Source organism: Bacillus rossius, chromosome 14 (assembly GCF_032445375.1).
Source record: "Bacillus rossius redtenbacheri isolate Brsri chromosome 14, Brsri_v3, whole genome shotgun sequence".
NCBI lineage: Eukaryota > Metazoa > Arthropoda > Insecta > Phasmatodea > Bacillidae > Bacillus > Bacillus rossius.
Genome location: NC_086341.1, coordinates 22,726,492 through 22,798,580, shown reverse-complemented (window position 1 = coordinate 22,798,580; position 72,089 = coordinate 22,726,492). Strand labels below are relative to the sequence as shown.

Sequence of the window (72,089 nt, the reverse complement as noted above, 5' to 3'; positions counted from 1 at the left end):
ATCTAGGTGATCCTTACACCGTCGACGACAGTAACAAACTGAGCGACCTGCTGTCTAGGACTCGCTTATATACATGCACCGGATGGAATAATACGCAAGTCAAATCAAGAACCATTTACTATAATACTAGAGTCAAAACAACATTAAAAATAGAAGGACCATCAACATAAAGGCAGCACATTTGGAAGCACCGACAACGAAAAGGCAGCACATTTGGAAGCACCGACTACGAAAAGGCAGCACATTTGGAAGCACCGACAACGAAAAGGCAGCACATTTGGAAGCACCGACTACGAAAAGGCAGCACATTTGGAAGCACCGACTACGAAAAGGCAGCACATTTGGAAGCACCGACTACGAAAAGGCAGCACATTTGGAAGCACCGACAACGAAAAGGCAGCACATTTGGAAGCACCGACAACGAAAAGGCAGCACATTTGGAAGCACCGACAACGAAAAGGCAGCACATTTGGAAGCACCGACAACGAAAAGGCAGCACATTTGGAAGCACCGACAACGAAAAGGAAGCACTGACAACGAAAAGGCAGCACATTTGGAAGCTCCATCAACAAAAAAAAAAAAAGGCAAAAAGGAAGCACAAGTTACGAGATCTATGTCTTAGTTAGAAATCAGAATACAAGAAATAAAAACATTAAATTCTTATAATTAAAATTATTTATTTTATTGCTTTACACTATACAAATGCAAGTAAAACAAGCCATTATTGTATGTAGCCAGCATTCCTCAGTTCCTTGAGTATGAAGGATATTTCTTTGATGCACGAATAGTTTCCTGCACAAAGCGAACCATGTAGAAGTCTTAGCCGGTCAACCAATATGTTTGGATCTTTCCATTATGTGTAATCATTCTCTTCTACCACCATCTTCCTTGCACCTTTATAATTATTATGATCTCTGGTGTCTTCCGTTTTACCACCAACCGCAGGATAACTTTCATGTTTGAGACGGTGATCATCACAAGCTTGATCAGATTTATTTAATATATCACGTCGTTTCCATCGTTTCGGTCTCAGGACACCGCCACATTCTTCAATCTTGGCAGCTTTAGGTGCTTCATCATAGTCTATGTCTTTGTAAACAGCCTCAGAGTCACTGTAACAATCAATAAATTAATAAAAAAATGCATAAACAGTTTCTGCTGGCTTGTAAACTTATCATTGTTGAGCAAAGATAGAGTTCTTGTACAAGCCAGAAATTTATGTATTTTTTTTATTAATTTATTTTTATTTTTAAATATTTTTTCCTGTAATTTTATGATATCAAAGAAAACATGTGGTGGTTTTCTCCGAGTACTTCTGATTAATCTGGTCAATATTATGATGGTTTTCTCCGTGTGCTCCTGATTATTCTTGTCAGTATTTTGATGGTTTTTCCCGTGTGCTCCTGATTATTCTTGTCAGTATTTTTATGGTTTTAACGTGTTCTTGCAATCATTCCTGTGGTTTCTTCAAGTGTTTCTGACTATTCTGAGAAACCGCTGTCTGCATGGATTTTTTTTTGACTAATGAGACATGTCATTTTATTTGGAGTTACATTTAATTCGATAATTTCTGCTACTAAATCAAAACTTGCAATATTTTTATCAGGTGGAATTAAAAAATATCATTACTCAGTCAAATTAATATTACGCCATGAGACATCTGTGGAGCACCAACATGCAAGACGAACTTCCTTTTCCTTGGAGTCTAGCGAAGCCATCCTTCTTTTGCGATCGTTAGTGAGCATCCCGCATCCCGCATAAAAGAACTAAATATTATTTACCTGCAAGCAACATGTGGCGACATCTGTTGTTGAAAAGCAGAACTACATGCATAAAGTACTTTTGCATGAGATATATTAATTCTCGCTGATGAAATATGAAAATATTTATATTTAAGTATTGGATCTAATTTAAAACACTCAATTGGTATCTGACGTTAGTCTCAGTAACTAATATGAATTCCGATTTGGGATCTGACGCTGTATCGAAAGAACATAGGTGTAAGTTTTGCAGTAAAGAGTTTATCTTGAGAAAGAATAAAAGACAACACGAGAAGAATGACTGTGTTAAAAATCCACTGCGCAATATGATAAGTTGTGTTAGATGTAGCAAGTCGTTTACGCGGAGAGAGAGCCTAAAAAGACATGGCAGAACTTGTAGCGCCAAGCCTGCGTACAGGCTAGAGGACAACGATGAATCTACTAGCCTAAGGAAGAGTGATCTGCATTACGCCAATAATTTTCTTGGCTCTTCCGATCTCGACAACGAACTTAAATTGAAGGAGGTTGATGATTTACGGAAGAATGAAGACAATGGAAGAATCCTTAACGTGAAAAATGAGAATATATTCCAGCCGAATTCAAGTAGATCTTTCCTACTTTGTAAAAATGATGGACTCCTAAAAAGGAAGCAAGAAGACGATGAAGACACTTCAACATCATCAACATCGAATTATTACGGTAAATTGGGTGAAGACGATTCCTTCTATGGTGATTGTTACAGTGACTCTGAGGCTGTTTACAAAGACATAGACTATGATGAAGCACCTAAAGCTGCCAAGATTGAAGAATGTGGCGGTGTCCTGAGACCGAAACGATGGAAACGACGTGATATATTAAATAAATCTGATCAAGCTTGTGATGATCACCGTCTCAAACATGAAAGTTATCCTGCGGTTGGTGGTAAAACGGAAGACACCAGAGATCATAATAATTATAAAGGTGCAAGGAAGATGGTGGTAGAAGAGAATGATTACACATCATGGAAAGATCCAAACATATTGGTTGACCGGCTAAGACTTCTACATGGTTCGCTTTGTGCAGGAAACTATTCGTGCATCAAAGAAATATCCTTCATACTCAAGGAACTGAGGAATGCTGGCTACATACAATAATGGCTTGTTTTACTTGCATTTGTATAGTGTAAAGCAATAAAATAAATAATTTTAATTATAAGAATTTAATGTTTTTTTTTCTTGTATTCTGATTTCTAACTAAGACATAGATCTCGTAACTTGTGCTTCCTTTTTGCCTTTTTTTTTTGTTGATGGAGCTTCCAAATGTGCTGCCTTTTCGTTGTCGGTGCTGCCTTTTCGTTGTCGGTGCTTCCAAATGTGCTGCCTTTTCGTAGTCGGTGCTTCCAAATGTGCTGCCTTTTCGTTGTCGGTGCTTCCAAATGTGCTGCCTTTTCGTAGTCGGTGCTTCCAAATGTGCTGCCTTTTCGTTGTCGGTGCTTCCAAATGTGCTGCCTTTTCGTAGTCGGTGCTTCCAAATGTGCTGCCTTTTCGTTGTCGGTGCTTCCAAATGTGCTGCCTTTTCGTTGATGGTCCTTCTATTTTTAATGTTGTTTTGACTCTAGTATTATAGTAAATGGTTCTTGATTTGACTTGCGTATTATTCCATCCGGTGCATGTATATAAGCGAGTCCTAGACAGCAGGTCGCTCAGTTTGTTACTGTCGTCGACGGTGTAAGGATCACCTAGATTATTTCATCTGGTGCATAAGTCGTGTAATTACCTGTTCTTGAGAACTCGATGGCATCTTTACCGACTTTAACGCCGAACTCGATGGACGTTGTACCATCGTCTACGGGAACCTTGACGTCAGTGACGACAATGGTGGAGCAGATCCCGTTGGCAACGACGACGACGTCGACATTGGAGGAGATTTCAACAGATGTGATACCACCAGCAGAAGATAGCTTAATGACTACTGAGCTGGATGTGCAGGAAACCACGACGATCGACGATACGACCTCGATGGAGACTTCAATGGATGCTGATTTGACAACTAGCGAACATCGGTGCTGTTACTGCGACAAGATTTTCTCAAACAACAGCAATGCCCGGCGACACGAGAGGAGCGAATGTGCCAAGAACCTATATCGTAAAATGTTTGTTTGTGAGAAATGTCATAAGCAGTTTGCCAGAAAAGATAATATGAAAACGCACATGAAGGTATGCAAAGGTCCTGCTGTGCGGCAGAAAGTAAAGGTTTCGGCGCAACAACGATGCATCGATGTGCATAAGAGAATGCCTGGAAATGGTACTACTGTTGCAACGTCTGTATCTGGATCGGGTCTGAAAGGATCGTCTTCATCACCACGGTATCCTTGCAGCTACTGTGATACGTCGTTCGCATTTTCCCATGATGCACGAAGACATGAGCGGAGCAAATGCACGAAGAATCCTTCTCGCATGAAGTTTCGATGTGATGAGTGCCTTAAATGGTTTACTCGAATTGACAGTTTGCGACATCATGCGAAAAAATGTAAAGGTGGAGTCTGTGCTCCTACTGCTGAACTACCTGCCGACATTTCGACTCCTCGCTTTAGATTGGAGACACGAAAGCGTACAACCAAAAAAACAGATGCCCAGCAACCGATTGTTATGACGTCTGAACATGGAACTAAACCTAAGACTGTGTTCGGAGCATTACAAGTGAACGATAATGGCTTCTACTTGGCGCAGTCTGCATTTCGTGGAACTTTGAAAGACTACTATTATCTAAATACGTTCGGTGAGTCGAAGGACATTTGTAATTTTCTTGACGATATCAGACAGAAGATAATCAATCAGCTTACTGATGATGTAGCAACAAACGGACCTTTGAAATATAACTTGTGGTTGGACTGTATATATGGAAAGCCATATCCGTTCGATGACAAAGTGAAGAAGTGTGCATTCAAGACATCGGCTGCAGTAATTTACAGTTCTAACGATGTGAAGCAAACTGTTAAAAACGGTATCCAGAAACTCTGTCAAGAAGAGGTGGACTATGTCTGTAAAGGTTCTGGCTGGACTCTGTCTAGTATAAACCGATTGGAGCTAAGAATTAGTCATTTCACACCGCTGCGGAACTAAATGATTATAAGATTGCTGGCTTTCGTAAGTGATCCTGTAGTAGAATAGAAATTATGTAATAAATATTATGTTTGTAAAAGAACTTGCGGTGTTTAATTCCTCGAACCTTACACTTTAGTGGTGCTTTTTTAAAATATTAAAGTTGTTTTGTATCGGCCTGGGATCGTACCAAGGACCTTAGTCGATCTAATTAATCAGTTTATTGATCGGAAATTTATTTAATGGTTTCTGAACTTTTTACCGGATCTCTAGCATTAAAATTACGCATTTCCAATATGGTGATCTTGATGTCTGATAGGATGGTGGTCGTAGAGGATTTAGAGTCTCTTTACGAATGTTGAACATGGTTTATTGAAATTATTATTTTTTACATAAAATTAAACATTATTGCATCGATCAAGTATCGAACCAAGGACAGGAGCGCATCGAATCAATATGTAAATTAATGAGTGATTTATTTAACGAATTTAGAAATTTTTCCCGAATTTCTAGCTAAATAATTACGGATTTTCAATATGGCATCCAAATTTCAAGATGGCGGGCACCTTAGTAATAAATGATTACTGCACTCTAGCGGATAAGAACTAAACTAACATGGCGTCAGCGCACTCTCGCCGACGAAAACAAGATGGTGGTCTCCAGCAACGAAGACAAGATGGCGGACATGACGTCATACTAGGTGACGATATATCTGCTTTAAGAAAAGTGGTGGGAGTCAGTCTGCCTGCAGCCACCATTAAGGAAGGAGCCTGTCGCCATTTTTAATTTTTTTTTTGCCCTCACCGGGTTCGAACCGAGGACTCCGAACTCCGTGTCGTTAATGTTTGTTTTTTATAAATGTTTTATTAAAATTTTATTATTTAATTTTTTTTATAATTTTTAAAAAATATTTTTTTTAAAATCGGATAATAAATAAAAAAGTTAAAGATGGCGGCCGTAACGAAAAATGCATCGGTGACGACATAATCCAATATGGCGGTCATGGTATCCTTATTCCTAGAAATGGCTTATAAGCGGCTATCTCTTAGGAGTTTTAAGCCAGTTTTAGGAATTAGGGTTCTTTCTAGGGCAAAACGACTTTTGAGGATTTTCGAAATCCTGATTTTCGAATTGAGGAATTTTTTGCGAATTTTTGGCGGAATTTTTTTTCACAGAAATGGAAATTTTGGCGAATTTTGAGGAATTTTGGGCAAATTTTGCCCAATTTTGGCGGTTTTTGACTCATTTTGAAGGTCAAATGTCATGGTCAAGGTCACAACCATCCAAGATGTCCGCCGTGACATCACAATCCAAGATGGCGGAAAACACCACCGGCCACACACCACGCGCCAGCGCCATGTTTCCGGACATACTTTCCTATACTACTCGCGGCTACACCCTAAAAGCCAAGCGACTTCGTGTTATCAATTTTTTTTTCCGTTATTAAACTGCAGGCGAAGTTTGTCTGCCGAATTCAGATTCACCCTGTATAAGACCCTGGTCGACGAGTCCGAGACAGAGAGGAGAGATTCCAAACGAGGGTTGGTAGCGGTAACAGCAAGTTGTGGTTGGCGATAACAAGCGATCAGTTGACGAGCGACCCTGCGTCGACTTCTTCGGGCGAAGAGGAAGACTCCTGGTGACATCGGCCAGACCGCATTCAGGGCCTTTGTGTGTGTATAGTAGGAAGGGGGGAAAAAGGTATGTAATGGTTGGACAAAAAATAAATATTTAAAGAATATTTTTCGAACTTACTGTCGATCACATAGGGAGAAATCTCAGGTAGACAGTGGGACCTTTCTTGTGTTTGGAAGGTCATATGTGCAAAGTTTCATCGCAATCGCATGGCAAACAAACAATAAAACATAAATATATGTTCATATATAGATTGGGCTCTCACGAAACCTCTTTGCCCCATTTCTTAACAAACCTACCTTCTTTTTTTTTTTTTTTTTTTTTTAAGCTGTAACAGGCGACAGGATTTAAAAACTATCTCATGGACATACGCTATTTCAGCTGATGTCAAATGTTAAATCCCTGGACAGCACAGAGAATTCCGTAGAAGGTAATTTAAAGAATAACGAAAACAGTAGACTTCCTATTTAAATTGTTTGCTTATATATTGTGTCATAAAGTTATCTTGCCGTTAATTCTGAATAAAATTTTTCAGACTATCTTGGAATTGGATGTTAAATTTTAAAGTACTTAAATTTTTTTTTCTTACAGTTTTAAGTGAAAATTTATTTACAGAATAAAATAAAATATAAAAATATGCGAACAAAACTCTTACATGCTTTTAGATAGAGCCTTATCTTTAGCATTACGTTGTAAGTTTTCTTTTCAGTAGCCATCCATAGCTTTACTTCACAAGCCTAGCCCAACATATGAGATAAAGTATATTTAAGTTTGTTCGTATATTGTATCCAACAAGCATTTGCAGATAGAAGATGGATTCTGAAGCCGATGAGATTTTTTTTTAAGTAACAGAATTCGTGTTTATCCGAAGAAATAACTCAATTTTTTATTTTTTTTTTCCACGAAACGGCAAGAGCGATTCTCGGTATCGGAAACATCGATTGTGCGATGTCTCAAATCGATAGTCCATTAGATGACTTGAATATCCTTCCTCGACAGGACATGGGAAGTTTTTTCCTCTTATTCTTCTTCTGCCCTTCCCCCAGATTTCTTGAAGCTTTCAATTTCCAATTTTCCGTTCCACATCCCGCCAATAATAGTGGAAAGGGGGGAATGGGTGGTCCCCCGCTTCAAGAAAGTTACCGTGGAAATGGATTTCTTTTGTCCTTACCAGTCGCCGCAACTTTAAATGGCCAATGAGTGAGTCGTACTGCCTTGCAGACAATTCCTCTATGCCCTCTGCTGGTGCGCTTTGGTACATGAAAGGAACCAGTGGAGAAGAGAATATTTAAGAGAAATTGGCGGAAGACAAGAAGGGGAAAGTAATGCGTTTTTTTGATGTTGACGTGATGTAGATTCGATCCCTCTTCCCCCCTTTCTTCTCCCTTCCCCTCACCATTCCTTAATGCCGCAGGGCTATCGGGATGGCGGAAAACGAGAAGAAAAAGAGAAAGAATCCAATGTCAAGTGATTTTCGATAGGAACGATTCCTCTGCATCATGTGATTGGTTGAAGTCTTCGATCAGTTCATTACAGACACTTTTGAGGGCTTAGCCCCCTTGGGGTGCTGCCACTAAAAAAAAAATGCCTACGTTTTACCCTTACAGTAGGGAGTAGAAAGAAATGTTCGCTGATAAACTTTTTTTTTATAAGCCTTAAAAAATTGCGAGTCAAATTCACTCACACTTACATCAATGCGTGGAGTTGGATAAAGTAGGAATAGAACCATAGAAAATAGTTCTTAATATCTTGGTTTTAGTCACCATGTTATATATTAACATTTTAAAACATTTTTTTATCTGGGATAATTTCTACGTATACTCCCTAATGCATTTCATTTGGAGGTTAGAAGCAAATATTTTTCGCCAAATTTATGTATCACGTTGTGTGCTATTTGTAAAATGACGGTTAATCATTTATAACAGTGTCACTGACTTGCACTTAGATAAATATTTCTATGATTTCACAGTTGTGCAATAAATCAAATTTTACTTAAATGGTCATATTTTAGAAGTATTTACTCATAAATACCTTGAAATAGCAAAAAATTAAAACATATCATTAAATGTTTTAGTTTTCTTGTGAAGTATTTTGGGGAAAATTTTATTGAAATTTACCAGATTAATAAGTGCAAAATCGGACAATTTTCCAGTGATTTTATACATTCACAGAGAAACACGCAAATAAATTTTATCAACAGTTTTATACAAATATTACCAAATACTTAAAAAATATTCACTGTGTAGTAAAAAAAGGCAAAATGTACTATACATATGGGCATGTTACATAGTTATTTATACACTTTATAACTTCAAAGTCTTTTACGTTCCTGTACTGAATTTTATATTATCTTTGAAAGATTTGTGCAATGGAAGTGCATGATTTAATGTAAGTTTTTGGACATACGCCATTGATAAGAACTTTTTCTGTTGAAGAAAATCTAAAAAATAAAAAATAAAGAAATAAATAAATAAAACCCCAAAAAGACAAAAAAAAAACACAAAATTAAGCAAAAAATTGCTGTTGTCAAACAAGGATATAAACACCACAAAATATTCCGTAACAATAATATGGTCAACAAAACAAAAAAAAAAAAAGAAAAATGTACTAAGAGAACGAAAAAAAAACCACCTGTGTTTCCGTACCATATGCGTCTCTGCCTGAGGACGGGAGCAGATAGCAGTTCCCGAAACGTCGCTTGTTTCTGTTTTGATAAAACTATTGTGTTCGTTTCGTCTTTTCGTTTTGTCGTGTTTTTGTCTCGTTTTAACTGTTGTGCTGAATTATTTTGGGTTCAATATTTTTGTGCCGTCATCATTTGTGGTTTTTTTTTCCTTCTCTTAGTATATTTTTCTTTGTTTTTCTTTGTTTTGTTGACCATATTCCTGTTACGGAATATTTTTTGGTGTTTATATCCTTATTTACAACAGCAATTTTTCGCTTAATTTTGTGTTTTTTTTTTTGTCTTTTTGGGGTTTTATTTATTTATTTATTATTTTTTAGTTTTTCTTCAACAGAAAAAGTTCTTAGCAATGGCGTATGAATTTAATAGTAGCATAAAATTTTACTCGTGGTTCGTAATATAGTATATATATATATATATATATATATATATATATATATATATATATATATATATATATATATAACTATGCACGTGTACAGACACCAATTGAGAAATATTAACTTATATTACAGTATATTAACATTTTTGATAGTTGGTTTTTTATCTCGGCTCTCGGTATACGACATTTGGTAATTTGATAATTTCATGAATGTAACGGAAGTCGCATGGAACGGAATTGTGTAATCACGGTGCTGCCAACTGTGGCGGATGGCACGAACCGGAAGTACACAAATCCAAAGAGAAACCTCCGATTTAACTGCTAAATGAATTGCAAGAATATTGGCCATTATTTTAATTAATTTCCTTGAAATTTTGGTCCAGAGCCGAAGTTTAATATTTTTTTTAAAGTCTTCTTCGCTGTTATCGGAGCCGTTTCATTATTTAGTTTAAAATTTTGCTCTGCAACTCGAATGATTCTAGTGGCGTGTTATTCTGCGTGTTATTCGCTTCCAGAAATGTAGTTGAAAACACGACTTTCGTATATTTTTCACGGTCGGCATTATTTCAAAAAGTTCTACGTTAAATTGCGTGTCCAAATTGTGGTTATGAAACAATAAGAACACATAAATTTGCTCGTCACCGAAGGTTAGATGTTACACCTCTGGCGAGAACTGAAAAAATATAATAAGCTGTCTTTTGTATATGTATGTATTTCGCATGTACTTAGGTACCATAAGATTAATTTTTTTTTTTTTTCGCTCGGGAAGATTTTGATGTTGGTTTTCCGAGAGCGCCGCGGGCTCTGATTGGGTTAGCGCCGTGCGAATTACGAGTGGAGCAGCCGCTAGGAGCGGTCCTTCGTGGATGCGACTCAGGAGAGCTGCTCATTTCCTGAGCTTAACGACCTGCGCCTGCTGGTGGGTCAGGAGGGGGGTGGGGGTGTTGGTGAGTGGGTGGAGAGACTCGCCCATCCGTTCCTTTTTCGCCCACCTTGCCTCCGAAGGTGACGTCATAACGCCATTACCTCCTCCTCCTCGCGTCGGTTGGCCAATGCGCCTAATGACGCTCGGCTCCGCCGGACGAGTTTCCCCACCCTGGATCTGTTCGTGACGACTGTGCCCGCCAAGTGTAACAGGTTAACTAATTGGCTTCGCACGGGTCGTTACACGGAAAGCAAATTTATGTATTTTTACAAAAGATTTTAATAAAGATATTGTAAAATTCTATGGTTATTTTTTTTTTCACATTTTAAATACGTTCTTCGAGATGATACTGAGTAGTTATTACAAAAATTGACCCATAATAATATCATTTTATTTGATTTTTCATGCAAGCATATGTTTTTAATAATGGAAAATAAAATATAATATTAAAAAATGACTTAATTTATTTATTAATTCTTATTAATGTGCGCAGTTAATACTGGAAAGCTATTGAGGGAAAGGTTTACAAATAACGTTAACTAGTGTGGAGGTACTGGGACAAAACGAAGCATAAATGACCGGATAAGAATCTGAATCCAGAAATACTGCGAACAATTGATACAGTTGTTTCATGTAAATGTACTAATGTAAAATTATATGTAATTTTGCATGAATATTTATGTTAGATTTAGAAAAGAAACTAATGTGTAAAGAAATAGGGTACTTGGCATATGATAATATTGTAAAGAGAGTTTGTAATTTTTTTTCCTTCTTTGTAAGAAGAAAATTGGGTAATTTACATTTATAAAATTATTATAAAGTGTGTGTGTGAGAGTGAAAGAGTATATTGGTATGTTTCTTTGTAGTAAGCAAACTCAAATCTATTGAACTTATTCCGAAATTAGTTTGTTATAAATCAATTTTATTCCAGATGGGATAGGATATTGTATTTTTATGAATGGGGTTCCATAAGTATTGGCAATATATTGTGTCTAAATTCAGAGAAACAAGGTAATAAGTATTGTCTACTTTCTACAAGCTTATGCAGAGTAAAACGTTATAAAGAGATATAACCGGATTAAAAATTTTATTTGTAAAAAAAATTTAAAGTAATGAGTTCATTGAAACTTTAAACATATGCAGTAGGCTTTTCCATATTCATATCACTGTTATGGTCTCGGTCTTCATGACTGACATATTTTTACTAATTTAAATTTAATGTTTTGTGACAGTTTTATAAATGATAAAAAGTAGGCTACTCGATTATATTATCTACATATTACTTTATCTACCGGAATGAAGACGTTTACAGTTGTTAGTCAGTTATAAAACATATTTCTTAGAAATAGGCATAAATTTTCACTTATGAAGATGATGAACAGTGATACGGGCCGCAATACCTTTAGGAATTAAGGAGAAGCCTACAATCTACGTTTAAACATTCACCAAATATTTCAGTTTATTTTATAGTTTTTAATTTTAACGGAGCCGTAAATCTGTAACGTTTTACTGTGCGTGAGATTGCAAACATCAGTCAATGTGGTGGCTTTTCTCTGACATTATTTACAAATATCGTTACAGTGGTCCGGTAAAGCCTGAAGGTCCGCACTACCTAGGAATTTACGGACTACAGCTTATTGAGCGAACTTATTCTAAAAGCCTATTTTTTTTTAGCCAAGGTCAAAAAAACTCTTTCACAGTACGCTTATAAGTAGCAGTCGAAAGCAGTCTGCACAGCGCGGAAATAGTTCGGTTGACAAACAGATTTAGTTTTAGCCTGTGTTTTCGTTGGAATTTTCATCCTTAGGTTCCTGCTGAACAATATTTGCAGGCAAATCATCTTGCAGACAAATCATCTTGCAGACGTATGTATTTTCTCTAGAACTTAGCATTTATCAATAAAGGGATATACAGTCCGTTGATCAAGCATATTTGGGTATCAAGAAATCAGCAAAGTCCCAAACGTGCCGGATTATCAGAAGTTTACTGTATAACTAATGAAACGAAGTTTTTTTTTCAAATAAATAAAAAGAAACACAGCTTTGTCAACCAGTAATGATATATAATTATAATAATGAAATATTATTTAAAACTTGTCCAGTAGTATTCAAGTATTCTTACAACAAACAAAAACTCACATTATCGTTAAAATGTTGTTCATCATAGCTGGACATGTCTTTTTTGTAGCTTTCCTAATAAACAAGCAACGGTCCTCGATTATAAAACATTTTCTTAAACACTAAAAAAACGTATCAAACAAAATTACGCGAGAACGATTTTCTGTGACGCATGCAAGAGAGAAGTATTTAAACGTCCGTTGACTAAGAACATGATTACAATGTTTTTTTTTTTTTGCGTATCACGAGGTTTCTCTTTTATTAACTAAAGTTGTTTCTTAATATAAATATATGCCTATCATCGAATGTATTGCACTCTATGAAAGAACTCATGAATATATATGTTTTATCATTTCACCAATATGTAAAATATATATGTATGTGGAGAGTAAAATACATAACATAACAAAATTTAAAAAAAGGCTTCCAATATTTATTTTATTTGTGTAAGTTGATTTTAAGTTACCTCAATTGTGTGCCGCTCATCTGTTACCGGAATTTAGCGAAGCATCCGATTTTTTGGTGTTCGACGAGAAAGGCGCTTTCGGCGGTGCGGAATAACCGCGGCAGCTGGACGGACGGGGGTCCAATCAGGGCCCGTGGCGGGAGGGAAAGGACGGTCGCCCAAGCCGCAGACAAGGCTTCAAAGGCGGAGACGGTTGCTTCTTTCCTCGGCGACTCTCCCTTGAGCAGGAGGGGGGAGGGGTCAGCACGCGAAACCCTCTGTCCAGGACAGGAAGGCCGCGCCGACCCTCTGCATATTGGCCCAATCACCGCTAACAAGGTCCCCGGGTGTACTGTCTTCCTGAGCGCTTCCATGTCGAGCGTCTGTCGGTCGGAAACACGTTTCCGAAAACCTCCTTTCCTGCCCAGTGTCGGGGGGAGGGGGGGATATTGGACAAAAGGGGCCGGCGTTACACAGGGTGTCTTCACCTGACTCGACCAAGACGACAAAATAAGATTTAAAAAAAAAAAAAATGGGCGCACCACTTCCACGCGCGTTAGAAGTGAAACTTCACATATAGAGAGGGTTAACGAATTTTTTGGGGCACACCAAACGTTTAAAACAAGTGTTAAGGTAAGCAAGTTTACACTAAGTGTTTTGTTTGTAATTTTTTTTAATGTTTATTATTGCTAACCAAATTAATTTATCACAATCATTAAAATTTTAAGATATAATTATTAATCTTAAAAATCTTTCGCCCTTAGATGAATAATTATGTAAAATATTTTTAAAAATGAGGTTTCTGTAGTTTTCTTTTGTTTATAACGTTTGATTAAATTTGGTATTTTGACCATTACACTTTAAAACATGCTTACCCATTTATTTAACCCCTTAGGAGTAACTTTGCATAGTATAAAAATGTTGTTTGTTCACTATTCGTATATTTGTGATTGGTACAAAAAATAATTTATTACGCTTAATTAAATTCGCAGATAAAATTATTAATCTTAAAATCATACTTAACCCCTTTTCACACCCTATTGTCAGAGTTTTTAAAAAAAAATTAAAAAAAGTTTGTAACATTCCGTATGTTTATCATTGGTACCCAAAATATGTATTACGTTTAATTAAATTTAGAGATATAATTATTAATTTTTACAACAAACTTATCCCTCTTTCAAAATCTAAGGGATTGAATTTCGCAAAATATAACCAATTTTTTTGGTATTTTTCGAATGATTATTTCGGAACCCAAAAATCTTTTTTAAAAATATCATACTTTTACCCCTAAGGTAAATGTTTTTGTATGGTTATTATTGGTATCCAATTTCTTTTCTTAAGCCCATTAATCTCAGATATATAATTAATCATCTTGAAACCATATTTATTCTTTTTCACCCCTTTAATGGTAAAATTATTTATATGTGTAATCTAATTTTTTAATAAGCCAAATACCTTTATAATAAAAAATTCTTTAAAATCCGTCAAGTAGCTTTCGTTTAATGCTTGAAGCAAGCAGACATACAAACACACAAACCAACAACAAATTTTATAATTATATTTTTGAGTTCTCAATAAAGTAAATAGCAACTGACAATAGTTTTTTCATCATTCAATCCAATGTCAAGGCTTTTTGCCTTGAAAAGTTAAAAAATATTTCCTAACTAATTGCAAATGCTAAAGTGTTGATTTATCCGGCTTATCTCAAACCCAACAAACAGATAAAACCACTTCCCATTTATAAGACTACGACAAGCACTATCGAGAGCCTTTGAATTTACCTCAACAAAGATAAGTGTTTAAGAATAGATAATCGGACATACCAATCAGGCTGAACGAATCAATGGAAGTTTGATATAAATGTTTACAGAACAATCGTTTGCGTAATTTAGTTTATAGATTAGACCCAGATAATTAAAGAGAGCAAAGATTGAAGGACTATCGTTTGCGTCGTGCTATGTTTAGGAATCTAAAGATGTCTTGGCAAATAAAATCATCCACAAGAAAAATTTTGACGTCTACGCTGATTTTTAATGCGTGGGAGGTTAAATTTGGCACTTTTAAAATGAACATGTGAATTTAATTTTTACAATAAGTATAAATATGTTTCCTGGTAGGCATTTCACATATGAATCGATAGATAATTTTTTTCATTACTTAAGGCAATCCGTTATCCAGGAGAATGTTTGAATTGCATCGGTGAATAGGATATCATAAATTGTGCTAAAACTGGAGTACCGCCGAAACGTTGCAATGTTATTTCCTACAAAGTCACTCGATAATATAAATATTTATGATATATTATAAATTAGTATTTTTTATAATATAAAATAATATATTTTTAAAGTAAAAAACGAAAAAGCACAGAGGCAGACCTTATCCAAAGTGGGAATGAATTTGAGTGAAATTTGTTTTAGACATTGACAGCCCTACTTAGCAAATTCTCGGGTTAGTGTTTCCAATAAATTGTTCGTGCTGGCCCTGAACGTAAATCCAAAAAAATTAGTTTACAGAAAAGCTTTGATGTAACTTTTACTTAAGTGTACACATTAATATAAAGAATAACCATTATTTTTTCTATCCAAATAACTTATGTGATATATTCTGCCCATACAAACAAAGTCGCGGGCAACAGTTTTTATTAATTACACATTTTACTCGCAATTTAAGTTTTGCAATTTATAACCATTTTTATCACAGCTCTGAGTGGAAAATGGAGGTAAAAGTTTGAAACTGACGTATATTATAGAACTTCTGTTGCATTTGGAAAATAACTTTTATAAGCACTTCCATATAAAAACATTTGTGTGCAATCTTAGAATCAAATTTTATTGTATGGTTCGTGTTTGGACTTGTAAATATGGTGCGTAATTTAGTGTATAGTGTTTGAAACATTTGAATTTTGAACTTCCCGTGCTGCTTGCTAGCAGCGCCAAGTTTTTCAAGTTGGCTGCCTGTCGAGGTGGGTAGCCCTGCAGCTTCCGGCAACGATGCAACAGTTGTTCAACCATCATGGCGGTAAGTTGTGCTATCGTGCACCCTTGCTGCCAATCGAGTTGTTTGCAAGTGTATCATTATTAATTGTATCGTTTTATCTGGATTTTACAGTCTCATACGTCTTTAGACAAAACATTTGGTTCTCCGGGCCTGATTGTTCCGGTTTTTTTCTGGTGTTGTTTGAAACGTGTTTCGTGTGCACCTGTTAAGCATTCACACTTCGTTCATGTTATTTCATGCGCTAAACTTTCGTTATTTAGATTATTTTCATGGTCAAGATCTCTTCGGCAACGTGTTTTAGAATAAATTCGCAGAGATTTAGTGATCTAAGAAACTGTTATATATTCTTTGTTTCCGTGAAATATATTTCGTGTTGGGGTTATGTTGTATTATTTCTCGGCGTCTGCTCATGTTTATCGTTGCGTTAGGTGTTTTTGCTGGATATAAATTTTGATTTGCTGTGTCTAGCCTTGGTTATATTAGTCTTCGTTGTGTTTATGTCTTTGTTGTCGTCCCTTTTTGGTTATTTCGTCCTTTGATTCTGTGTGTGCCCATGCCAGATATAGGCTCGGCACTCGTGCGTATCCGCCTAGCAGAGGCTCAGCTCAAAGGTGCCGTCGACCTGTCTCAAAGTGTTGTTGACGATGCGTCTAAGCAAGGCTTGTTTCGGGCCACAGTTCGTGATCTACCCCAAGTCCGTGATAAGTTCGAGGCAGATTTTGTTGTTCATGGGGCAACACAAAATTCTGACATCGATCTCTCAGAACTGACGGCACGTATGTATGACTTCGAAGAGAAATATTTTGAAGTCATGGCGACGGTAAGTGCCCTGGAAGGGTGTTCGATGGAGAGCTCAACATCGTCAAGGCCAAAGGTGAGCAATTATAGGGTGGCTTTACCAAAAATTTCGCTTCCATGTTTTGAGGGTAGCATTAAACAGTGGCCTAACTTCTCCAACTTATTTTGCACTCTCGTTGCTAACAATAGTGACCTTTCATCTGTTGAGAAACTTGCTTATCTGAAGACTGCTCTCAGTGGTGAACCCCTCAGCATGATTCAGGCCTTGCCCATGTCTGAAGTAAACTTTGATATGGCTTGGAAACTACTTGTTGGTAGGTACGAGAACAAGAGGCTCATTGTGTCTGTGCATGTGGATGCTTTACTTCAAGCACCCTCTGCATCAGCTGACTCTTCCAAGGCATTGCGCCAAATGTTGAACAATGTTACAGAGAATGTGTCTGCTCTTAAGGCCTTGTATGTCCCTGTAGACCAGTGGGATCTGATGCTGCTGCCCATTCTATGCAAACATTTGGATACTGCCTTACAAACACAATGGGAAATTACATTAACAGATGAGTTTCCCACTCTTAGTAGTTTACCTTCGTTTCTTGAAAAACATTGTTGTGCTCATGAGGCTGTGATAGCTTCCCGTTCTAGGAGTTCGGGAAATCAGGTTCCCAAACAGATGGCTCAAGGGTACCAAAACAGCTGGAGGCAGTCTCGAGGTAAGTCTGTACACACATTAGTAAGTTCTCCACAGTCACAAAGTTGTCTCTTGTGTAGTGGCATTCATGTGGTTAGGTCATGCTCTATCTTCTCGCAGGGTAGCCCCAAGGAACGATATGCAATAGTTTTGTCTGAATTGTCTTTCCCCATCACATCGATCAAATTGGTGCCCATCTAAGTCATCATGTCATCATTATAAGGCACGTCACCATTCCATGCTGCATTTGGGGGGTCAGCGATCAGATGAAGACTCCATCACATCCAACTCAGACAAGGAATCACCATTATCTGACTCTAATCCTTCCACTGTTGCAGTAACTGCTGCTAAACCTAACTCAACAAAAACAGTATTGTTGTCAAATGCTCAAGTACAGATTTTCGATCGTTCTGGTGTGCCTTGTGTTGTACGTGCTTTGCTAGACACAGCCAGTCAAGTCAGCTTTATCACCGAACAGTGCCAACAAAAGCTCCGGTTAGTTTGCACACAGGCTCATCTTCCGATACATAGTTTGTCCAGTACACCTCTTAATGTGGCTAAATCCTCCACATCAGTTATCATCTTCCCAGTGGGCAATCCTGATAGTCAGTTTGTCCTGGATGTATTTGTGTTACCACGCATTACCAATAACTTGCCGAGTGTCAAACTCTCATCGGATGTACGTCGATTAGTGGCTCATCTGAAGCTTGCTGATCCTTCTTTCGACACCCCTGGTCCTGTTGACCTGCTTATTGGTGCTGACCTATACCTCTTCTCGTAACTGGAGGTAAAATTGAAGGGTCTCCAGTGGCTCTCGACTCTGTTTTGGGATTATTCTCATGGGAAAGGTGGACGCCAAACTTCCCGCCATCCCACCTGACATTGTATTGTGTCACATTGTTCACTTCTTACCCTCCATTAGATGATGTACGAAAGTTCTGGGAAATTGAAGAATTCCCATGTGTAGAACACAAGTAGTCTCCTGAGGATGTTTGTTGCGAAACCATGTTTGCCGAAACTCACGTCCAAAATGAAGAAGGCCGATATAGCGTGTCCCTGCCATTTCACCACTCGAGACCTGAGTTGGGCACCTCTAGACCCCAAGCTATAAATAGGTTGATGCGCCTAGAGAGATACTTGAAAAGTGACTCAAAGCTCAAACTGATGTACTCAGAGTTCATGGAAAACTATCTTGCTACAGGTCACATGGAAAAGGTTCCAGATCATCATATTAATGTGATGACAGCATATTATATCCCCTACCATTGTGTCATGAAGCCGGAGAGCTCAACCACAAAGCAGCGGGTAGTGTTTGATGGGTCTGCTATGAGCTCATCCGGTGTCTCATTGAATGACACACTGCTAACCGGCCCCAAGCTGTAAAGAGACATTTTTGACTTACTGTTGAACTTTCGGCTACGTGCCTTTGTGTTTACGGCAGATGTTAGACAAATGTACCGTCAAATGTCTGTTCTGCCCCAGCACAAGGACTACCAACGCCTTGTTTGGCGCTTCTGTGATTCGGTAACTGTGCAGGATTATCGATTGAAGACGGTGACGTATGGCATCTCCTCAGCTCTGTTCTTGGCCCTTCGAACTCTTCAACAACTGGCGGTCAATGAGATAGACCACTTTCCAGCTGCCTCAAGAGTTTTGTAATCTGATGTGTATGTCGATGATATGGTTATCGGTTCTCACTCTCCTGAATCTGCTCTGGCCATCCAAAAGGATCTTTGGGCTCTTCTTGCCAAAAAGGGCTTCAAGTTGTGGAAGTTCATGAACAACCATTCAGCGCTCATAGACTGGCTTCCGCCTGAAATTATTGATATGCCCCAATCAATTGTTCTAGATCCTGAGAGTCAAGTTGTGGTCAAGGTCTTAGGACTTCAATGGAACCCAGTCTCGGGCACCTTCTCCTATGTAATCCGAGGCCACTCGAGTCTTGTTACGAAGAGGAGCATCCTTGCCAACGTAGCCAGAATATTTGATCCTCTAGGATGGCTTACTCCACTGTTAATGTTTGCAAAGAATCTATTGCAACTGTTGCGGGTGCGGTCCATTGACTGGGGTGATCACCTCCCCCTTGATCTTGTTTCTCATTGGAATCATTTTAGCCGGGAGCTCCCTCGGTTGTCCTCCATTGCTGTCGCTCGGTTCATTAAAAGTCCAGAAGGCTCTACCTATCAACTGCATGGTTTCTGTGATAGTTCTGAGATTGGTTACGCGGTCGTGGTGTACCTGCGCATAGTGTGCCCGGATAATCGAACTATCATTCGTCTGCTGATAAGTAAATCCACGGTTGCACCAGTCAAAAGCCAAACCTTACCTCGTCTGGAGCTTTGTGGAGCACTACTGTTGGCTCGTGTGCTCAACCATGTGATTGAGACTTACCAAGAAGTTTTGCCCGTATCTTCCATCACAGCCTGGACAGACTCACAAGTGGTTTTAGCATGGATTAACTCATCTCCTCATCAGTTGAAGACTTTTGTAGCTAACCAGGTAAGCGAACTCCAAGAGCTTACCCGTCCCAGTTGGTGGAAACACATACCGTCTGAGTTCAATCCTGCTGACTGTGCCTCTCGTGGTCTCTTCCCTCTTTAACTATTGGATCATCACTAATGGTTGACTGGTCCACAGCGGTTAATAGAGTCACCCGGACAGTGACCTTCTCAGTTACCAGATGCAGTGGAATTGGATCCCGCCGTGATGGAGAAGAAGACTGTCACCTTGACCACTGTAACGTCCTCTCATGATCTTGGCCAGTTGGCAATGCGATTCAGTCGACTAACCAGGCTTCTGCATATCACGTGCTGTTTATTGCACTTTGCCCACAATTGTCGTGTGTCACTGAATGAGTGCAAGACTGACAATATGTCTCCTGATGAGCTGAATAAGGCTTTACTTTTTTGTATCTTCTGGGTACAATCACATCATTTCTAAGAGGATATAAGTGCTCTGAAGAAGGGACAGTGCATTTCCCCTCAGATTCGCAAACTAGTACCCTTTCTTGATGGCAGTGGCCTGATAAGGGTAGGTGGTCGTTTAGCTCACTCCAGTGTTCCTTTTAAGCAGAAGCACCCGGTGCTGCTTCCAAAATCTCACCATTTGACTGATCTCGTTATTAACCACTATCATGAAAAGAATCATCATCCTTGAGTTCAGACTCTTAGAGGAATTCTTAGAGAAAAATTCTGGATTCTTGCAGATAAGGATGCCATCTCTCGCTGCTTGCGTCACTGTGTTCCATGTTTAAAGCAAAGACCAGTAGCAAGCACACCTCTCATGGGCGATATTCTCGCTATGAGATTGCAACAGGTTAAACCATTTGCCAAAGTAGGAGTTGACTATGCTGGTCCTTTATGGTTAAACTTGGTTGGGTCCGTGGGGCAAAGGTTTTGAAGGCTTACCTTTGTATTTTCGTCTGCTGCGCAAAAAAGGCCGTTCATGCAGAACTAGCTTCAGACCTGTCCACTGACACCTTTATTGGAGCCTACAAACATTTTCTTGCCAGGCGTGGGAGAACATCTGATATCTTCAGTGATTGTGGTACCAACTTTGTCGGAACTCACAATCGTCTTAAGGAACTTCAGCAACTTCTGTCGTTGGCACTACACCAGCAGGCTGTCACTGATGCGTTGTCCCGGCTCGGTATCATGTGGCACTTCAACCCTCCTGCTGCTCCCCATTTTGGTGGTTTGTGGGACACCAGGGCAAAGTAATTCAAGACTAACTTAAGTAAAGTTATTGGTTAACAAGTGCTCACATTTGAAGAGCTTTACACTCTTCTAGTACAGGTGGAAGCTACATTGAACTCGAGAACCCCGTTCCCTTTCAGCTCTGATCCCAATCACATCAGTGCTCTAACCCCTGGCCATTTCTTAACCCTGGAGCCACTGGTCACATTACCAGAGCCTTACTTGAGGGATGTATGGCTAAACCGCCTTCAATGTTGGCAACTTGTGGAACGCCTCCAACAGGACTTTTGGCATCGTTGGCACAGGGATTACTTACACACGCTCCAGCAGCGGCAGAAATGGAATTAGCAGGGAATTAGTCCCAATGCCAACAAACTTGTGCTCCTGAAAGAAGACAGACTCCCACCTCTACAGTGGCGCTTGGGGCGCATCGTGGAGCTCTATCCTGGGAAAGATGGTGTTGCCAGAGTGGCTACTATCCAGACTTCTAGTGGAACTTTGAAGCGTCCTGTGGTGAATCTCTGCCCACTACTGTACGATTGTTGAAATGGGATATTTCATGGCGGGCGGTAATGTTTGGACTTGTAAATATTGTGTGTAATTTAGTGTATAGTGTTTCAAACATTTGAATTTTGAACTTCCCGTGCTGTTTGCTAGCAGCGCCAAGTTTTTCAATTTGGCTGCTTGCCGAGGTGGGTAGCCCTACAGCTTCCGGTAACGAAGCAATAGTTGTTCAACCATCATGGTGGTAAGTTGTGCTATCGTGCGCGCTTGCTGCCAATCAAGTTGTTTGCAAGTGCATCATCATTAATTGTGTCGTTTTATCTGGATTTTACAGTATCATACGTCTCTAGACAAAACAGTTCGTAATCTTGAGTGTTCGAGCCTGTATCGAAATTATTTTTTTCGACTTGCCACAAGAAACTTCATCAGAGATTAAGCTTGGGCCTTGAAAGTATTTTGAAGTGTTTGAAAGTTGATGTCTGTGGTATATAACATTCGCTATATCGGCAACGAATCAAAACAATCGGGCAAAATGGATTCTTGGACGTTTTTCGTTCTCGCCTTTATTGCGACCATTAAGGTAGGTAATATTTAAAACTTGATAGTCAAACTTACCTTATATTTAACCCCTATTCCAAAAGGTTCTTCTTCTTTAAATCTTGGCAGATGCTATGCCGATAAGGGTTTGCTAGGTGTATACTATATAGTATTATTTTGCTTGTGATTTAATTTATTAAGTTGGTCTTTTGTTGGTTTTATTGAATACTTCGTTATTTAACCACCTAATAAACAGGCGTAAGTATTTTGCATATGCTTCTACTCTTGTTTCTTTTATCATATAGTATTTCTTCTTACACACTTAAGTTCAATATAAATACATAATACTTATACACATAAATCTACTGCAATAGTAAACTTTGTCGGGATTATACACAGTATATAAGTATATACATTTACATCGCTCCACGGGGCTGCCATATTGTGATTTAATAATTTTTTTTGGATTATATATTAATCAATATTAGATTCATACAGGTTGGTTAACACAGTGTAAATTTATGTTATATTTTATACTAGCTTTAAACATGGTGCTTCGCTCGCGTATTTCAGAGTATTCATAAAAATCTTAATTTTTTGGTTGTATGTATTCGTGTTGTATTATTGGTAAATATATAATTTATTATACTTAAATAAATAAGCTGTATTATTAATATTTTTAGCTTACTACCATGTTTTACCCATCAGGGATTTAATTTTGCTATATATAAAATTATTACTGCTAGTTATTGTAAAAATAACTAAAATGATTGATCATATATTGTTTTTATCTTATATTCTACCTCCATTAATATTTCTTAACTGGCATATTTTTACCTCTTCCCATCATAATCATTTAATAATTTCATTTAGGGCTATATTCTTTAAAATGGCCTTGCTGGTTTTCAGTAAATATTTGTATCGTTGTTTGCTTAATATTCTGTCTATTTTTATATATTTTTCTGTATGTTCCTTCCTCTTGACACTTGAAGTTGTTATCTTCTCTTCTTGATATAAGGGATGAGGGTTTCTTCCTTCTTCTTTCTTTACCATCTTGTTCTTATATCATATCTTGATAATTCTTCGTTCTATATTGTCTTTAATTAATTAACTTTTCATGTCTTCACTTATATATATATATTGAAACTTCTTGTTCATCTTCGCGACTTTCTTAGAAGATCTAGTGAATGAGGCTCTTCATAGAACTCCATATTCTTCGAGCCTCACAGCATACTTTTATATTTACCTTACTTACATTTTCGACTATAATACAGGTTAAAATATAACTAGGTTTTTATTTAAGATTATGTTTTCATAATGGAGAGTTATATACCCCTTCTGAGTCATTGATGAAATTATTCCATTCTCACTGCAATACCATTTCTTGCCATCTTTTGAAAGCTTTTTATATTTTTATTAATATCTTCCAGATCATCTTACTCCATTACAAATTTTAAAATTTATTTATAAATATTTTTATGTCGTCACATTTAAGGAATTTACACATTTGATGTTGCGGTGTATCTTTGGTTTCGCTTGTTTCTCAAACAACTAACTATGAAACAACTAACTAATGAAATTTATAGAGTTTATCTTTAAATTGCCGTGGCTGTATGGGTACAGCTCCTCGTAATGTTCTATAGCCATTTATTTATTCTATAATCTGGCACGTACGTCAGGGAAGATTCTGTGAGTGTTTATTCATTTTTCAGGAGTATTACACCACTCTTGCCAAGCTTCAATTATAAAAATTTTCAAATATCGTCTTTCTTCCACAGTTATCTTTCTGACACGTCTAATTTTAAAAGTTTTATATCTTTCTATTATTACAAGGTCAATAGGTAAAGCACCAGCTAGTACCTAAATGACGTCTGTATAAATTGTTCTGTTTGCTTTTATGAGTTTGTGTAAATGCCTTAGCCAATACCGAAGATGCATATTTTTGTAGTGCTCAAGAATACACCTACATATATGACCTTCAATGTTCTAAATTCTTATCCTCAAATGGGTGGTGCTACACTATTTAACATTTGGAAGAGTACATTGGACTTCTGACAGGCGTATGCTATGTGCTCATTACAAGTACGTTTTGGGTCTATCATCACTCCGAAATATTTCACAGTTAGTTGTAATTGGTTAGCCTGACATATATATAATGATAGGAAGGCGTTGAAGTCTACCTTTAAGCAGTTTGCCTTCCATTTTTCAGGTGCAGTCTTTAATATTCAATATTTGCTCTACGTAATCCTACATCTGTTTTATCTCTTCCATATAAAGGTAGGAATTTTCTGGAACAAGTAAGAGACCGTCATCATCATGGCCATAGAATATGAAGTCGAAGAGAATGTTCTAAAGGATTGGCCCTTAGATGTGAGCCTTTTTATAAAAACATTTTGGCTTAACCCATGTTTAAAAACGTGTTTTAAACCATTGTGTTCTGAATCAGCCAACCATAGTGATTATAAAACATGGTTTAACCCATCGTGTCTTGAATCAGCCAACCCTGGTTGTTTTAAAACGTGGTTTAACCCATCGTGTCTTGAATCAGCCAACCCTGGTTGTTTTAAAACGTGGTTTAAACCATCGTGTCTTGAATCAGCCAACCCTAGCTGTTTTAAAACGGAGTTAAACCACTGTGTGTTGAATTAGCCAACCCTGGCTGATTAAAAACGCAGTTTAAACCATCGTGTCTTGAATCAGCCAACCCTGGTTGTTCCTATGGGTCCGCAGCTGTCCGCCTCGGTGGACGGGCCGACGGTGGAGGTGGCTGAAGGAACTCTGCGGGGGGTCGTCGACCGCACGGCGGACAACACCACCTTCTACAAGTTCCTCAAGATACCCTACGCCAGGGCTCCGCTGGGCAGCCTCCGCTTCACGGTCAGGACACGCAGGGGGAAAAAAATATTTTTATGAATTTTTGACGTGACAGCATCTATCTCTCTTCCACTCGATTAGAACAACCATCGGTTTGACTTTTTCGAGGCACATTAAACTTGAAACACTCCCATTCGTTTCCTACTTTTCCTATCATCGTCCTATCCTTAACAGAATAACACAGATTGGAAGAAGTTAAATAGCAAACATGTATAAAAGTTATAGTTAGAATAATCTCTTCGTTAAAGTAATAAACATATTTGAATTAATGAGAGCAAATTAAAGTAAATTTATCAATTAAATTGTAGATTTCATTTCACTCCTTCTTTGTATCCATACAAAATAGTGATACTACAATAAAAATGATTCAATTTTATTCATAAAAGTATGCAATCATTTCATCAATGTTTTGTTATGACGTTGTCACGTTAAACTATCGTCCGTAAACCGACTTTACAGACAACCATTTTTTTTTTACAAAAAAAAACCTTTTGAAACCATTTGCCGAAAAATAGTTAGGAATACTACAACAATTATATTGTAACTTTGCATGTATAAATTACCTATTTTTCGAGATAATACTGAGTATTTATTACAAAAATTTGCGTATATTGATGTTTCATCTAAGCAGAACTATTCTTAAACCGTGAAAAATATTGTCGAATTTTCAATAATTGGATTTTATTTTGTTGTGTAATGCTTAGGATGAGCGCAGTTTACACTGGAAAGCTATTCAGGGAATGGTTTACAAATAAATTTAAACTTAGGAGGTTAACACAAAGCATAACTTAACGGGTAAGAATCCGAACCAATTATTACTGCGAACAGTTGTTTTCAATTTCAATGTGCAAAATAACTAACATCTGTAATTTTTCTATGAATATTTCTGTTCCCTTTTACTATGTAAAACAATTATATTCGACATTGTACGCCATGTTGCGAGGTAGGGTTGAAGTCGGAGGTGTGGTAGACTCGCGGCGGAGGCGGAGAGTTCGCCGACGTTTCGGTTGGCGTTGCAGTCAACCATCTTCAGGGAAGCAGGTCTCACACAGCGTTGGTTTAACTTTCCGGCTGAAATGGCAAAAGTTGAACAACCTCAGGCAATGTCCGCGGAAGCCTGCTATCCTTGTTAACCATGGTTGAACTTACTTATTATTTCACCCTTGCCATGTCTTTAAAAAAACCCAAAAAAATTGCGGTATATGGTAACTGAAATGTAAATAAATATCAAGTTCCAAATAATATTCTATTTTTGTTTTCCTACTGTGTGTTTAAAAATTCAAACTTATGTAACCAAAACTTTTTCTACGGAAGAGATAATATATAATGTTTGTATATAGATATGATGATTATTTTCCTTTGCAAGATATATATAAGCTATAAAAGGATGTTATAATTTATTTCAAACACACGTGTGTACCATGTTCCAGGTCATCATAGTTGATTTTTATATAAGTTTTTCCCATTACTTAACGTCAAGCCGAGAAGGTTTTCAGGCCAATTATTAACGATTTTGAATTAAAAAATTCAAATGTGTCGTAGTTTTCGGGTTATAGCTTTTGTTCAATGGATTTTTTTACTCACCGTGTACCAAATTTTGAAATGATTTTCCTTAAAAAACATTTTTTCGTAATCATAAGTAACCCTACTATTGATAACAATTCTAACTAAAATCAAACATACTACACTTTTGGAGGAAATAATTATATGTATAACTTATACGGCAGCAATTTTCAATCAGGTAACTTTGGCTATTTACTTTGTAAAAAAAACTTTGCTTACGTAGCAAGTTATTTGCTTTAATTTTTCCATATTTTCAAATAACTAATAAATTTAGCGAAGTTTTTTTTTACTTCATGACTAGTAAAATTTAGCTGATTAAACTTTTTACTGCGAAATAATATTTTTTTCCCTCAAAATTGTAGGATATTTGATTTTATTTCAAATTTTTACCAATAGTAGGGTTATATATGATTACATGGCAAAAATTTACGAATTTTATTTTTTTCATTCAGAAGCGGAATTTACTGGCCTATTAACTGTTCTCGGCTTGACGTTGAGTTATGGGACATTCTTTATGCAAGGTTTGGTCAGAAAAAGCCAATAAAGCAGTCATTTTAGTCGTTTTTCTCCAGTTGTAGCTGTGAATATTATTTGTTAAGTAAAACATGGCTTATATCCATCTGTAATAATTCAACATTTTAACAGTGAAAAAAAAAAGTTTCGAAATAGGTCTAGTAGTTTAATAGTTTGTCTTTTAAAACGAATTAAGAAAACTCACAATCTTTCTTTGTAATATTAGTGTAGTTGTGAGCCACAATTCCGTTTTGCAGGCGCCTCAGGAACACGCTAAATGGACCGGGGAGAGAGACGCTACAAAGTACGGCCACACCTGTCTGCAATATCCCAACAGTGGTGCCAACAGCGAGGATTGTCTTTTCATCAACGTCTACACGCCTCTGGTAGGTTTATACTTGCATGGAGTAAGTTAATTTTTGTGAGCTTAACATGTTTATACTGATTTAGGGGTATATGAGTCTAATATTTTTTAAATCTAAATGTTGGTAGTATTATTTTCAAGTGTTATAAAGACGAGAAACATAAAATAAGATACAAAAAATTATTTTTGCTAATTACAATTTTTTTCTAGCAAATTAATGTTAATATCCACTTACACACACTTATTAGAATATCAGATGGACAGACAACGAAAACTTCCATTAAAGAACCAGTGTTTTAACGCCTAATACAAATTAATCGTGCCTGGCAAGGTGAAATGTATTTTTAGTAACCCGCGGGGTCATAACTGGATTTCCAGCCAGTGGGAACTATGCTGAGAGCAGTTGGGGTTTTCCCCTAGTTCTCACATTTCCCGCATATACTCAATCCGTCAGTGCTCTATTTCCTATCTCATCACGCCTCGTCCAATATGGCCACCGTGACGTCAAAATTCAATGTGGTGGCCGTAACGAAATGTGCAATGGTGACGTCATAATTCAAGATGTCCGTAAAGACATCAGCATCCAATATGGCGACGACCATCATAAATCCTCACCCACCTCTTAGTGCTCGGACATACATACCAATACTACTGTAATCGTTTGACTATTGAACTTTTCCAACGGTTTAGAAAATTATTACATACTCTACTGCCACTTAATTTACTTTCTGTTTAACCAAAACAAAACACAGTAAATATTGTGTGTATAAATTGGATTGGTTTTGATCTTGCAGCATAATCCTAAATAAAATTTATATGTTACCATGCAAAAGTATGTTTTGTTTATATAGAGGCAACCACATTTTCACCGTAAAATGCAAAACTGCCTTGGAGTGAATTTAAATGAGATTAAAATTTGACCAATTAAATAATTTATTACTAAATAATATTCACTTGGAATGATTGAGATGATGAGTTAAAATTAAACCTCGATATCATACTGTACAAGGAAACAGCTATAGGGAATGTCATGTTTCAGCTTCCCAGTGGCAAAGCAAATGAGTCTCTATTGCCGGTCATGGTGCACATTCACGGAGGGGCCTTCGTCACCGGTTCGGCCAATGCCGGGCCTGGTCAGCTCATGAACTACGGGGTCGTCATGGCGTCTATCGCCTACCGCCTCAACTTGTTCGGTCAGTGTGCCAAATGTTTGACCATTTCCCTTTGCGACCATTTCAGATTTCATACATAACTTTGCCCAAAACCTCTTGGGTACCGGTATATTTTGGATTTAAATAATTATTTCGGACGTACGCCGTTGCTAGTTTGAACTGTACGTCAAAGAAATATCTGAATAATGGACAAATAAAAAAAAATGAAAAGAAAAAAAAAGAGTTAAATTCAGCCGATGAAAAATGTAAATGGAAGTATAGGCCATTCCAGGTCATTATTTAATTTTAAATAACACACTGTTAAACTTGTTAACTCTCAAATCAAAAAAATTAATATGTATATACACTGCATACCTTTTGCATTACTACCTGGTACAATTGAGTTTTTATCGTTTTTGGGTAGTATACGTAAGGAGAACTAAATGGAAAAAAATAAGTGAAAATTGTTGGTTTTCAAGGCAATGCTGGAGGCTGCTACGTGGCTTGGTTAAAATTGTTGCAGAAAAAATTATTTGATTTTATAAGTTATTTCAAATCATAAAAATTCTGATTATTTTAAAAGGTCACATAAAATTTTTTTTTTCTGAAATAAATTAACCCATTTCACTCATCAGCCAGTATTATTGACTTTAAACGTAAAACGTTCCAGTTTTAAATTTATTTTTATTCTCCTTATCGATACTGCACAAAATTTAAAATGCAAAGTTACCAGGCAATTATGAAATTATATATCTTTGTATATCGAGAAATTTCTAAAATATCAGCAAGTTTAACCTGTGAACCGTAAATATAAAATGATGACATGGAACGGGACGATCACCCTTAAATGCAAAGACAGCACCATGAATTACATGGAAGGAATATTTCACAACCATATCGCAACATAGGCGAACACAATGGTCTGACATTGACGAGACAGTTGCAACAGAAGCAGTAACTACAGACAACACAAACACCTTTGGATAACCCAGAGACTGACTGAGGAACCCAAAGATGATACCAAACAGAAAATCTGGACAACACACCGAAAAAACATGCGAACCCAGTGATGATATTGCCTTGACTTAATTCCTTCCATAGAATTATCTGCGCTTACTTTGAATTTAACATTTCTGAGTGTTTGTGTATCTTTCAGGTTTTCATGTCATACAGTGCAAAATAGTAATAATTATGACCAAAATAATGGTTTAAATCAGTGTTCTCCATTGCAATTGTCATTCAAATAACGTACCGGTAATTTTTAATTGATTATTTCAGCTTTTAATTTACCTCATTTACATTTGTTGGCATCTGTTTTGGCAATACTGAAGTAAGAGTGGGATGAGGGATTTTTCTTAAGCGTGCAATTATCCTATCAAAACATGTTGACCATAAGTGATTATCAAGTGATGCTTAGATATAGGCACAATGGTTTTAAAACAGTCGATATCTAAAGGGTCGTTCCGAGTATAGGCAATAAGTGGTTCCGTAAGGCCCCACCTACTACGTGAATCTGACAAAGTACGCTACTATAGAGCCCAGATCACCCGACCATTAAATGTAATTTCGTATTTCGTTTACGTTCATTGGCTTTAGTTGTTTTAATGATTTGTGAAGTGAATCCCGTTATGAATGTGTGGTATTAAATTCTGTGCGCTTAGTTTGATAGTTATTGTTAATTGTTTGGTCTGTAGATTTCTAATTTTTTTTACAAACATATTTTTTAAGACAAACAAAAAGAACCCATGTGTTCCGGTTTTCTCAGAATATTGGTCGACGTAATTAACGACCGCACGGAGTTGCTTGGCTTCTGGGTTGTAGCCGCGCCGATGGCGAAGATATCACCGACGTTTCGGTCAACATTGCAGTCGCCATCATCAGGGTAGCGGTTACCTACTGCTAGGTAGTTAACCTATTGTTAGGTAACTAACTCCCACCCCGGTGACGGAGACTGTAATATCGAACGAAACATCGTGGATATCTACATCATCGACGTGGCTACACTCCAGAAGCTAATCTACTCCAGACAATGGACGCCAAAACCTAAAAACCTTTACTAACGTGCCAGAAGTACAAAAAATTTCATCACTAAGCCCAACTCCTTAACCAAGCGTCGATCGACGTGTCAGTTGGTCACAGTATTTTATACAGACCAAAAACCAGAACAGATAGTAAAATCTACATTTTATATTGCAACAAAACCCAATTAAAATAAAAACAAATAAGCCAATTATACTAGAATACATACTTATGTTTAATAAGGCTCTCAGGATTTCACGGCCATTGTCTGAGTAGATTGTTTGGCTTAGTGGTTCCGGCTGCCTCGATGTTTCTGTCGAATTTTTTGTTGCCATATTCAATGCAGCAGGAGACCTGTAATGGTAACTGCAACGTCGACTGAAAATTCGGTGAAACCTTGGCATTCGATTTAGCTTCATCCAATTTCAAATAATTAATTTGGACATACGCCATTGCTAGTTTGAACCGTATGTTATTGAGAATACCCGAAGAACGGACAAAAAAAATGAATGCACAAACTCACAGAAAACAAGCTATACTCAGCCAATGTCAAATATTAAACGCAAAGACAACAAAATATTCCGTGACAGTAATAAGTCACATCAATATCACAGCATAAACAAGCACAGAGGGCTGACAACAACGAGACAGTTGCAACAAAAACAGTAAATGTAGACAAACAACAACTTTGGACGACATAGCGTCAAACAGAGTAACCCAACGATGAAACTAAACAAATAATCTTGAAAACACACCGACAATATAGTGATGCACATGCAAACCCTGCGATGAAACTAAACAGGTATTCTGACAAAAAAACTATAACAGCACAAACCAGCACAACATGTGATACTGCTAAGGCTAATTAATTACACAGAATTATTTGTTATGTTTTTATTTTTCAAATTTGACATCGACTGATTTTGGCGTGTTTACTGTGTGTTTGTGTATTCACATTTCTGTGTCCGTTCATCGCTATTTTTCTATGAAATATATAGTTCACACTAGCAATGGCGTAAGCTTTATTTATTTTGTAAAAATAATTGAAATAATTATGTAAAATGACTGATATATATACAACTGTACTTTTAAACGAAAGAAAATGCATCACTATTATAAAATGCACAGTAAAACTGTATATTATTACCTGGGCATTTAAATTTTTTTCTCCCCGTACGAACATTAGTTGAAGTTATTCGTAAAACAGTTCTCAGAATAGATTTCCATTTATACATGGGAACATTAAAAAGCATAATATAACAAAATCATGTCAAAATGTTTAATATTCGATTATCTTTTCCACAATTTAAAATATTTGTGCATTTATGATATATAAATGAAAAATTAGAATTTTACGCCAGTATTTGTAAGCACGACAGTAAATATTAAATATCGTTTCCTAAAACGTATCTCATAAATGAAAAAAATAACCATAGGAATGTGATGTATGAGTTTTCACTATGGTCTTTTTGTACTACAAACTATTATTTTGCATATAATACAATTTTTTGGATAAAAACCATTGCAGTTTTGGTTTGCTTTTCATGGAAAAAAATTCAAGAATGCAAAAATAAAGTTGAAATGTAAACCTACAGAGAAGAAGCTTAAATCAGCGGATGCCGAACAGATGGAACCTATGATCTAACTGAAGCAGGTATTACGGACAACACAACGACGACAGCAAAGACGTCGAACACATTCTAACTTAAATATCAGACAGCACAACAATTCCGTGGAAGGAATTTAGTCACGAAAAAAAAAAAATTGTTCTTCTGCTCTCTGATATTTTTTTATGTTCGAATGTGTTCGTCTGTGTCGTAATCAAAGTGTGGTCAAAAATATCTATTTTTAGTATTATCGTTAATTCCATCTGTGTAATTTTTTTTTTTAATTTTCATTTCTTATTTCTTATTGCTGTATTATTTACCCGTGACAAACGGTGCAAAATTGCAAAGGTGTTTGTCCAAAGACAAAAATTCGTGTTAAATAGAAAATTCCCCATTCCATGGATTATTAAAAATCTTGGTAACTTATTTAAAAAGGAAATTTTTGTAAAAGTTAAAAAATTATATATAAATAAATAGTAAATAATTCAAAGAATGCATTTTCTTTGTCTTCCTAATTTTTGTCTCAATTGTATGATTTGGATTTTGTTTTCTTCGCCAGGATTCACCAGCATCCAAGGAACCGACGCCCCGGGCAACGCCGGACTGAAGGACCAGGTCGCGGCGCTCAAGTGGATTCGGAAGAACATCAGGCAGTTCGTCGGGGACCCGGACATGGTGACCATCATGGGCGAGAGCGCAGGCGGCGCCAGCGTCCACTACCACATCCTCTCCCCGGGTTCCAGAGGTGCGAGATCTCTCAGTTTGACGAGAATACGTCTTCAAAATTGCTTCCATAGTGGGAGGTAATTAAAAAAAATCGGGGGATAGAGTCTGGTGTTGCAGCTACATATGTATCTTCTCCATCCAAAATTTAATTGCACCACTGGATAGCTAAAGGATCAAAAAATTCGTTACGCTAAGTGCGTACTGTGACGCATCGCGCATGGTGGAGGGGGAAGCACCGCCATTTTGAGGTCGTTTTGCTGCGTTACGATATTTACATTTAGTAGTATAACATTTGACTCAGGGAAGCTACGACGTTAGTTTGAGTTTCAAACGTCAGCTCTCGTCAAAATCTATCGATTGCTTATATAAAACATTAGTGTGAAATAGTTAAAGTGACTATAATTATATGGTGTTAAAATAAAAATATATGTCAGCCTATAGGCGACTTCTTAGTGTTCAAACATGATTATATCATACTTAAAATAGCGTATTTTATATTTTGTATAGAAACTATTACCTGTTACGTACAAATATTATCGTACAACACACGGCCGTGTCCATGACACAGCCACACCTAATTTTTTTTACAGCCGGTAGAGCAGCATCAGAACCACCCAGGGTTACGGAAGTGAGAAACTAATTAAACGTGCGTAACGTATGAAACGAATATTTATCCAGACGTTTGCAGATGGCAGAAGTAGTTAATGATTTCGCATAACTTTCTAATACGTTTGTAGACGTTTACGTAGTTTCTCATACTTCTGCGTAAATTTTCTTCCTTTCGCAACCCGTAACGCTCAACTCTTAAGGTTGGATCCGGAATTGTGACAATTTGTGCAAACATTTCAAATAGGGTGATGTATCCCATTTTAGCTATCCTGAATACCATAAATTCAGTCTTGGATTCCACTGACTACGTGGACAGTCACTAGTAAATAAAAGACTATTTTCAACGCATGATTACGAGTGTTTCAAATATAAGAAAATGAATATTCTTGTTGTCGGATTTACAAATTTTCGGTTAAAAGACTGTTGGAAAAGTGACTGTCGGTCCACTGTATGTCAGTAAAATTATTTTCTGTTTAATGCCGTGGCCCCTCTGTGACGAGGCTTCCGTTTTTTGTTGACATCGTGTAGATGTTGAAAATGGAAACGTGTTACTATCAAATACTTTCATTCGAAAAATTGTAATAACCTATTTATATGATTTCACTCATGAACTTCACCATAAATCGGAGTTAAAATTGACGGTACACCAGGAAGTTTAGATCAAGCCAGTGTAATACTGAATTGGTGAATGTTTATAAATTTATTGGAAGAAACGATGTGGTCTAAAGAGTTAAAATTCGTGTTTTCATTGAAATGGTCTTTTAAACCACCTTATTGTGATTAGCAACTTCTGAAGTAGCTTGGCTTCTGGGTTGTAGCTTTGTCCTCGGCGAATAATTCACCGACGTTTTCGGTCGACGTTGCAGTCGCCATCATCAGGGAGCAGTTACCTACTGATGAAGTAACTGTAGGTAACTGACTGCTCGCTGATGATGGCGACTGCAACGTCGACCAATGCGTCGGTGAATAATTATTCGCCAGAGGACACGGCCAGAACCCGGAAGCCAAAGCTACTTCAGACAATGGCCGTGGAAGCCTGCGATGTTGATGAGAGAGGTAGTTGGTTGACGGACTCGTCGGGCGGCAGGCTTGTTCCACAGGGCCATCTCGGAGAGCGGCTCCGCGCTCAACCCCTTCGCCTTCGGGCAGAACACCGAGGCGAGCGCCTTCGAGCTGAGCGCGTTGGTGGGGCGGCCGGCCGGGAACAGGTCGGAACTGGTCGAGGCCCTGCGCGCGGCGTCTGCCTCGGAGCTGCTGGAGGCCCTGCCCAACGTGACGGTGAGGCCGGGCTCGCAGAGACCCTTCGCCCCTTGCCTCGAGTTCCCCCGGGAGGGCGAGCAGCCGTTCCTGACCCGAACCCCGTGGGACCTGGTGAGGGCCGGGAACTTCGTCTTCGTGCCCTACATCGCCGGGTCGACCGAGCGCGAGGCGGCCTCGTCCGCGCAGTCCTCCGACCTCTTCTGGCAGGGCGTCGACGAGAACCCCGAGGAGTACCTGGTGCCCCACGACCTGGGGCTCGCGCGCGGCTCGAACGAGTCCATCGAGGTCGCCGCGCAGGTGAAGAGGTTCTACTTCGGCGACGCGGCCGTCTCGAACGCGACGCGCGACCGGTGGGTGGACCTCGAAACGGACCTCAAGTACGCCCTGGGCGTCGTGACAACCGTCCACGCGCACGCCCGGTTCTCGACCGCCAAGACCTTCAACTACTGGCTGACGTTCGGCGCCGCGACGCACGCCATGGAGTGGCGCTACGTCGTGTACGGCGGGCAGGTTCTGGGGGTCGACTCGAGGGTCGCCGGACTAGCGCGGTCCTTGGGCCAGCTCTGGACCAGCTTCGCCAAGACCGGGACGCCAGAGGCAGGCGGGGAGGTGGCGTGGCTGCCCGTGGCTCCGGAGAGCTATCCCTACCTGGAGATCAACCCTCCCAACTCGCTGCACTACGACGTGGAGAAGGACCGCATGGACTTCTGGTTCGGCATCTACGATAAATACCGCCACACCGAGACCAACTGAACACACATCAGTAACCACGAGTCCGTCCAGCTAAAATTCTTAAAGTAGAGGAAGGAGGAATATTTCAGGAGCTTTCGTGCGAAACTCGACGTGTCCATCACCAGTAAAATGGTATGTTTCACATGTTTCGGGACCCTTTTTCTGAGGCGAAGAACACTACCATCTCACGATACAAAACCCAACATGTCCAAGTGATTTACAAGTATGAAGTATGGGTTTTTGTGCAGAAAGGGTTTCAAAACATGTGAAACATACAATTTTACTGGTGATGGACATGTCGAGTTTTGCACGAAAGCTCCTCATTTCTGAACGAAGCATTTTTTTCAAGAGGAATGAAGAACCAAGACTAATAACGAAAGAGAGAACATAATTTACTAATTGTAAACATTTTTTTTTTCACCAAAAGTATTTCTTATCCATGGTTAAAATATATAAATAATCTCAAAGGGAACAAAATACACTTAAGTGGGGCATGTGCCCTATTTGACCCTACCACACCCTTCTCCCCCCCCCCCTCCTCCGGCTCAGATACGCTTTTTTTAAGGCACACAAGTAAATTTATTTAATAACTGTTTATTATTTTATAAACTATTCTAAAAGTGAATTGTAAATATTTATCAACATCGATTCACTCATAATTTATTGTTTATGGTAGTGCACCGTGCACATATATGTGATTGGAATTTATATTACTTTCTCCTTTTAATTCTAGTACCGTCAATTATTATAAAATAGCTGTTCGATAATAACTGCAGCCATATATGTATGACGTCTCACTTACTATGCATAAAAGATTTTAAATTCAGAAAATTTAACTTAACTTAGGCAATGGTGTTTAGAAAATCTTTGGTAGCAAACTGTAGGATTGTTTAATTCATCATGCATGATATGAAAGCGTTATTTACATATCTGCAATCACAGTAGTTGTCAGTAATTAGTGCTGCCATATATATATCTATAGCCCACTCAATATGTATACATTTTTTGCTTTCAGAAAATTTAATCTGAACTTTGAAAACATTGTTGGTAAATTTAATGAGATTTTTATAGTTAATGTTTTTAACATTAAGAGTATAAATGAAAATTAATCATCACATCGGATTTCACGGAAGCAGATGTTAATTTTTAACATGTTATTCCAAGTCTAAAAAAAAATTGCTATAAAATTTTTTTATTTCAGAATCCATCACAAAATTCTGTACTATTTAACTAACTTTCTTTATTGTTTAAAGCAAGACCCAATCCAAAATATTCATGAGCTGTCTTCATAGAAGTGTTTATAAAATAACTTGTGTTGGTCTACAAAAGATTTCCACACAAGTATGGATTTATTACATAGTATTCACAGGCCAGTTAAAGGGTTACCAATCGTACTCATTCACCATAACATAAATTTTTATTATAGACGCTTATTTACTTCGAAGTATAATGTAATGTACAAAATTCTCTGAAATGATACCTTTTGTTTTAAAATTTTTTAATAAATTTTAACAAAAAATAGCTAGTACATCCAAAAAAGAAAGGTATATGTAATTATGTAGTGATAGTAATTTGCTGAACGCATTTATAAATTTTAACAAATGTCAGCATTTATTTTGTTTTTACATAACACATACGTAATGAAACTTAGTAGATTACAAAAAAAGAATTAAATAATGTTATTTCAACTTTAGAAAAATGAAGCCTGATTTTTTAATATTTTTTTCAGGTATAACTAAAATACGTCAAACAATACGATACAAGGTATTTCAGTGGTGAAAAGATATCAAACATTCAGAAAAGCCCGTCTTTAAATTGTGGTCAAGGTTCTTATCTTGTTTGTACCAGGTTTTCCGAAGACAAAACATAGCATGTTTAGTATAACAAAATTTCAGTGTTTATTTTTGGAAATTTTTTCCTTTGGGTAAAATGTGTGCATGAATGCTTACGTAACACTCACCGAGAACATATCACTTTGACTACGTGTGAACAAGCATTATAATTTTTTACCAGACTTTTTCAGTTTTTATTTTTTGCATATTTTATAAAAATTAACATTATTTTTTTATTTACACAAATAAAATATATATTATAATTATTGTTAAATGATCTTAAACGTCCGCATTAGTTGGGGAGAGTAAGCAAACATATTTAATTTGTTTGCTTGTTGTGTCTTTAACTCAGGTTCTCTAAATACGAAAAAAATATAAATAGATTTTTCTCAAGTTTAAAAGTTATTTGGCAAAAAGAAGCCACTCGCTGCAAACAAAATCACTTTAACAAATCACCATTATCAGTTAGCTTGTTGCTATCATCGTTCAAGAATGTTAAATTGAAAGTTTTCGCTATAGTGTGTTATTATTTGAGCTGAAATTTGGATGAACAATTGGACCAAATTTTAAAACATAACTAGCTCTGTTATTTTTTCACTTGATATAAATTACAAACCAAAACATGTAGGCCCAAATTTAAAAAAAAATTGAAAAAAAAATGAAATCCAAGAATGAATTATAACTTTACTAAAAACTTTTTTATAACTTCACTAAAAACTTTTTTTAAAGGTAGGAGGGAAGTTTAACTTGCAGACGGTTTCTCGGCACTTGCTGAGCTAGCTACAGGACGCCTACATAGCTCAACCGCGTTTATTGCTGGCGAGTAGTAGGCAGACTCATTCTGTATAACTTTTACTGCAAGTGATAGAACCGTGGGAAATTGTTTGCGAATTTCGCCGCTTGAAGCGTGTTGAAGCGTTGTGTTGAAGGGAAAACATACCAGTTACCGAACCCCGTAAAACACACCCGAATAATCATTCTTCGTGTATCCTCAGATTTCTTTCTATACTGATTTTATGAATTATCCCGAACATTAGTTCCTTACTACATTTTCCCCTAAAGAGTAAGTTTTAAAATTTTTAGGCGATCATTACTAAAAACGTAAGGTGGTTTGGGTTAGGTCATTGACATTAAAAATCTCCTCAATAGTGAAAAAGTATAATATCGCAAAATAGGGATTTCTTTTTTTATTTCTACCGCGAAATGGCATGAGCAAACGGTGAACCTCGAATATGTTTGAGATTTATCTATGAATAAAATGCTTTCCATGTGTTGTATATACGTATGAGCAAGATGCGACAATCTTTTGTGCGGTGTATCAGCGGCAATATAGCGTTTCAATTTACCTGAACAGTTTTGGAAATTTCTGATTTTTTTCAGAGAAGAAAGCATTGCAATGTAATAACTTAGTTTCTCCATAATATTATAAACTAGCAGAACCTGGCAGATATCATTCCTGTGTTTATTTATTTCATTTTTTATGTCTAAAAATGAATGGTTTGTATTTTACCTAAAATCTATAATGTGTTATAAAGTAATTTGGAAAAAATGAAAGATAACGTATAGATAACTAATCACAGTCACAATCAGTATTTGTTATTATTTGTCGCAATGTGTTCCTTGAGTTATAGGAAAATAGATATTGCATAAATAAATGACAAATAAGACTTCTAGTGACAGTTAAGTTGCGTGTGATACAAATATATTTAATGTTTCTTTACCGACAAGACGTCCAAAGATAATTAAGTAGCGTGTGATACAGATGTAATTTGCCTACAAATAAAAGAATATTAGTTATTCATTGCTGCAGTACACGACGTTTCACGGGCTGAACACGGGGTGATAGCGCTATATGACAGTGTGGTGGACATAAGGAAATGACACACGATTACTGTTTGTATGTCTATGACCTATGCTTTTCTGTTTACCTGTGGCGATCGGTTGAAAGGTTTAGAAGTTGATGCGCTGCAGCGCCATCTAGCGGCGAGTTACAAAAAAAAATGGATACCATAAAAACCTTCTCCATGAAAAAACACTTCGATGCGCCAACTTACATGGTTATCGGTTAAACGGTTTCGGAGTTTATGAAGTCAAATCTACATACATGCATACATACATGCATACATACATGCATACATACACACATACATACATGTATACATATATACGTATATACATATATATACATATATACATATATACATACACGCATACGTACCAACATCCAATACATACATGCATAAGTAACAACATGCAATACATATATACATACATGCATACGTACCAATATCCAATACATACATATATGCATACGTACCAACATCCAATACATACATGCATACGTACCAACATCCAATACATACATACATACATGCATACGTACCAACATCCAGTACATACATACATGCATACGTATCAACATCAATTATATAATTACATACATGCATACGTACCAACATATAATACAAACATACGTACCAACAACCAATACATACATTCATGCATACTTACCAACATCCAATACATAAATATATACCAACATCCAACAAAAACACACACTCACTCTCACACACACACACACACACATATATATATATATCTTTATATATATTTCTTGTGTGCGTGTGTATGACACTGAACTCCTCCTAGACGGCTGGACCAATTTTGATGAAATTTTTTGTGTGAGTTCACGGGGATTCGAGGATGGTTTAGATTCACAATTGGATATTTTATTTCGATTCTGAGTTAAGAAAAAACTAAAAAAACACGCTTTAAAAGCAAAAAAACTAAGCATTGTTGATAATTAGCCTCCATGGCAACGGGCTTTTGCATTGTTGTTGCCTTCTGCGTAAACATGGGAAAGGTTTTTGGTAACGGCAGTGACGTGCCCAAGAGGAGGGGTATGTATAATGAGAAGATACAAAATGTCCAGCGTAGAAATACTTACCGCCATATGTAAATTTGGGCAGGACAATGTCTGTCGGGTCCACTAGAAAGATATATAGAGATACTAGCTGACCCGGCCACGCGTTGCTGTGGCTAAAGTTTTTGTTATATTACATTATAGTAAACAATCTAAGAGGAACAATAAGAGAATGTGTAGTATGGTGATCTCCTTATTTGACTTTCTACTACTGTAACCCTTTAGTACAATGAAATTATTTACGAACAAAGACGAAAATGTTGATGTTGGTATACAAATTCACTGGATTGAGATTTGAAGGGGAAGTACGTTGAACACAATTAATTAAAATGTTCTTACACTTGATATTAAGCAGAAATCAATAGGTACAAAATAAAAATTTATCAGATTTAATATTTCCATTTAATTTTATAACAAATATAAGTATATTACAGTATAATACAGTAAATAACATGTGACGCTTAAACTCATGAATGAGGTAGGCAAGGCAGACAGTCTTAAACTTTTAAACATTAATATCTATTTTTTTGAATTATAAATACTTTCAATTTCAATTTAATTTAACACCAATCGGTGCACAATGTTTTTGGTTAACCTGTCTTTAGCTAACACAAATAGATTCGACGGTTTCCCAACACGTGAACACGCAACATATAGTTGCCCATGAGAAAAACATGGATTTTCCAAATCTAAACCACAAATGGACATTGTTTGACCTTGAGATTTATTTATAGACATGGCGAAAGCTAAACGAATTGGAAACCGTAGCCTTTTGAAGGGTATGGTAGAATCTGATGGTATCATCGGAATACGTGGCAGCAGGACCACTTTTCCTTTAAACTTCCCAGCCAAAATGGTTGCTTCAAGAATGTTTCCGGTGATCTTTTTGATGACCAAACGCGTACCGTTACATAATTGAGGTGGATTCAAATTACGGAGGAGAATAATAGGGGAACCAATCTTTAATCGAAGATTATGTGGTGGCATTCCAGGGATATCTAATGAATTTAAAAATTCAATCGGAAAATTTACACTTTCATTTTCATCAACAACAGTATCGATTGATTTAAAAGACCTCAGATCGCCTGGTAACAACTGTTGTATCTGGAAGTTAATTTCGTCAACATCAACGTTTTTGGCTGCCAAAATCGCCCGTTGACTAAGCCATTCATGATTCAAATAATTATTCTGTATATCCGGGAAAATACTCTGAATCAATTCATTTTTATCCTGAACAACAGTGCAAAAATTGTCTGGTAGTTTAATGCATTGCGTATTTGGTTGCAGTTCTATTTTACCGTTCCCAATATCTAGTAGTTGTTCGGAAAATATTTGTGCTGATGGATCATTTTGCAATTGTACTCGCATATTTATGGTCAATCGAAGTGTTTCAACACTTCGCCATAAGAATGATTGTTTCAAACATGCATTAATCTCATCCGCGAAAGTAGAGCGAGGTATAACCGGTAAGGTCTGCCGGAAGTCACCAGACAAAAGTAAGATAGCACCACCGAAAAGTTTATTATTGCTGTTTAAATCTTGCATAGTTCTGTTTAATGCTTCAAGTGAATATTTGTGTGCCATTGTGCACTCATCCCAAATTATTATAGAACTCTTCCGCAACACTGCAGCTATTCCACTATACTTTTTGATGTTACACATTGCATCTGGTTTATTATGAACGTCCAATGGCAGCTTGAATGTTGAATGTGCTGTTCGCCCACCATCCAGTAAAGTAGCCGCAATGCCTGACGATGCTACTGCTAATGCGATTTTTTGTTGCGACCGTATTGAGCGGGTAAATGACCTCTCAGAATAAACAAAAATAATATACAAATAATTTTATATGTATAAAACTATGTAAACATGTGTTAAAGACTGAAATAAGTTAATTCAATGACATTGTGATACATAGTTATAAAGCTTTGGGACCATTTCATAGCAGCAGTAATACAAACAGCCTGCAAAGACTATTATTTTAACTTTAATTCACATAGTTGTCTATGCAATTTCATATTCTTTTCTCAATGCACATGTTAACTGTTTTAATATTACCATTGTATTTAGTATATATTTAGTTATAAGTGTTTCTCCTTTTTTTAAAGCTTGATGGTAACTATGACCTCAGGCCATAGAAAAATTTGCTTGACTAGTATGATTTTTGAATTGTTGAAAAGGGGTTTTGGATTCATGTCAATCAGAATATGTAATACTGAATTAAGACATCAAGATGGAATTAAATGATTGCAATGATATTTGTGAAGAATATAATGCTTATTATGAGTAAATTGAGGTGCATAAAACTAGAACTGAGGTGAGCTGATTATCTTCACTATTTCCGAATATCGGTTTGACTGAATATATTGGATGGCCACAGAAATTGATGCTATGGAAAGAATCATCAATATTCAATATTTTTTTCCTTACCATAACTTGTGTTAAAACCAGTAGTCTTGTAGACTTTACGAGTATCTGAATCTACCGAACTGAAGTCGAGGCAACATTGATATACGAGAACATTTCTAGTTCAAATTGTTTTTTTATAATTATCATAAACAATAATATTCGATTAGATCTGGACTTTTGATAAAAGCTGGACCCCACATAACTTCCTGCTCTTATACCTACAAAATATAATTTAAAACATGTGTTTGGTTCCTTATATTAGGTACATGATTTGTGTATTGGGCATTCCAAAACAGTAATATATACCAATCACCTTTACTATTTACATATTTGACATACCGCAATAAAACTCAATATATGTATATATCATATAAATAAATAATAATTATGTAATAGTAAATTTAAATAGATACTGTATAGTAATGGCACACCACCGTAATAAACCCTTACATTTTGGCGCTTACAACGAGGGGCCATCGAAACAAGCAAGTTGTGGAATAGAAAATTATAATTATAATTTGTAAATAAATAACTACGAATTTGACCAACACCATGCCTAAGCCTACTAACTCTGCTTATAGCTTGCGCAATCGCAATGAGGTTAATAGTAATGAGAATACAGAATCTGATAATGTAACAGAGGTTTTAGAGGAATTGGTTAGTCTAAGTGAACAGTACGGTAGAGGAAATAGTGAGATACAGGAAATGAACTCGGAGCCTCATCTGGAGCGGCAGACAGAAAATACTGTTCATCCATCTCATCACACTCAAACTGTTAATATTGTTCGTAATGTAGTGAATACCACATTGCCATCTACTAGTGAAAATGTTGTCACTGAGTTGCCAAAAAACTGGATGCAAATATTGCTGGTAAAACTGAACAATTTAGATAACAGATTTGATGAACAGAATCGCAGATTTGATGAGGTAAACCATAAGTTTGATGAACAGAATTCCAGATTCAATGAACAAAACAGTAAATTTGATATCAGATTTGATGAACAGAATCTCAGATTTGATGAGGTTAAACAAGACATCGGGAGCTTGGAGAACAGGTTAGAATCGCGGTTCAGAGCACAAGAACAGCAATTAGATAGCCTAGCTGAAAACATCGCACAAGCTAACAACCGACTTGAACAACATAAACAGAACACAGCAACTACTCTGGTGGCGACCAGTACCGAATGTAAAAATATTAAGGATCAGTGTAACAAACATTACGAGACATTGAGGAACACTGTTCAAAAACATAATACGACACTGCACCATATCGTAGATGGGGTATTAGAAAGAACAGCAAACGTTGAACAGCAGATTGAAACAGTGAGCGTTTCATACTGTAATATGTCAGCTCAAGTAAATAATGTAGTAGCTAGGATACACGATATTGATCATAAAGTGAAGACTTTACAGCTAGGCACAATCTCACAGCCTTCGTCTAGCACTGGATTGGCCGATGAGGCTGCGCAAGAGACCGCACGTACAAGTGACACACCTGTGCGAAACCCCGAGTACATGCACGCACAATCTAATTCACAGATCAATGCTACACGAATAAATTCCGTTGCATTAATGCACCATCCGGCAAGGCATTGGGCCGAAAAAAAGCCTATTTACTCAGGTCATTCTCACGAAAATCCTATACGATTTATAAACAAATTAGATGAATATTCTAACATGTTTGATCTGTCTGATGCAGAGCGATTGAAGTGCTTAAACAATGCTCTACGTGACGTAGCATTTTACTGGTGGGAGGTACAACAGCCTAACACATCTTATGACGACTTTCAAACAAAATTTAGGTTACAATTCTGGAACATGCGCATTCAAGGTAACTTAAGGGCGCAACTGCACACAGAAAGATATGAACCTAGGAAAGGCAAATCCCTAGAAACTCATCTATCATCTATGTTTGAGCGTACCAGATACTTGGACCTTAACATGACCGATGAGGAATTAATAGCAATTGTTTTGACACAATTACCATTACGCTACCAAATGCAGTTGGCTGGTAGAATATTCCGAGATTTCACGGCATTTAGGGAACAACTCTTAGTGTTCGATCGCTTAGATAAGCAGACCAAAAACTCGTCTTCTCGCGATGAGAATGAGAAAATCAATCATTATCAAGGAAATCAGCAGGTACCAGTAAACAGTCACTGGAACAATCGAAACAACCAACAGAAAGGAGAACACAAAGCGGTGCACACTCTATCGTGGCAAAACGAATGCCAAAAACCACAATGGTCACCACATCGAAAGGGATGGCATGGTGGTAAAACCTACCACAACAAATATTATTACCGCGGATCGCAGTCATACGGTAAGCGAAAAGGAAAGGATCATCGCTTCAATGACCACGAATGGCAAGAGGACAAACTTCACCGGGAAGGTACGCCGATGAATAAACGCCTGCCTACTCCATCTTCAAAATGGCCTCCCATGGATAATGGAGACTTCAAGGAGCAACAGGACGGTCGAGAAAATTTGTCGCCTGAATCACCTCGAGATCGGCCGCCAATACTCAGGTCCCCTGTTGGGTATGAGCTGTCCCAGCCGAGACAACGATGTCAAGACGTCGAACAAGACTGCATCTCATTCCCACCTACGAAAGATGGTTATTTTAAGAGGCAGCAACCGCTGAATCCAGCTACAAACACTTTTCAACCACCACGAGAACGGGGAAATACCTCAACTTGTGTACATGCTGAAGCTGCTAAGTCGGACAATCATATTCTCAACCCTGACGAAAGGTTAAACTAGAACGGGTCGAGGTGATATTACCCCCCGCCGAGACCGCAGTTCCAGACGAGGGGTTATGTAACATTGACACCTCACGAAATACTTTGTATGGAACCATCGACAGCAATACTACCATCGTATTTACCAAAGTGCGACGACCCCGAAGGAGACCAGACCTTACCAACGGGAGAAGATATAGAACAGCTTGTCAATGCTAGACTACGAAGGGAAGCAGAAATACGTAAGAAGCGGAAGCCTGCATCACGCCAGAGCAAATTCAAGGTCGGCGACCTAGTACTGCGGAAAACCGCTAAAATTAGTAGGAAGTGGGAAAATGTAGCTAAGAAACTTTTTCTGTTGTACGAAGGACCTTTCAAGATTGTCGGAATCACCAAGGAAAACTGTTACACGCTAGCGGATGCAGAAACAGAACAAGTAGTGGGACGTTATAATATAACTAGTCTACGAAACTACAAGACGCCAGTAGTACAAGACGTCAACAAAAGAACATAAATTACAGTCGCAGTAGAGGAATAAAAAAATAAAAAGTAATCTCAGCTGGAATAGAAAATTTATTTATGAATCTCCACAGTTTGAGATATTTATTGCAAGCTATGCAAAGTGTGATATGACATGGGTTATGAAGTTATGTTTGGTCGTATTCAATTACCTCTGCTTAACAGAAGATTTCAGCAAGGAATGTTTATTGGAGATTTAAGTGTCATAGATCTTCGTTGTTAAGAGCAGTTTTTTTCTGGGTAATTGCCTAGTTATCAGACTGCTAGTTTGATATTTTGCTGCTTAATAGTATGATTTGATGACACGGCCCATAACGTAATCCCTGTTTACACTGATAGCTATCTATTATTTTGGCAAGATTCTATATTTTGTTGTAACAGCTGAAATACTGTTTATAGTCAAGGTGGATATGCTAAACTGTATGATTGTATAAGTTCGTATTTACAGCCGAAAGGGTATTCGAGGCTAAGATATTCGTTGACGTATCACTATTGTTCTGAGATAATTTGTAATTCACTAAGGTTCATGGATAAGTTAGCAATGGAAGTTGAAGTACACAGCAAACACAGCATAGCTACAACATTATGTTTAATTATGTTAATATACCTATCTCTTTGACTTACCTTGTGCAAGAGACCCTTCAGGTTATGATACCCTTGAATTATATTTATTGTTTGTTTTGATAAAACGTAAACATTATTAGTATGAGAGACTATAGATGTTATTATTTAGTAATTTAATGTTAGTAATAATAATTTATGAATAATTAAGAACCATAACACATGCTTTAAATTATTGCATCAAGATCATAAGTTTTATTCGGTTGGAGGAGATAAAGGCTGGCTAATTATAAGCACGATGATATGCTGGAACACTATTTAGAATGATAGTTTTATTTCTGGACTCCTAAAGTAAAAAAAAAAAGTACGACTAGACCGAATTAAGTGAACGGTTCTGTCAGACGGAATTCTGTGCATAACTAGTGCTACGTGATATGAGTAACAGCTACATGACATTGCTACCCTCTGGTAATGGTTCGTGGACTATCATCAACTCAGCGGACGCTTGACCAAGGTGCGTCGCAGTGAGTTTCACCATGTTCGATGCCTGGCTGTATCGTCAATCCAATACCAACTTTACCCCGTCGCCTTCAAGTGGTCATGGTGACAAGGCAGTGGACATCACGTCTAGCACCTGCATAAAACGCAGTTCTGAGTAACCTGCCGCTGCATAACAAGGTCGTAATGTACCTTCAGGTAATGTACTACCATGTCTCAGTTGATACACTCCCGATGAAACTTCTGCAATTTGTGAATTGATAAACCACAACAACGACGTCCGTATCGCAGACGGCTATATATATTTAAAGGAACACATCTAGAGTCTACGGTACAACCTGCACCGAATAAGTACTGAGTGTGGTGTAGTGTGTTATGAATGATCCATTTTGATCTGACCATATTCTGTGTTATGTTAATGTTGACTTTAACATTATTTTTGTCTATCAGATACGGGCTAAGAATGACATGAAAAATAGAACTGTTTTCTCAGTTATCTTTTTAATGGAAGCGGCATCTGAGCGGGTAAATGACCTCTCAGAATAAACAAAAATAATATACAAATAATTTTATATGTATAAAACTATGTAAACATGTGTTAAAGACTGAAATAAGTTAATTCAATGACATTGTGATACATAGTTATAAAGCTTTGGGACCATTTCATAGCAGCAGTAATACAAACAGCCTGCAAAGACTATTATTTTAACTTTAATTCACATAGTTGTCTATGCAATTTCATATTCTTTTCTCAATGCACATGTTAACTGTTTTAATATTACCATTGTATTTAGTATATATTTAGTTATAAGTGTTTCTCTTTTTTTAAAGATTGATGGTAACTATGACCTCAGGCCATAGAAAAATTTGCTTGACTAGTATGATTTTTGAATTGTTGAAAAGGGGTTTTGGATTCATGTCAATCAGAATATGTAATACTGAATTAAGACATCAAGATGGAATTAAATGATTGCAATGATATTTGTGAAGAATATAATGCTTATTATGAGTAAATTGAGGTGCATAAAACTAGAACTGAGGTGAGCTGATTATCTTCACTATTTCCGAATATCGGTTTGACTGAATATATTGGATGGCCACAGAAATTGATGCTATGGAAAGAATCATCAATATTCAATATTTTTTTCCTTACCATAACTTGTGTTAAAACCAGTAGTCTTGTAGACTTTACGAGTATCTGAATCTACCGAACTAAAGTCGAGGCAACATTGATATACGAGAACATTTCTAGTTCAAATTGTTTTTTTATAATTATCATAAACAATAATATTCGATTATATCTGGACTTTTGATAAAAGCTGGACCCCACATAACTTCCTGCTATTATACCTACAAAATATAATTTAAAACATGTGTTTGGTTCCTTATATTAGGTACATGATTTGTGTATTGGGCATTCCAAAACAGTAATATATACCAATCACCTTTACTATTTACATATTTGACAGACCGCAATAAAACTCAAGATATGTATATATCATATAAATAAATAATAATTATGTAATATTAAATTTAAATAGATACTGTATAGTAATGGCACACCACCGTAATAAACCCTTACAGTATTTTGGCAAGAATCAACGATATTAAAAATGTCTTACCGGTTCCACCGGGTGCATCCAAGAAAAAAAAACCGCCTTGTTCAGCAGCAACAGCCAGCGTTATCCGATCATAAATAATTTTTTTGTTTTGCTGTCAGTAATGGTTCACTGTTCATGATAATTGTTGCTTAACTTCCATGGTCATATTGATTTTCTCGTTGTAAATCGGTATTGACTAAGTCGGTGGCTGGACGATTAGGTGATGGCATACCATAATGATTAAGTGGTAAATTTGAAATAAGAACACATAAATCCTCGATCAAGACCAATGCTTCATTGTACATATCTGGTGTATAATCTATGTTTTGGCATTGATTTGTTTGTCTAATTCGGTGCAAGATGTCTTCTGTCATACAATTTTTATATTTTCCCCACAAAGTTTGTGCTTGCGAGGGATAACATGTCGTCAAAATAATTGCAAACAACTGACGAATGTTATTCGGTGTTGATGTCAACGCAGCATCAGCAAGCGTTAAGTCCCAATGGTTATCGTCTTCTAGCAATTGCAGTTCACGACATGCATCCTGGTATGTATTGAATACTCGACCATTAACTGTTCGTAAAAATTCAAAAGACGTTGGTCCGGGAACATTCACCAATAACAAACGTAAATAGAAGCACTCACGTTGCTTTGGATGTACCGTGTAAAGTCTCCCCAATGTGTTAGCTTTGAATATGCCTGTAATGGAAGGATGTGGTTTTCCTTGTTTCCGTGGCTCCCATTTTTTACTGGATTTGTTCCATGTAAAATAACGTGGAACATCACCATACACCAATGTCTTCGCGAATTGGCCAAAAACATCAGGTTTTTGACACAATGTAAAAAATTCAGTTAGAGTCGTTTTCGGAGCTTCGAACGCTCTTTGGAGAACATTTTCTTCAGTGAAGTATACACGTTGACCGTTTTCAAGATGTATTGCCAGATGTTGGACAGCAGGATCTCTTTCGTGGATGGGAAAGCTGAGAATATGCCAAATAGCTTCATTGCTGCTAATGTATCTGCCCATTTGGTATCGTGCTATTTCGTCATTTTTATTTATGTTTTGTACTTCAAATATGGCCAAATCACTGCCTTTGTTTACATATTTACAAATATACTTAATTGATTTAACAGAACTGCAAAGCTCAACATTGATATGAGCTTTGTAAGTTTTTGAAAGTAGTGGTGAGTATGGTACCACCCACTGATTATCAAACTTAACTTGATTTGGAAAGTTCGGCAGTCGCATTGTAAATGTGTGGCCACCATTCTCAGTACTTCTGCGGCGATACATTGGATAACCATCAATATCCGTGATCGTGTCATTCGTATGCGGCTTTGGGAAGTTTTTTTTACATTTTCCATTTTCCATGCACGGTGACGTCATGTTGAAAGCACCGCATGGCCCATGGATCATGTGTTTGGTGACAATATCAAATAATTCTTGATCAATTAATGGGTCTGGAATTTCGGCTGAAATTATTTGATCGATTTCTTCAGGACGGATTCTATCTTTAAGCCAAACCAAAATGTGGGCATGAGGCAAACCTCGCTTTTGCCATTCTATCGTATACAGCCAACAACGTGTGATACCAAAAATTGAATATTTAACAATAAAATCAATTAAGGATTTCAATTTTTGTTTAAACACACGTGCAGTTAAATCATGACGATGAATGGCTTGTTGTCCTGGCAATAGTAAAGTTTGTATCTCTTCCCAATTCGGATTACATGTGAATGTAATAAATAAATCCGGTCGGCCGTAATGACGTACGTAAGTCATCGCATCTTGTATGTATTCCTGCATGTTCCGTGAACTGCCGATGTAGCTTGAAGGTAAAATGAAAGCATTACCGATGTCATTGGGATTTAAATTTCCATCGATGTTTCCAGCAACAGCATCTCGTAAGTGAATATATTCTTCCGATCGTAGTTTTGCCTGGTTGAATCGAAGGAATCGCAAGCGTTCGCTTTCGACCTTAGCATACATATCAACAATGTATTGATGGAACAGCTGACGATATCGAAGGATATAATTGTCTTGATGTTGTCTAACCATTATTCGGTGTGCGTAGTAGTTCATTGAGCTAACTTTATTATTTCTGTAATCACCTAAAAAAATAAAAAATAAAATGCAATACGAAATTAAAATCTATACATACAGTAAGAAAGTAAATAGATAATTGTCAAACTTACCGGTATTTGGATCATACTGTTTGATATTAAGGTGATATTCATCTTGTCCTTGCCAAAATATCAATGGATATTGTAGTGCGTCATATGAACGGTGTAGATCCGAAATCGTACTGACAGTGTTGTCTCGCCGTGTAATTTTTATAGATCTTTTGTCAACTGGATCACCAACCATGATAACAGCAACCTCATCAACAGTTGGAGCGTTGAATCTACCAGCATGTTCACCTAATGGTACTTTGTCGGCTTTTATGACGATTTGATAATTGTCATTTTGCAGTCGTGGCGAAACTCTTTTGATCAATTGAATTAGTTGATTGTGATCTTCTAAAAAAATTTCCAATAATATCACAATTGCTCTTTCCTCTGCTTGTTCAATAAAATTATACAGGCACCGAGTCGTCACGCGCTCTTCACAATCGCCCATAAAATAAATTTGAAGAAATTTCGGATTGTTATCAGGCATTGGCATCAGTGATACGATTTTATGGTACACCTGGCCTTGAATTTTTAATGTAGTTATAAAATTACGTCCATCGGATGCACGATCGCAAATTTTAGTTGCCCCAAATGACGTCATTTGAAAGCAAGAATTAAATTTGCGTATCTTACGCAAAAATAATTTGGAATCATCTGAATTGCTAGTAAGAAGGGATAATAAAGGCTCCGGCGGAGCGGGTAGAGGTGACAGAACAACTTTTCCTGATGCGCAGCACATGCCGGCTGCTTCATTCCGAAATTTCAATGCCTGACAATATTGACATACTTTATCCATTCCACCGATAGCAATTTTTGAATATATTCAAAGGCAAGCCGAACGAATGATGCACGTGTTAATGAGCGGCTGATCCGTTGACTTTGTCGATCTAGTACTCGTACTGTAGCTATGTTTCGTTTTCGTGCCGCTCTTGTTCTCGTAATATTCTGTTGCAGACGTTCGTCACGCTGTTCTTGAGATTCTTGTGCACGACTTTCTGCAGTCCTGATTCTTTGAGCTGCATTTCTTGTTTCGATTTGTTCTGGTAATTGCTGAGCTCTTTCAACACGTTTGCGTCGTGACCCTTTGCTGCTCGCGTTGTTGAGGTTAGATTTTTTCGGTGGCATTTGACTGAAAATAATAATTTAAACGTTTAAATATTAGAAAGAGGAACTGAAAAACATGTTATAATAGCACATTGAAATAATAAGTGCAAAATAATTTTCAATGGAGGTTAAATAAAAATAATATAAAAATATTTGTACAGTTATTGAAAAAGTGTGGGGAGCTTTGTGCCATTTTCTCATTGATATATTAATTAACTTTTATAAAACTATGTGATATTAATTACATGTATAAATTGAAATTATTGTTCCTGTGCTCCTACTGTGGCTATGTCTCGTTCTCCTGCTGCTCTTGTTCTTATGATATTCTCTTGAAGACGTTCGTTACACTGTTCTTGAGATTCTTGTGCATGACCTTCTGATGTCCTGATTCTTTGAGCTGGATTTCTTGATTCAATTTGTTCTGCCAACTGATGGGCTCTTTTAATACGTTTGCGTCGTGCCTCTCTGGTGCTCGCGTTGTTGAGGTTAGATTTTTTCCATGGCATTTGACTGAAAATAATAAATTAATCGTTTAAATATTTGAAAAAAAAAATTGAAAATCATTCTAATTAACTTTTATAATGATGTGATAATACTGACATGTACATATTTAAATTATAGAGTTTAAATAATAATTTCAATAAGAATTGAAATACTAATTTAATCGTTTAAATATAAGAAAAAAAATCTGAAAAACTTGTTATCATAGCACATTGAAATAATAAGTGCTAAATATTTTTTAATAGAGGTTAAATAAAAACAATAAAAAAAATATTTGTACAACTATTGAAAAAGTGTAGGAAATTGTGTATCATTTTTGCATTGACATTTTAGTTAAATTTTATAATTATGTGATAATAGTTACATACATATAACTGATGGGCTCTTTTAATACGTTTGCGTCGTGCCTCTCTGGTGCTCGCGTTGTTGAGGTTAGATTTTTTCCATGGCACGTTTGCATCGTGCCTCTCTGGTGCTCGCGTTGTTGAGGTTAGATTTTTTCCATGGCATTTGACTGAAAATAATAAATTAATCGTTTAAATATTTAAAAAAAAATTGAAAATCATTCTAATTAACTTTTATAATTATGTGATAATACTGACATGTACATATTTAAATTATAGAGTTTAAATAATAATTTTAATAAGAATTGAATAACTAATTTAATCGTTTAAATATAAGAAAAAAAATCTGAAAAACTTGTTATCATAGCACATTGAAATAATAAGTGCTAAATATTTTTTAATAGAGGTTAAATAAAAACAATAAAAAAATATATGTACAACTATTGAAAAAGTGTAGGAAATTGTGTATCATTTTTGCATTGACATTTTAATTAAATTTTATAATTATGTGATAATACTTACATACATATAACTGATGGGCTCTTTTAATACGTTTGCGTCGTGCCTCTCTGGTGCTCGCGTTGTTGAGGTTAGATTTTTTCCATGGCACGTTTGCGTCGTGCCTCTCTGGTGCTCGCGTTGTTGAGGTTAGATTTTTTCCATGGCATTTGACTGAAAATAATAAATTAATCGTTTAAATATTTGAAAAAAAAATTTAAAATTTTTCTAATTAACTTTTATAATTATGTGATAATACTGACATGTACATATTTAAATTATAGAGTTTAAATAATAATTTCAATAAGAATTGAAATACTAATTTAATCGTTTAAATATAAGAAAAAAAATCTGAAAAACTTGTTATCATAGCACATTGAAATAATAAGTGCTAAATATTTTTTAATAGAGGTTAAATAAAAACAATAAAAAAAATATTTGTACAACTATTGAAAAAGTGTAGGAAATTGTGTATCATTTTTGCATTGACATTTTAATTAAATTTTATAATTATGTGATAATACTTACATACATATTTTTAAAATAAATTATAAAGTTTTGATCAATGAAGCACAAATAAGTAAAAAACAGGATTAATTTCACTGTATTATCTTCATTATAATATGAATTCAATTTACACTTCAGTCTAAGTAACATGCTAACACCAAAAATTTAAAAAGTGGAAATAATTGAATTATACGGTATTTCGTTCACTACAAAATAAATTTAATTAATTTTATAGCGTCAACAACACGTGGTAATTATGTTGTTAAAATGTAGCTTATATGACACGTTCGTAGATTTACCATAGCAGCGCCATCTATTGATTACTTACTCAACCCAGTCGAAAGGTATCGACATCTGTTAGAATCATTTGGAGTTAACAGATAATTATGACTGTCAAATAATAACAGACAAATAAATAGCAATAAATTAAAATTGCAACTATAATTTGAGATTTAAACTATCCTATCTCTCAAGTTGGATCGAACTGCACATGGTGTGCGAATTTTATTATAATCGGTTAAGTGGTTTAGGAGTCCATTGAGGACAAACATTGTGACACGAGATTTATATATATTAAGATATATGTAGAAAGATATATAGAGATAGAGATATAAATAGAAAGATAGAGAGAGTTATAGAGATATACATAGAGAGATAGAGAATTAGAGAGATAAAGAGAGATGCTTAGTATACGTTTAAAAAATTGATTGAGGCATTGTAACGCATGCCGGACATTATCTAGTATATATATATATATATATATATATATATATATATATATATATATATATATATATATATATATATATATATATATAAGTAGTATAGAAAGGGGGCTCCGGGACCAGGCTTCAGGCTGTGGATTGAAGATTGTCGGTCAACCATATTGGATTGTGTCGTCACGGCGGCCATCTTAGATGAGCGTAACATGACACAGCGTAACTGGACACACCATGACCATGACCTTGACCTCGGCGGCCATATTAGATCCGCCATCTATAAATCGAGCGCCTCACTCATTATGATGAAATTTTCGTCACTGTCGCCATATCGATTTTTTTCTGTTCCACTGGAGGCCGCCATCTTGGATACCGTCTACTTTGTTTCTGTCGTTTGTTCCTAGAGAGCGCCAGCGCCGCTCTGTCTCATCACATAAGGTCGATGTTCCATTACCTACCATAGCTATTATGAACCTTATCGACATTTTAAATTTAATTTTTTATGAAAAATATATTGGAAACGCTGTGATTCGAACCATCGCAGCTCTGATCTCTAGGTTAAAAAACATACGCCTTTAACCGCTCGGGCATCCAGACATTTACCAGACTGAAAATTAAATAAGGTATATATAAAATTAACATGCATATTTGGACTTGTATTTTTTTTTAATTTAAAGTAATAATAGCCCCACCTGTTCGAGACAGAACCACCATCTTGTATTGAGATGTAACTGTTGCAATTATCGTTATGGTCACCATCTTGAACATCCGTAATTTTAATGCTAGAGATGCGGGAAAAGGTTAAAAATCCATTAAATAAATTGACAATAAATATAATGATTGATTATATCGATTCTCGTCCTTGGTTCGAAACCGGTGAGGGCAAAAAAAAAAAGAAAACATCAGATCCTTCCTCCACAGAAGCCACCTACAGACCGATCTACCGTCACCAATACCAAGGTTCATATATCGTCAGCTGATATGACGTCATGTCCGCCATCTTGTCTTCATACGCTGGAGACCACCATCTTGTTTTCGTCTGCTGGAGTGTGCTGATACCATGTTAGTATAATTATCTGGTCACCACACCTTTGACCTTGACCTTGAAATTTGACAATGACCTTGAAATTTGATATTGACCTTGAAATTTGAATTGACCTTGACCTTGAAATTTGATATTGACCTTGAAATTTGAATTGACCTTGACCTTGAAATTTGACCTTGACTTTGAACTTTGACCTTGAAATTTGACCTTGACCTTAAAATTTGACTTTGTCCTTGTCGACCATCATGGACCCGACATTTTATGTTCAGTAGATGCTACCAGGAGCTACCACCTGCTGGAGAACGCCATCTTGTGTGTGTACTCGTATTATAGAGTACATTTCCATCTGGATGATTTTATTCTAACCCGCTACAGTGCAGTAATCATTTATTACGGAGGTGCCCCCCGACATCTTGAAATTCGGCCGCCATCTTGAAATCATGTAATAATGTAGCTAGAAAAGCGGGAAAAAATCCAAAATTCAACAAAAAAATCACTCATTAACTTACATATTGATTCGATCCGCTCCAGTCCTTGGTTCGATCCCTGGCCGATACAAAACAACTTTAATATTTTAAAAAAGTACCACTAAAGTGTAAGGTTCGAGAAAATAAAATAACCGCAAGTTCTATTAAAAAAACTTTTATTACATAAATTCTACACTACTACAAGTACAAAAAAAATACTCTGACAAATTACTAATGTTTTGTGGATTCCTTGATTCAAACAGTCTTCTTGTTGTATGTACCAAGTCTTTTACATGTTCGTAAATGTCTATTCAGTTTATCAGGACGACATATTGGTACACCACAATTTTCACACAAAGATGATTTATTGACTTCATTAAAAGGACAGTGATATATTTCGTGTCGTTGTGCACTTTGAATATTTGCCAATGTTTTGTTACAAAATATACAGCTTGATTCCGATGAATGTACAGCCAGTCTATCACAAATCCTGAGGTGCCGTTTTAATATTCCATATTGTACAAACTTTCTTAAACACCTGTTGCACTGATATTTAATGCGTTCAGAGTTATTACTACAATTGTGTATTACATAATACCGTAATTTCAAGTTTTTTATCTTCTCACAGTACGTGCAGTCGGGTGATGGAACACCGCTGGATGCTCCTTCCTTCATCAATGGCACTGGAATTGTTGACAACCATTGTAACACTGATGACAAGTTAACTTCTGAAGCAGTTGAGGTCTGCTCTGCGGAAGATGTTGCACGTGTCGAAATCTCCTGCTGTGCTGAGAGAGCAGGTGTAGCTGTAGACATCGTTGTCATCGTGCTCTGCACAGATGATGGTAGATGTTCGATCCAGGTTGGTGTAGATAGTGGTAATGATGCCAACGAGTTCTCAAGAATAGCTAGATACCGGCCTATTATGTTATACAAGTCTAACTATCCGATCCGTCCATCACCGCAGTCAGAGACGGACAGAAGTTCATATCACCAGGGTCTCACTTATATAGTCTCATCAGCTGGTACAACACAAGAGTCAAAACAATAACCATGTTCATTATACTCGCACTTAACTTTCTTAGAGCATTTTTTATAATGAAGACGTAAACTAATAAGACGTGAAATTAGTTTATTGCACTTTTTGCACTGAAATTGTATTCTTTTAACATTATTACAACAACTGCTTCTTTCATGTATGCGAGCATTTGAGGTGATAGTAAATGAGGCGTCACAGTATTTGCACTGACGCAATGTACGCTCTTCATTAGTGGAAGTATCCATTGCTGATGATGAAACTTCGGATGATGGTGGTATCACATCTGTTGAAATCTCCTCCAATGTTGACGTCGTCGTCGTTGCCAACGGGATCTGTACCTTCTCAGTCGGAGCTGTCGTAAAGGTTCCCGTAGACGATGGTACAACCTCCGAGTTCGTCGTTTAAGTCGGTAAAGATGCCATCGAGTTCGCAAGAACAGGTAATTACGCGATTTATGCACCAGATTAAAAAACTAGGTGATCCTTACACCACCGTCGTCAGTAACAAACTGAGCGTCCTGCTGTCTAGGACTCGCTTATATACATGCACCGTATGGAATAATACGCTAGTCAAATCAAGAAGCATCTACAATAATACTAGAAACAAAACAACATTAAAAATAGAAGGACCATCAACGAAAAGCCAGCACATTTGGAAGCACCAACAACGAAAAGGCAGCACATTTGGAAGCACGGACAACGGAAAGGCAGCACATTTGGAAGCACCGACAACGAAAAGGCAGCACATTTGGAAGCACCGACAACGAAAAAGCAGCACATTTGGTAGCACCGACAACAAAAAGGCAGCATATTTCGAAGCACCGACAACGAAAAGGCAGGACAATTGGAAGCACCATAAAAAAAGAAGCACATTTTGGAAGCACCGACAACGAAAAGGCAGCACATTTGGAAGCACCGACAACGAAAAGGCAGCACCATCTTCGAAAAGGCAGCACATTTGTCATTGGCTCCAATATTCATTGGCTTCAATATTCATTGGCTCCAATATTCATTGGTTCCATCAGTCTATTGATTCTATCAGTCTAGTGACTCCATCAGTCATTGGTTCCTACAGTCATTGGCTCCAACTGTCTTTTGTCTCATCAACTCCAAATAAATTTGGCTAGAATTCTACGAGTCTAAGAGACTATGAGGCGACAAGGCTACGAGTCTTAAAAGATCAAGCTGGTTAGGAGTTATACATGGCTACGAGACTGCATGGCTAAAAGACCGCGTGGCTACGAAACTACGTGTCTTTGAAGCTACAAGAATACAAGTCTACTCGGCTCCAACTACTCCAGAAGCTTTATGTTATTATATTGCATGACTACTTGGTTACGTAGTTACAATTCTTTGAGGTCCCAAGACATCATGACTATGCGACTACGAGCCATGAGGTTAGGAGACTACACGACTACGAATCTTCAAGTTTACGAGACTGCAAGGCTTCAGAGCTACGAAGCTTCTAGAACACAAGTTTATGTAACTGCGAGGATACAGGACTTGAAGTCTGCATGAGTTCTTGACTACGAAGCTACTCGCCTACAAGGCTCCAATTGCCGCATCTGTCTTCGTCGGAATTTTCTCTTTTGCTACATCTGCACCATCAGCATTATGTTATAAGATTACAAGGCTAGTTGCTTACGTAGCTTCAAGTCTACGAGGCTCCAATGCATAATAACTACGAGAATACGAGCAATGAGGTTACGAGACAATGCGATTGCAAGTCTTCAAGGTTACGTTATCGCGAGGCTATACGACTACGAAGCTTCCAGAACGCATGGTTACGAGACTGCATGATTAATTGACCGCGTGGCTACGAAACTTCATGTCTGTAACTGACTACAATAGCACTTTTCAGTGGTGAGAGTTAATTTATCTCATGCAAAGGTACTTGCTGCAAGAAGTTCCGCTTTTCAACATCAGATGACGTCACGTGTTGCTTGCAGGTAAATAATATTTATTTCTTTTATGCGGGATGCGGGATGCTCACTATCGAACGCATAAGAAGGATGGCTTCGATAGTCTCCAAGGAGAAAAAAGTTCCTCCTTCCTGCTTTTCTAGCTACATTATTACATGATTTCAAGATGGCGGCCGAATTTCAAGATGTTGGGGGGCACCTCCGTAATAAATGATTACTGCACTGTAGCGGGTTAGAATAAAATCATCCAGATGGAAATGTACTCTATAATACGAGTACACGCACAAGATGGCGTACTCCAGCAGGTGGTAGCTCCTGGTAGCATCTACTGAACATAAAATGTCGGGTCCATGATGGTCGACAAGGACAAAGTCAAATTTCAAGGTCAAGGACAAATTTCAAGGTCAAGGGCAAATTGCAAGGTCAAGGTCAAATTTCAAGTTCAATGTCAAATTTTAAGATCAAGGTCAAAAATCAAGGTCAAGGTCAATTTTCAAGGTCAAGGTCAAAGGTGTGGGTACCAGATAATTATACTTACATGGTATCAGCACACTCTAGCAGACGAAAACAAGATGGTGGTCTCCAACGTATGAAGACAAAATGGCGGACATGACATCATATCAGCTGACGACATATGAACCTTGGTATTGGTGACGGTAGATCGGTCTGTAGGTGGCTTCGGTGGAGGAAGGATCTGATGTTTTTTTTATTTTTTCCTCTCACCGGTTTCGAACCAAGGACGGGAATCGATATAATCAATTATATTTATTGTCAATTTATTTAATGTATTTTGAATTTTTCCCGTATCTATAGCACAAAAATTACGGATTTTCAAGATGGTGACCATAACGATAATTGTAACAGTTACATCTTAATACAAGATGGTGGTTCTGTCTCGAACAGGTGGTGCTATTATTACTTTAAATTAAAAAAAATTACAAGTCCAAATATGCATGTTATTTTTATATATACCTTATTTAATTTTCAGTCTGGTAAATGTATCGATGGCCGAGCGGTTAAAGGCGTATGTTTTCCAACCTAGAGATCAGAGCTGCGATGGTTCGAATCACAGCGTTTCCAATATGTTTTGCATAAAAAATTAAATTTAAAATGTCGATAAGGTTCATAATAGCTATGGTAGGTAATGGAACATCGACCTTATGTGATGAGACAGAGCGACGCTGGCGCTCTCTAGGAACAAACGACAGAAACAAAGTCGACGGTATCCAAGATGGCGGCCTGCGGCGGAACAGAACAAAACATGAGCGCCGCTGGCGCTCTCTAGGAACAAACAACAGAAACAAAGTCGACGGTATCCAAGATGGCGGCCTCCAGTGTAACAGAAAAAAGTCAAGTGCGATGCTGGCGCTATCTTGGAAGTAACAGCTGAAACAAAGCCGACGGTATCCAAGATGGCGGCCTCCAGTGGAACAGAAAAAAATCAATATGGCGACAGTGACGAAAATTTCATCATAATGTGTGGGGCGCTCGATTTAAATATGGCGGATCCAATATGGCCGCCGAGGTCAAGGTCATTGTCACGGTGTGTCCCGTTACGATGTGTCCTGTTACGCTCATTCAATATGGCCGCCGTGACGACACAATCCAATATGGCTGACCGACAATCTTCAATCCACAGCCTGAAGCCTGGGCCCGGAGCCCCTTTTCTATACTACTTATATATATATATATAAAATGAAGTACGAAAGGCTGTGTTGGCAGCAATGGCAGTCGGGATTAGATTACAAAGTGTTCACACAAAGTGGAACGCCGTATAGACGAGCGACCAGCTGTCGTGATCCCACCCGAGGGTCAAATGGGCCTCCTCTGCGTCGTGCGGATAAAACAGTGGTTGAGCTAGTTCAGTCGGTGCACCTGCACAGCCGAGGACTGTTCGGGATCCACGCAACGTCAGGAAGCCAGGTAAGCGACTTGAATTACGGTGGTGGCGATTGCAGCAGGTTTTTTTTCCACCCGGGTTGATAGGCGTGTATTCGTCGACGACGGCATCGTGAAATGACACAACCCAAGGTGAAATTGCAATATGCCAGGGGTATATTCGTGGCCATTGAGGCGGTATGATAAGTGCGATGCACGCTGGTGCATCTAACGCGGCATCTACTCTACTCGCAAGGCTCTTAAGGGCGTCATCTGCCCGGGTGCACACACGGTGTGCAGAGCTTCAGGAAAAACAACGTGATTTCAATACTACTCAAAATATCGTAGTGGTGCCTGTTTACGAAAAGCATTTAGGAATAAAAATAATTTTTATTTTGAATAAAAAATTTTAATTGTATTTTTAAGAGAGTTAACGTGGCTAAATACTTTATTTCCTGAGTAACTTATAGGCGTCAAAACAACCGGTACAGTTTCTTGATAGCATTTATTGGCCTTAACTTACACATTTATCTTCATTTCTACACCATATGATACGGTTTTCTTAGTTAACCTGGGACTACGAGAAAACTGCGCGCCAGTTCAGAGCCTTGCGCTTAGAGGCTATACCGCGATAGAAATACCAGCGAGCGTCGCGCTTATCATGCTGCCTCACTGGCACACATTCACCCAGACCAGAGGGGCCCCCTTAACTGGCGCGCACTCTTCTCACCGTTCACAGGGCAGCCTTGATATTTGAGCGATAAACATAACATTACAAGGGGAAGAAATTAAAATAAAGGCGTTATGTAAGTCCCTTGAGTGCTTTCAAGCATGTGTGCCGGATGTTTCATACGTTTTCGACAATTTCCCTCTCCAAAAAAAAAAAATAAATTTTAATAACAAAAAAAGTAAACTTAAGTCCTCGTCCGCTCTCAGCTCATTCTAGAATGTCTTTCGTAAACACATGATATCTCGAGCAGTTTTCAAATCGCGTGGTATCATACGAAGCTCTGCAAACCGTGTGCCCGGGTGGACAAGAGCCTTAAGACTCAGCCTCCACGAAGTGTTACCCCGTTTTTGTAACATAATTTTTGACGTGAAAACGTCTAATAAATCTATGAACGCCGGCTGCACGCACGGAAAAGTGTCCCATTACGCACATTGTTCCGTTAGGCTATGTCCCGTTACGCTCATTGTTCCGTTACGCAGTGTTCCGTTACGCTGTCGGCGAGTCCAGTAATGATAGGTTATGTTACAATTGACTAAAAAATTATGGTGATTCATATAAATTATGATAGATATTTGATAACAAATTATTTATATGAAAACGTGTTCATAATTATATTTAAACTTTATAGCTAAACGCCAGTTTTTAAAATTAATTACAAGTCATCTACACGTGAACTGTTTCGTCGACTGTTTATAAAGTGAAGTGAAAAGCTAATGTGGTTTTCATTGCTTATTACAACAATTTTGGCAATAAAGGTTAATTATTCTTGCATTTAAAAATCTGATTACTAGTATAATTTCAAGTATTTATTCTTTTATTATTAAAATAAAAATTATTCAATTTTATCCATAAAAGTATGAAATCATTTCATCAATGTTTTGTTATGACGTTGTCACGTTAAACTATCGTCCGTAAACCAACTTTACAGACAACCAATTTTTTTTCTGGGTTAATTTCTGCAGGTGCCGCGTTATATAAACATTGCATTTTGTACAATGGATCGCATTTTATCTTCAAACGTAATGGTATTTGTTGTATGCCATCTGTTAATTCTAAAAAAAAATATTATATTTAATGTGTCTGAGTCATTTACGTGTATATGCTTTTCTGGTTTTCCGTAGATGTGTAATATTTATACTTGTTTGTTTTTATAATTTTTTTTTCCGATGTATTTCTTTATGACAGTCTGCGATCAGCAATAAACGAAAATTTAAAATGGAGGCTGAATCCGCGCCTTAGGAAGTGAAAGATCTTAATCCAGCATTCCATGTTCCGGGGAATTTTTTTATACTGGCATCAAAAGAGCCGCCTGCCGTTCAGATTATTTTTCGTGAATTTCCGACAGGAAAGCGATTATCTTTAATCACAGGTTGGGCTGAGGATTCGAAAACTCTTAAAAATCGTTAACTATGAAAGCTACAGAGTTGAAGTAAATATATCCTAGAACAGCGGAGTTTTTCTGGGGTTGTTAACGTATGACTTTCCCGGTTAACGTTTGCAGTGATGACGTAATGAGCGTTGGTTGGGAGCGTCGAACTGATTTCAGTGAGAGCTGTAACTCCGAAAGTAGTACACCGATTTGCGTGACTTAAACCTTGAGTTGCTTGTGAGTGAGCACTGAGTGGTGCTATTTAAGTGTAGTAAAAATAAAATCTAGTAGTTTTGGTTTTGGTACCATTAATCGCAAAATGCCTAAGCGAAAACGGGTAATGTTCGAGAAAAAAAAAAAAACAAGCGAAATCTTCCGAGCAGAATTCTAAAATGCAGAGAAGTGTCGTAGGTATCGAATGAGGCAGAAAGTAGCCTAGTCGAGAGAAATGAGTCAGTGGGGCAAAAGGAGCCCCGAATGAGCCGCAAAATTTAAGCTCGAGTGAGCCTCAGCCGTCAACCTCGCGAGAAGCGACGGGGAATTGAGAAAATTGTTTGGTAATGGACGTGGATATGCTCTCTGGTGATTCTGAGGTTGATATGGAGTCAAGATGAGCTAGTGGTTGTGAACGATGGGCCGAGTTTGTCGAACATAAATAAATTTTGTTAAATTAATGTATTTATTTTATACACAATATTCCCGTTCAGAATTTTATTTTTCCGAGTGGATAATCGCCATTCACCTGGGTCACTGGGTCACTTAACTGCGTTGCCGGCGTTTAAAGCTCGCTCAGTTAAAGGGTTTCCATTTTCCTAAGCGGGAAGCATTTCACATGTTTTATACTAGGTATTGACTTTTGATAATCCGGCAAAAATCGTTAATCCAGCATGGCTTTCGTCGCACGAACGTTCCTGAATAATGAATGTTCAGTTTAACAAGGAAAAATTACGCGCGTTGGGTTTAGGGATAAACCGTCAAATTCCGTGTTAGAAATACTTTTTTTTCCTTTGTAGCCAGTCGTAATTCAGTGCTTTTTCTGATATGTAACACTTTAGCACTAAGTACAAGGCACTCGGTAGGAGTAATTTCATGAATGCAACGGAATTCGTAATGAAAAGGAAGTGTGTAACTACGTCGTTGTCATCTGTGGCGGATAGCGCGAACCAAAAGTTCACAAAGCCAAAGGGAAACGTTACGGTATTAACTGTTTACAGAAATTTAGCAAGATAGGTAGTATTTCAAAAAAATTACTTGTCAAAAATAAGGTCCAAAACCGTGGTTTAGTAATTTTTTCCTTAATTCTTCTCGCTTTAATAGGAGCCGTTTCATTACATAGTTTAAAATTTCCGGCGACATATCAAATGATTTTTTAGTCCACGAAGCTACTCCGGCAACGAATTCCCGCAATGGGTGTGGAAATGATTATGATACGCGTTCAGAAATTGAGTTTAAAAAAAAAAAACAGAATTTGCATACATTTATCCCGCTCGGAATAATTATTTTTTTTTTAAATTCTATTTTAAATTTCGTGACCGAGTTAAACATGTGAATTCTTTCATTACCAGAGGTTAGATGTTTAACCTCACTGGCGTGTACTGAAACACACTCACGTATTTTTTTTCTGGTTCTAATTCGTTTTATGTGTCTAAGACTGTACGTACGAAAAATAACTTTTCTGCAGTCTGATTAAGGTCCGGTGGTCTACTAAAAGTGAGACTACACTTGAAATTAATTATTCCTAGTTCATCTTGTGGATCACTCCGGATCCTTACAAGCGAAAGGGGGAAAGTGGATGTCCGATCAAGGAATCCGCGCGCGTGTGGTACAGGTATGGACCAAGGACGTCTGTGATGGACCGGGAGACTGAGGGGTCTCGGGTCGAATTGGTTTAAGGGGGTAGCAGAAGGTCACCCAGAACAAGTGGTCTTGGCAACTCCCTCTGCGCTCGGGGACCACCCACGAACCCCTCCCCCGTCAGTTCACGTCGTCGAGAGACCTGTCACCCAAGCCCGTGTCTCTAGAAGAGGCGCGGGAGAAGCCGATCCGGTGAGCGGCCTCCTCAGAGTTGGGTTCACTATCGTCCTCCCATAGAACAAGGAGGGAGATAGAGAAGTGCGACTCTTTAAGGCCCCCCGTCTGCCCGGGCACACACACACGGTGTACAGACCCTCAGGAAAAAAACAACTCGATTTCAAAACTACTCGAGATATCCGAGCGGGGTCTGTTTACGAAAAGCATTTAATAATTCGGGGAGGGCCAAAAAAGTACTTTTCATTTGGGATTAAGTTTTAAAACTATTTTTTAGTAATTTTTAGGTGTAAAACAACCGTTGCAGATTCTTAAAAGCAGTCGAGGGACTTGCATTACACCTTCATCTTCATTTCTCCACCACATGATGTTACGGTCACCGCTTAAATTTCACGGTTTTCCTGTGACGACGAGAAGACTGCGCGCCAGTTCAGAGCCTTGCGCTTAGAGGCTATACCGCGTTAAATATACCAGCGAGCGTCATGCTTATCTCCCGCCTCACCGACACACACATACACCCCGACCAGACGGCGAACTTGAGCTTCGGTCAAACAGGGCGCCATGCCCGCTGTGTTCGTCATGTTGGCGATCCTGTCGACGTGGCCGCGTGTTTTTGGGAAGCCTACACAACTCACGTAGTTTCGGTTCCCTGCAAGAATTTCCGAAGATTTCTGAAGTTTTGCGTTTTGGTACTAACGCCACTTCAGCCGCTAAATCAGAAGTTTCCAATGAAAACAAGCATGTTGTGACTGACCTAACCTAACCTATCCCTTCGATTTTTTTAATTTCAAATTTTGAGAGAAATCCGAATTTGCACGAACGTGGTAGGGAACCGAAACTACGTGAGTTGTAGGCTTCCCGCGTGTTTTCTTCTCGACTGTTTTTCCTTAACGTCACTGACTTCGTGCATGCGCAGATAACCGAAAACAGTTGTTATCGCACGGAATTATGCTGCACTTCTGCGTTTGCTTTTATGAAGTTAATTTTCTCTCAGTATTATGCTTCAGATAGTCAAGTCGACGGAATACTAATTTAAAGATCTCGAAAATGTCCATTTTTATGGAATAAATCGAGGGAAGAAAATAGAAGGTAGGAATTGCAGGACCGCTACATCAAATGATGAAATTATTCAGTTTATTTTGTCTTTAAATTAAATTAATGGATCCATATTTTACGTTTACATATTGTGAGAGCCAGTAGAATTTAATCATCGCCGGAATCATCACTCGAATCCCACGGCATGCGTCTCTCCGACATCGCGAACTAGACTGTCCTGTCTGGCCACCTGGCGCAGCGAACATCGCGAATATCGCGAATGTCGCGAATGTCACGAATGTCGCGAAGCTTTCTGTGTGGCCTCGGCCTAACAGTATGTTGGGTGGGCCCGTAACATTTAACAAAAAAAAAAAACTTTCGGCTATAGGTTTTAATCCATAGTTTTAGGTTTATATTTATTTAACTATTTGACTAATTCCTTAGTTAAAGAGTTTAAACTGTGCGAAAATATCTTGGTGCTAATTTGGATTAAAAAGGCAATATCTAGATAAATGAGTAGGAGATGCACAATTTCTCGTAGGTCGCAAAACAAAATAAATGCCAACAAAAGTAAAGTGATTAATTTTTTTTGTTGGTCTGAAAATATGTTAGGCATTACTTCTCACAATCAATCTGGCTATGTTAGTAATATATTATGAAAGGTACTATCTAGTAGGTGGGCCCAAGAGTTTTCTCCCCCGTGCGTCCAACTGTGAGCAAGAATCTTCAGTTTATGGCAGGTCGCACCATTACAGTTCAGGAGTGATCACTTTCTGTTGAACAAGTTAGATCGTTGCTTGGCCACATTTTTCTGGTGCACCATTGTGTTCCGAGCGCTGAGTGGAGATCATCGTGAACTTTCATTGGAACCGACTGTTATGGCGGTTCATGGTCAATGATCTCGGATCGACATAGGACGAGCAGACAAGTCCGGAATTTATTAGGACTTCAATAGTGAATGTTTACTAGATTTCAGATCGTAAACAACACGTGTATGAACAAAAATTATCAAGATTTTCTAGCGTTTTCAACCATATTCCACTCGTAATATCTATATTTAAAGGGCGTTTGTAATCCTCGTTATTTTAAATTCATACTTTAATAAGCTATTTATTTATTTAAAATTACTTAGCAGAAGCTATTAAATTTATATACAGTTTTAAATTTGCAAAAGCTTTTAAATACCGGTATTTGTATTTTTTTTTTCAGTCGTAACTAAAATTAAAGTAGACGAGGCAGTGACCACCTGTAAACTGCTTTCTTGTGACGAAAACATCAACCATTTGTTTTCTTCGGCAAAATTAATTGTAGCCAATTCACATCGATCCAGCCAACCAATATATACATATATATCTGTGTGTGTGTGTGTGTGTGTGAAGGTGTGTGTGTGTGCATGTATGTGTACTCAACACTCCTTCAACATGCTTCCGCCTGTTGCTGCAGACTGGAAACGAGCGAAGATGTGTTGACGCAACGTTGAGAGAAATTATCGCTAGATCAGTTTTGAGCGAAGATAATTGAATCGCAGATCTTAGAGTAGAATTTTGCAACTGGCCATGTGGGAACCAAATAATAGTCACCTAATATAAACGTGCTTAAAATGCGGTTTGTACGCAACGATTTAATGTAGGTCTTGCGGGTTATGCAAAACTTACGATAAAAACTTCCATGTTGAGTGGTGTCTCAACGTTCCAACTTGGCCTCAGTTCTTTGATTCCAAACTCCACAGAACATTTTAAGACCCCTTTCATACGAGGCGACTAGTTGATTCCACTGGTTGCTAGGACAGGGGGTCGCGGAGTGTAGCGATGTGGCAGATGATTGGGAACCCCCGAACCCCTTCACACGTAGTCAACTCGTCAACTCTGGCTGGTGGCCAATAGGCACCTGTGTCGCTAACCAGTAGAGCCAACACAAGACACTACTGGCATCCGTCCTACACACCAGTTGCTTGGTTGAGTCCACCGAGGTCGTAATGCTGTCGGTTCCAACGTAAAATACTTTTAAGTAGTCCCGCGGTATGGGTATATGAGGGTTGAAAAAAACAGCGATTACATCAAAAGGAGTGAAGCTAGGAGGGATGTGCAAGAAAATTTTTTGCCGATTCTAACAGCGTGCAGCCTGCGAAACAATATGCGATCATTATGAACATTTCATTAAAATTAGTATAAATATATTCATTAATAATTTAATCAATAAATTTACCTAGGTTTGCAATATTTACACAAGTTGATTCCACAAGTCCCCTGGTGTGAAACCAACCCAAAAGGATCCTTCACATGGCCTTCAACTGGTTGAGATTCAACCAGGCAACTTAGTTGAAACAATAAATCCTACTCGTCGGAAAGGGACATAAGGATATCAGTAATGGAGGAAGCACTGTCGTGGTTGACAATTTGCCGTGTGCATTTGCGTCAGCTCAGGACATGTAGAAAAGCAAAAAAAAAAAAAAAAAACACGACGTTTAATAGAATTGATTTTCAAACGAAGCTAGTATCTAACTCATAGAGCTGTTGAAAGAACTGCAGGGTGAACTCGATGACTGGTGCAATTAGCTACTGATGGATTGCAGTGCGTATTGTTAATTACATGAGTTGAAAATGCCATACATAAAAAATATTACACGTGCATGAGACAAGCCATTTTGCCGCATGTCCAATCAGTGCTCAGATAAAAATTCATCATCGCTTAATAATTCAAAGAAAAATATTTTAGTTCAGCTTTCAAAAGACGTACATTTTTCCGTTCTCACGCTCCGTCTTACCTTATATGATTTTTTCAATTCGATAAAACGTACAATAATTTGTCGTGTTTAAACAGTCCTTAAACTAGATGTGTACTACAAACTACAACTATTCCACAAACTCAACTGATAACTCTGGTAATCATGGCAAGCAAAAAAAAGATTGGAAGTGTATTGTATGCTTTTGCGGCCGTTGTCTAAATAACTATTTTACATGCTTTATATTAGCTTCACCTGTATGTTTGTTTGTCTGTCCGTCTGTAACTCTTTCGAATAAGAGTGAGTGTCTCATCACTGTAAAATGTCATTACGTTCGTTAGCCGAGCGGTCTAGGGCGCGCAACTTCTGTGACGTCAGCTTTCGGATTCAGCGATCGTGGGTTCTACTCCCGGCTACGCCGAAAACAAGTTTTTTTTTTCCCGGTAAATGCAAAGATTATATCCATACATTTAACTGTAAATGATTCGGAGAGACTTTACCATTTCTTTGTGACGTTGCAACTCCAAATAGTTATCTCAGATGGTAATAGGTAGTGTCGGTAACTCATTTCCCTATGATAATTATACATAAATATAGTTTAAAAAAGTAAAAAAAAACATGCTTTTAAAGAATATCAAACTAAAAAAATAAAAATAAATATAGTTTAAAAAACTAAAGAAACATGCTTTTAAAGATTATCAAACTAAAAAGTTAAAAATAATTTTAAAATTTAAATTATGACAATAGTATATAATCAATACTAGTATAAATGAGAAAAAAGCACGGGGCGCTTAATATACAAGAAATATGGCACAAAGCGCCTCAAGCTTTTTTCTCATTTATACTAGTATTGCTTATATACTATTGTCATAAATTAAATTTTAAAATTATTTTCAACTTTTTAGTTTGATAATCTTTAAAAGCATGTTTCTCTAGTTTTTTAAACTATATTTTTGTCTTTCGAGTTAGATCCCCGGCAGAAGAGAGCAATTTTTTCAACCGTGACTTAAACCAAGCGTACGTATTCTGCATGAGGGTCCATGTTAAGGAGGGACCTAGGTGCGTCTCGGGCCGAAGCCTATAAGCCTGGACATGCTGGTGTTCAGCCATGTAGTGAAGGGTCACATGCATCGTGTGCTTTGTTCAGGGATTAGCCAGTCACGCCAACTTCTAAAGCCATGACTAACTCCCCTACCTTAATAACCAGATTAAAAATATGTAAATTTGGACCCAATTAAAACTTGCATAGTTACAGTAAAACACCGGTTACCGTCATTCGGGGTGCAATTTTCATGCTTTAAGTTTAGGAGAATACGGGCGATGGAGGATGGTATGGATGAAGAGTTGTGCAGAGTAGAATGTCCACTATGAGTGGGTTGGGGCACTTAGACGCATGGTCCGCTTTCAAATTCACGTCGGGACTGGACGCAAGCACTCCTTCTGGCGGATTGCTACACTCACCACCCATCCGGCTTTCAGCAGAACAACTGAGAGCAAGAATGATGTAAGGCCATTGATAAACTTCCATGGGTCTTCTTCAGGTGGCCGATCACAAGAGACTGTCACCTGAGCCAATAGGAAGAAGCATGCCGTTATTGCCTACATGGAAAAGACTTCTTGGCAGTATATAAAGAACCGTACTTACTTCCTACTCTTAGTTTATTTATCAAGTTTTATTATGCTTGCTGCAATACAGAGCGAAACGTAGGTAAAAACCCAACAATTCAATGTAGCTCAACATCGAAAACAAGCTAGTTTAATAAACTGTGCCGTTAAACACTATTTTTTTACGGATTTGTCACATGTCTTACTTAAATATCCCTACTAATATTATAAATGTGAATGTAAGTTTGTTTGTTACGCTTTCACGCGAAAACTACTTAACCGATCACCATGAAACTTTGTACACATTTTCTTGGAGGTATTAGAAGTAACATAGGATAATTTTTATTGAAAAAAAAAAACGATCATCGAGACTAAAAACTTAAAATACTCTGCCGTGTAAAAGAGAATCCGCTACTCACATGGTACAGCGTACAGTTTTGGCATTGATTGTAAAAAAAGTTTACAATTTTACATATAAGTTCTATATTTTTTAAAATTTAAATATCATAGAAATATTTTTTAGTAAACCAAAATGTATTAAAGATTTAATGAGAATACACGCGTCAGCTATGTACATATAGCAGTGTGTAGACCAAAAGTAATTTGACAGACATGTCAGTAAATTGAATTTGCCGGTAAAATGGCCTTTCAGTTAAATGGCTTTCGGCAATATGGCCTTCGGTTGAGTTCCTGCCAACTGCTTCTGCTAGGGTTAATACATTTACCCAACTACATACATGAATTTTCCGGTTTTTGGACTCATGACTCAGTCAAACTATTTTCGGTATACAACCATGGCTCAGAGTATAGACATTCGTGCCAATAAATAACATATTAAACCACCAAATAATATTTACATGTAAAATTTACATATAAAATAAGAATAAAATTAATGTAATATTTTTTATCAGCAAAATGTTGTTGTAATGACGCATTTACGTAGTTCTAAATATGCATAATATTTTTCAGAGTAATTAGACAAATATCAAGCAAGTAAAAAAAAACCAATGCACTTTGACCAAAACATACTTAATTTACATAACTTTATTGAACACATAACCGTCAATCGTCAAGAGACAAAAACTATATAATTTCAACGAATATGTTATGAGTTAAATTCTCTGGTAGTACTTGGATTATTTAAAAGGTTTACTCAGTCATTCAAAGAAGATAAAAATAAAAATCGCCTTATTGTTTAAATTGTTCATTCAAAGCTATAAATTACGAAAACATATTTTACTAAGTAATTAAAATTGACATGGGCGTTTTTTTGTTTAAACTTAGTAAATTTTTCTGTAAAATTTATGACAGTTAGTGCATGCATATGTAAATGTACAAACCACGGTGTAAAAAGGTTTACACTTTGGATCATTTTTAGTCGCGCACAAGTGTAAAAATAGACGTGTGGGTGTAAAGTGAACATAAAAATCGGTAGAACTTTACCTCCCACATACATTTTGTCTAAAGTTATACACTTTTTATTACAGTGAGGTTTGCTTCAGGCTGAGGAGAGGAATTTCAGAAACAAGTGGAATTTGATAAGAGAAGCAGTAAGATTCTTGTACTAATAAGGCGGCTGTTTGCTTACCTCTGTATCAGCTCTTTTTGACTGAATAAACACAAACAGAATTTTGGGCCGAACACCGAAAATTAATGAACGTA

General features: G+C 37.3%; 1 protein-coding gene across 1 annotated transcript; it reads left to right on the top strand.

The window, feature by feature from the left end:
- Positions 1-22,207: 22,207 nt before the first annotated feature.
- Positions 22,208-36,128, top strand: LOC134538933 (carboxylic ester hydrolase-like). Its single transcript, XM_063380549.1, has 6 exons — positions 22,208-22,286; positions 24,974-25,120; positions 27,451-27,579; positions 28,597-28,750; positions 32,894-33,079; positions 34,757-36,128. Exons 1-6 carry the CDS (start codon positions 22,239-22,241, stop codon positions 35,680-35,682), a joined length of 1,590 nt encoding a protein of 529 aa, XP_063236619.1. The 5' UTR covers positions 22,208-22,238; the 3' UTR covers positions 35,683-36,128.
- The last annotated feature ends 35,961 nt before the right edge of the window (positions 36,129-72,089 follow it).

Coding starts and splice junctions, on each gene's coding strand:
- LOC134538933 (XM_063380549.1), top strand. CDS start 22,239: ATGGATTCTTGGACGTTTTTCGTTCTCGCCTTTATTGCGACCATTAAG. Junction 27,580..28,596: donor TCAACGTCTACACGCCTCTG/GTAGGTTTATAC, acceptor GTCATGTTTCAG/CTTCCCAGTGGCAAAGCAAA. Junction 28,751..32,893: donor CTACCGCCTCAACTTGTTCG/GTCAGTGTGCCA, acceptor TTTCTTCGCCAG/GATTCACCAGCATCCAAGGA.